Genomic DNA, 72,089 nt, shown 5'->3' with positions numbered 1-72,089 from the left:
AAAACCTAAGCATTTTTGTGTGTGCTACACAGGACAAGAGAAATATTACTGGCATGTATTATTGATCCCTCCATATCCACAAGGCCAAAGATAAATTTCTGTGTTCCATGACACTTGGTCTCAAGGACCTCAAAACTCCTTACAGCCTGAGAGCTGTGAGACTCAGGAGGTCTTCTGTAAATAGTGGGTATGATTTGCTCCTCACAATGATACTCAGAGACACTCTCTAGAGAAACATAGATGAACAGAAGTGTATAAATGCAAATTTTGCCAGTCATTTGGTAAGTATATGGTAGAAATAGAAGAAACAGATGCCTGCCTTTTGCTTTAGCTGAGAAAGTTCTCTTTATTAGAACTAGATCACTTACCTAAAGTTACGAGAATAGCTAATCCCGTCAGTGATCTCATAGTTCAAGTGCAAACTGGAGTCCCAGGTCGCAGAGCTCAGGATCTGTATCTTAGCCTACATTGGGGGAGGTCCCAGCAAGACCTAGGCAGCCAGTAGCACAGCCCTCTGCCAGGCAGCTTTCCAGTTGGGTGTTTCCAAGCCAAGCATCAGCTGAACACGGAGCAGTCTCTTGATTGGGTCTACTCCCACCCCTAGGATTAAACAAAAAATTTTAAAAGAGAACAAGGATATTTTCCCAATGTCCAGGCCTAATTTAAAGGGCTTACACTAAGATCCTTTTCAAGGCTTAAACTCAAATTGGCTATGTCTGAGTGCAGCTGAATGAGCAAAATCATCCCCAAAGAGATTATCCAACTCTCATTTGTGGCACAAGGCAAAACCCACCACTAATTGGTGACTTGATGTTCTGCTGAGCTGGTATGAATGTCTTTTAATCCAAGAAACCTATACTGAGCCCTGTTTTTTAATCCAAGAAACCTATATTGAGCCCTGGACTGTATAAGGAAGACGAGAACTCCTATCTGTATGCTCAGCCAGAGAAAGTACATCTCAGGAGCAGTAACAATTTAACTTCAAAAGTTAGAAACTTCTTTCTGGTTAAAAAAAAATGACCATAAACTGAGCTAAAAATCCAGTAACATTGGAAGAAAATATTTGCAAGTTTATGACAAAAATAACTTCACAGTTGTATGATACTACTGTGCGTACTCTAACAGGAAAAGAAAAAAATTGGAATCCAGTGTAAAAGCCAAAGTGAAAAAAAAAAAAAAAAGCCAAGGTGCCTGGTATTCAGGTCTTCCATGTTGGCTCCTGAAATGATTTTATTTTAAGCTTCTTCCAGACAGACGTTGTTGGATGCCTCTGGTCTTGATACAGAAACCAATGACTTGAATGGTACTTATTCCTATCCCACCTGAGCCCATCTTCAACACATATTTTCTCGTCTCCAAGCCTAGTGGTGGTGTGCATTGAGGCCGCTAAAAAGAAGGAAGGAATGAGAAGGGATTATTTGAAATGAAGCCATTTTACAAGAGGTGGAAATAAACATAAAAGAGTTTCCCTATTTATTCTAAAGAAATGGTTGTTATTAAAGAAATGGGATAGAATAAAATTAAAATTTTTCATCCTTCTCTGCTCTAATAACCAAGCTTATCACTTTACTATAGGAGCCAATATTTGGCCATTAAAGATTAAACTATTAATCACCTCTCTCTTTTCTTCCCATGAGAGGTCCGCTCTTTGCTCTGCATTGGGTAAGAGGTTTACCTATGTCCTTGAAGCTGTGTTCTCATTCCATGTGAGATTATGAAGTGCAAGGTGACAGGGGAGCAAAGTGAAATTTTTGCGCAACTCAGTGATAATCTCCCCCTCAGTCTGGAAGGAGCTTTGGTTTGCAGGTGTAACAGCCCCCTCTTGTGACCGTGTGTATGAACTTCTTTACTTAGAACTAGGAACCAAGTCTGTCCAGTCTTTCAAGGTTTGTGTTTTAGGTCTAAAGATAAATACCTTGTCTATGATACCTCCCTCTAGTGGAAGGCTCAGTGAAGACCTTCCTACCACAATACTCTGAGATGAAAGACTGAATTATTTTCAGTCACTCAGGGATTTTAGAACTATTTCTTGTTAGGTTTTTTTCTCCCAGAAGTAGTTGTAAAACTCACTCTCAACCAAATTCTTTTCACTTTCCTTAGTACTTGCTTCTTCCTGTGTTTGAAGGCAGTTCCCAAAGCCTGCACTGTTTGTTGTTTAGCATAGGATTTGGTGAAAAGGGGGCAGAAAAAGGAAACTATTAGCAAATAATGCATTGTTTTAGGCAAGTCGCTTTTCTAAGGGGAACAGAGGGGATCTATCTGGCAGGTTATCTCACTAATGCTGACTAGGTAATTCCATGTTAACTGGTTAAAGTTTACATTCCTGGAAGGTTGGAACTACAGTTAGGTTAGGGATTAAGTCTTGGTTTACTGATGTGGGGTTTAGCACAAGTGACTCCATTTTGAGGCTTCTGTTTCCTTTTTAACAAGCCTAACTGTTTAGGGACAATTAGAGAAGCACTGGGTGGTTTAGTTTAACCCAAGATACAAATGTAATACTTGGCAATCTCAGGGAACAATATTGTTTTATACACTGAGCTCAATTAGGAGAACATTTTTTTAATAGAAAGGAAGTTTACATTAGAAAGTCTCAACTGGGCTACCACAGTGCCTTCCTTCTTCCTGTCAGTGGTTCATGGGTTTTTCCTAAGCCTCTAAGCAGGTGGCTGCCTTTGTGGAGCTCCAAGGTTTTTGTTCATCTTCCACTATTATTTTTATTACCGTGGAACTACTGAGAGCACAGAAATACACCGCGGAGTCTGCCAGTTGTACGAGAGAGATGGTGAGAGCGATGGATTTTTCTGTCTTTTGAAAGTTCATGGAGAGGCGACCCTGCTTTGCATTTGGCTTGCTTTCATCCTGGTAAATGAGGAAATGCATCCTTCCACTGGGAGGCTGTTTGTACCAATACAAAGTATAGTAATTACTCCAACTGGTTTCATACTTGCACTCCATGGTGGCAGCTTTTCCTTCCTGAATTATTATTGTATTCTGCATTTGGATCACTTTCTCAGCCATGCCGGATCCTATGGAAAAAGAAAGGAAGTTTGGTTCTCTGAAATGTCTCAGATGGGTCATGAGGACTGGATTAATCTATGACACAAGGAGAAAGAAAAGAACCACATAGCATTTCATTTCCCCATCATCTCTCTTCCCTCTTAATATCCCTGTCCGTTACAGCTTGCAGAGTCCCATTCTCGAACTAGAAGAGGCAGCTGAGGCCTCATGTTTACGGCCACTCTTACTGAAGCCAAAGGAGGCCAGGAACGCCCACAGCAGGCGAGGGCAGAGCATGATAGAAATTCTTCTGGTTGAAATTTCTCTTTGTCTCACTCCAGTCCAGAGACCAGCTCTTATCTGAGTCTCTGAGTGTAGGGTTCCTGGGGCTATAAGATGTTTCTGTCCCCAAATAGGAAGTAAGGTTCACAAGTGGGATGTCCCACTGCTATATGCAGAGACTGAAAATCTATCCCACTGCAAACCTCTGCTTTGCCTTGATGTTCTTCTGTAGCAATACACTTGAAAAATGGCTATTCTATCCAGCAAGGTACAAAAATGAAGTTTAATTATCTTTTTGTTATTGAATTCTCACTTAATATTTATTGTGATCAGAGACTATATTCTGAATGATTTAAATCCTTTGCAACTGATTAAGTCTTGCTTTAAGATCCTGAATATAGTCAACTTTGATCAGTATTCTGTGGGCATTTGAAAAGAATATATATTCTGTTGTTTGAGGTTAAAGTGTTCTGAGATATGTAAAGTAGGTAAAGAATATTAATTGTGTTGGTCATATTTTCTCTACATTTCTACTGAGACATGTGTGTTAATGCCTGCCACTGTGGTTGTATATTTGTTTGTTGATTTTTACATCAACAAATTCTACTGGTTTAATTCTACTGATTTATGTTTGATATATTTTGAAGCCATGCTATTAGGTGCATATAAAAATAGAATTGTTCTATCTTCTTGGTAGATTGTGCACTTAATCATTTTGAAGAGTTGCTCTATATCTCTAATAATTCCTGGTTTAATGTCTACTTTATCTGATATTGGTATAGCTCCTCAGCTTTCTTTTGGCTAGGGACTCCCACAGTCTTGTTATCCATATGCAACAGAATGAAACTGTTATCTCTGCCTCCCACCGTACTAAAAAATTAACTTGAAATGGATCAATGACCTCAATGTGCAAACTAAAACCATAAAACTCTTAGAAAAAAAACAGAGATGTAGATCTTTGTGACCTTGAATCGGGCAATGATTTTAAAATACGACATCAAAACACAAGTAACTAAAGAAAATATAGATAGATTAGACTTCATCAAAATTAAAATCTCATCTACTTCAAAAGATACTATCAAGAAGGTAAAAAAGAGAACCCCCAGAATGGGAGAAACTATCTGGAAATCATATATCTGTTAAGGGTTGAGTATCTGGAATATATAAAGAACAACTTAAGGATAAAAAGACAAATAACCCAAGGAAAAATTTAATTTTAATAGGGTTTTCCTAGACTGCTAGGGTTGGTGGAGATAAAGGTGACAGGGAATGTTACTTTCCCAAATATACTATACATATTTTCACTATATTTCCTTTTATAAAATTTTTATTTTCTACCTTGTATTTTTATTTCCTATTCACAAATCCAAAAGTAATTTGTATTACAAATATTTTCACTACTCTTAGCTTTCCTTTATAAATATTATTTTCTTTTGCCTTATAAAGGAGTTGGTGATGTTTCTTCCCCTCTAATTTGAATCATTTGTTTAAAATAGTTATTACTTTCCTTTCATAAAAGAGCATTGGGAAAAATGGAAAAATTTCATACCATTGCTGATGTATATATAGACCTATGAGGAATGAAAGAAATCGGTGGTATGTTTGGGCAAAATCTCAAAACTCATGAGTAGTATCAATTGAACCCTGAGTATAGACATTCCTCAAAAACTTTCCCAGTTATTTCTGGTGAGCAGAGGAGAGAGGCAGAGTTACGTGTTGCTATCTCTTCCTGTTTATCCTACTCAAAAACAGTGTCTGACACACAGCAGACAGTAGATATTTGTTGAATGTAGAATAGTTGCAATGTGAAAAAGTTTTGCTGGAATTTTTCTGATTGCTCCTTGAATTGCATCTTTTATAACGAACACCCAATACTTTGAAGATGGATTGTACAAAGGAGAATGGCCATAAATGTTACATGAAAAGTATATTTTATATGTTAGACTGATACGGAGGCATATGCAGATGGATCATCTAGAGTAAAAATATTTATAGTAAATGGTTATCTTTGGGCAGCGGAATTTTAAATGACTTTAATTTTTCTGTCACATTTTCTATACTCTCAAAAGTGTCCATAATGAGCATGTGTTAGTTTTATCATAATTATTTAAGGCAATATTTTTTTCTGAAGGCCTTCCACATTGTCACCCAGAAGAGTTTTAGATCTCTTTGGCACAATATGAACCATGTAAGATTTCAGTGAAAGTAACTTAAATACCCTAATGAGGTTATCCTTACAATTTATTTATTGACTTGAAAACACCACTATTTCTCTAGAAATATAATATATTGGAGCTAGTACAAATTGTAGTAGCTCATCTTGAGTTATTGAAAACGGAATTTTTAATAATCACAATGATGAGATCTCTGCATTCATTTCAAATTGGAAATAAACACATTATGGCAAGCCATTCAATCCCAAACCTGCTCGAGGACAAAGAATGTGGCTGGGTCCCCAGCTACAGGCTGCAGGTGCCTGAAGAGTTCTATATAACTACTAAACAGAAATCCAAGGCTGAATTTCCTGACTGGGTGGCTGTGATATGCAAGAAGGCACATTCAACTTTTTTTTTTTCAACAGTACTGTGAATCTCCTGTCCTGTTTTCTATCCACATTTGAATGAGTCTGTTAGAAATGTAGAGTCTTTCTCTGCTTCCTTCCTGTACCAAGGAAATAATTCAAAGCCCTGTCAGTATAACTGTACTTGATAACAGCTGTTTTTCTCTCCCAGATATTCAGAATTGATGGACTCTGCCCCACATCCTTTTTTTTGGCCACTCACCCCTGTTGAAGCAATGAAGCTGAGTTACTGGATAATTTTCAGAATTTGCATTTTATTTTTAGAGTCTATAGGAAACTTGAGAACCAGAATGACCCTCTTTTCCTTCCCCAGACTTGTGATGGATCCTTCCAGAAACCCTTGGACTCACAGTGTCAGCATCTGTAATAAATCTTAGATAAATATATTAATAAGAAACGTCCTTTTTTTTGCCAACTTCCTCAGAATTATACCTAGCGAATAAAAGTGTATGAATTAACATCTCTGTCAGGAGCGTCCAATCACGTCATCTCTAGGAGCAGAAAATAGAAGCCATGAAAATATAGAGTTCTACAATAAGGCTGCCCTGACTTAAGTACCAAAGTTTTCCTGAAACAATCTTATTGTTTCATGAGCCATTGAAAATCCAGCTTCTTGAATTATTGTTAATGTATATAAACTTAAGAACACTATTGTGGGATCTCAAGAAACTTAACAGAAGACCATGGAAGAAGGGAAGGGGAAAAAATAGTTACAGAGAGGGAGGAAGGCAAACCATAAGAGACTCTTAAATACAGAGAACAAACTGAGGGTTGATGGGGGGGGGAGAGAGGGAAATGGGTGATGGGCATTGAGGAGGGTACCTGTTGGGATGAGCACTGGGTGTTGTATGAAAGCCAACTTGACAATAAATTATATTAAAAAAAAAAAAAGAAAAGAACACTCTTGTGGTTATGTTAAAAAAGAATCTCTTTCTTTTTGAGTACTCCACTTCAAATTTTTAACTCCACACTCAACTTGAAGTTGTCCCTGCTCAGTGAGATGTCTCCCTTTCTGTATTTGCTCTTGCTCCCCCCAACAACAGATGGCTGTTTGTTATTCAGTGCTCGCTAGGCTTACTGTGTGGGTAGGTAGCCTCTGTTATCTTGGTGCAGTGTCAATCTTAGACTGATCCATGTACCTAGTCCTTGGATCTTGGATTTTCTCAGCATTAGGGCCTCTGCTCCTGTGTCAGCCAAACACCACATGTTTCTTTATGCGTCTTGTGTAAGAAAATGTTCTGCCTCTTCCTCATTGTGTAAGCAGAGTTAGGGGGTCCTCAGAAAAAGAAAGATGAAGCATAGCTTTCAAGACACAAGCGAAATCATTTCAGGCCCGCATCTATTTTTGTGATTTATGCCCAACAGGACTACTTGCCCAAGCATCCTGCTTGCAGAATTTCCGAAAAGGTGTTGGAAATTACAAAGAAATGCAAAAACCTCAGTAGTTAAAGATTTTAAGGAAACAAAGGGAATGCAAAAACTAGCAGTCTCTACAAAGCCCAACATATCAGATATGGTAAATCAGTAGTAAAACTCCCAGTGCTTTTTCAAAAGTAAGGATTGACCTAACACACATTCTTGAATCATTTTTGCAGGATTTAAGCCCCTGTGAGCCTCAAACACCAGGCTAACTGGAGCAGAGAATTGAAGATACTGACCCTTGCTGGCCTTCATGACTTCAATCAACTAGGACCCGGACTCTGCCGTCTTAGGATGGCTTCTGTCACAATTCTATACTGAACTCTCCTTTGTCAAGCCCCTTCGTGAATATGCAGAGAGTCATGCTTTGGAAATTATTCCCTGTGACCTCCTTATTTGCTGCAAATAAAGATTACTTTGTATGATGATCCCCCCCCCCCCCCCCCCGCCGGTGTGGTCTCTATCTGTTAACTCACCGACGAGAGAACTCATGCTTGTTCAGTTACAATTGGTAGCAGAATGATTAATGGAACTGTTATAGGATTTTCAGCTCAGAATGTTTTCCTGCCCCTTCGACAAAGGTAGATGGCTTTTTCCTTGACTATTCTCTCTGTTGCAGTGGATCTTAACTGTGCCCTAGGGGTGTGTGTGAGTGTGTGTGTGCGCGCACGCGTGCATAGGCATGTATGCACACATGTGACAGAATTTGCTCTTTATCCCCATGCCCAACAGCCTCAGGCTTTTCCTTTCTGTGAGAGACTGATCTGGGCAAGGTTCTTAGGCAAGGGACTTTTGCCTTCTGCTGTCACAGCCAATCACATGGTGCAGACCAACATCTCTGATGGGGCTCCCTCTGTCACCCTCTCTGCTCCCAGTCATTTTTGTGAGCACAAGGTGGAGATCTGTGAAAATGGTTCCACCAGTGAATACAGACTCCTCTTGAGTCTGTGACTTGCTGCAGTTCTACATTGTCATGAGAGCCCTCACTCAGTCTTGTGGCTGATTTCTTCTTGCTTGTAAGGCAGCCAGCACCTGTTTTACCTATGGTCTGCTACTGTGGTGCCAGTCCAGATGCCTACTTGTCCTTGGAGTACCCTGTTCCTCTTTGGAATCTGGCCTACTTGGTTTCCTTGTGAATTCAGGTCTCTAATAGGTAAAAGCAAAGTTATGATTTTGCTGTTTATCTAGTTTTACATGGTAGGGTGGATATGACACTCTTTCATGCTTTATATATCTTATGACAAATTGGAACTCTGACCATCTTCCAGTGCACCTAAAATTGAAATATTGGCATCAGGAATGCAGCACTGCAAAATATATGATCACTGTAAGTCACAATTCATAATTGAAATATCTCCTTCCTATTCAGTCAGAATAGGACAGCGCTGTTTTACCTTCTGCTGGTTGTATTTTGACTTCTACTGATCGCTAAACCCCCTTTAAGAAAATGAGCCTATTTATATTTTCTTTTTAGGAATTTTGTAGAAACTAGAATCTTCATTGGATCTTTGCTGAAGAAGGAACAGGCAAGTTCCAGAAGGAATCTTTGCTGATTCTGTGATTTCAGCTAGATTCCCATGATTGGGAATCATGGGAGTAAATCTGGATCCAAGAAGAATAAATCCCAAAGAAACACTGCAAGGCCGAGGAATCAGGTAATGATAGTTTATTCTGGCCCAGATGGGCTCTTTCTGGGACCTTTAAAAATAGGTCCTGAAGATGAGCTTATGGATAGTATAGATATCCAAGGAACATCTTCTCTATTATTATTCACCTTGGTCTTGATTCCAAAGATCATGAGAAGGAATATTTTGTAATATATATAAGGGAACTTGGACACAGACACTTCCCTTAAAGCAATTAGAAACAACTGAATGGTTTTACCTAGAATCTAATTTTTATTCTCGGAATGAACAAGTAATTGACGACACCAATGGGAGTAAGTATTCAACAAGCATAGCAATCCTAATTTCAGTACACAAAGATACAGTTTCAGGGGAGGAATGTTCAAATTGTCCAGCAACAGGTAATAACCACAAAAAAGTTGACACTTGATGTATTTCATTTTTGATTCTCATAAGTTGTCAAAGCCTTAGGTCAGGGCACACCATGAAGAAGAAAGGAGGTGAATGATTTGGCACTGTGTCAGACCTGCAGACATGTGAGATAGGGTCTCTTCATTATCCTTAGCAGAGGATTCCTAGGAGGAATTTTGGGGAAAATGACTCATCAGAATCGAAAGACCAGTCCTGTGGACTTGACAAAAAAACAAAACAAAACAAAACAAAAAACAAAAACAAAAAAAACCATTGGGAAGTAGGTGACTGAATAAAAAAAAACCTTGTGTGATTTAGAATCTGCAATCTAACTTTTCGTTTTCCATGAACAAGTCAGGTAGATGCAAACTCAACTGCAGACCCTAGAGTATATAGTAGTGCCTCATCACATGCATCCTTTAACTCAGTGATGGTTAATTAAAGCTTGTGATGGCCACGTGACTGTAGGGGGACTCCATTCAACAGACCAGCTACTTGGAGTATGGGAGTCAAAGGGCATGGTAAGCCAAACTGAAGTTGGCAAGGGTTAGAATGAAATGCAGCCAAACAGGTAAGAAAACGTGTCTGGTCCAGAATAGGTTACTATCCTACTTAGTGTGATATGCTTCTGTCCTGTCCATAGTCTTAGCTGAGGTTCCGTTTCTCTGGTCGGTCTTCAAGGCATCCCAGCATATAAATTTCTATTTTGTGTGCTTATTTTTCCCCAGTGTCTTCCCTGATTTATAAGAAGAAATATGTATTTGGTCTTTAACCCCATTCATGGCACAGAGCTCTTAAAATCTTTGGAATTTCCTGTGATAAGAGCTTTGAAGGTGTCTTTTATGTTAATGAGGTGACTTTTGGAAAGTGCTTAGGCAACCTAAGGATGGGGACTGCTGCTGGGGACCAGCCTTGTGATTCAATTGCAGCTTTCAGTACCCACCCCCTACACTCCAGGGAGAGGAGGAGGGCTGAAGGCTGCCGATGGCCAATGATTTAATCAGTCATAGCTGAGTGATGAAGCCTTTGTAAAAACCCAAAAGGACAGGGTACAGAGATCTTCTGGGTTGGTGAACACGGGGAGGTGCTAGGAGAGTGGCTGAGAGAGCATGGACGTTCCGCACTCCTTCCCTATACCTTGCCCTCTGCACCTCTTCCATCTGGCTGTTCCTGAGTTCCTGACATCCTTTTCTAATAAACCAGTAATCTAGTAAGTATAACACTTCTCTGAGTTCTGTGAACCACTGTAGCAAATTAATGAGACCTGAGGAGGAGGTCATGGGAACCTCTGCTTTAGCCAGTCTGTCAGAAGTACAGATAGCAACCTGGACTTGGAACTGGCATCAGGAGTCTAAGGAAGGTGTTGTTGGAATCTCTCATCTCTAGTAAGTTGGTCAGAAGTACAGGTAACAACGTGGGCTTTCAACTGCATCTGAAGTGGTGGGGAGCAGTCTTGTGGGACTGAGCCCTCAACCAGTGGGATCTGTCTCCAGGCAGATAGTGTCAGAGTTGAGTTGAATTGTAGGACCCCCAGCTAGTGTCTGGCCAATTGCTTGGTGTCACGGGAAGTCCCTCCCACCCCCACAATGGAGTTGAGTCCAGGAACTCAAAAAGAACTATCTGCCCCAAAAGATTGAGTTGAGCAGGTATAAAATCTAGAATAATCAAATATAATTTAAAATACTGTCCTTCATGTGCTGCTTTAGTTTAAAAATGCCATACTCCCTGGGAAGAAATAGATATACGATGACATCTGAGGACTGTGACTTTTGCAAATGGTCCTGAGTGGTCCCCGAGCCAGCTGTGAAAGAGTACTTCTTGGAATGTATTTAGCAACTTCCTTTCTGGATCTTATCTTACGCACTGTAACTGCCAGCTGCTAACACATGTCTGGGTAAAGTTTGAGACTTCCCTGGGAGTACAAGAACAGGAAATTGCCACAGGTTGAGTTCTGGCTTTTTGTAAGGCCATCTCTGAGACAAGAGAAATATGTTGCAGTCTTCCAAGTATGATAATAATATGATGAGCCTGATAGTTTTAGCTGCTTTCTGGAAATTCACAGAATATTGACCCTGTGTTGCACTGGTTTCTGTATCTGTGTGCTGGGGAATGAGGAAAATTCTCTCCCTTCCAGGAGGCCTTTTGCACCAATACAATACATAACATATAACCCTGGCATCATATGAACAGTCTAGTTTCACAATCTTGCCCTCCTGCCTAGATGTTGTTGGTTGGGACTGAATGACATTTTTGGACATGCTAGACCCTGTAGATGGAAAAGGTAACAAGACTGATCCCCTGAACTGATCTGTAAGGGAGCTGGCTACCAGGGTATGAGTTAAATCTTCGGTCAAGGCAGAAGGAGTAAAAACTCTGGTTCCTTTCTCCTTTCTTCTATTTTCCCAGGAATGTCTGTCATAGTTAGCCATTGTTCATCCCCTCTGCTCCCTACCTCCAATCCCCCCTCAATCCTAAACTGTCCTCAGCTTCACTAGCAGCAACTATCCCTACCAAGGAAGACAGAGGCCACCAGTGCCCATGATATGCTGAGAAGAGTCATGTTGGCACCTCTATCTCTAGGAAAGAAATCTTCTGCTCAGAGCCTGGGATTCATTCTTATTCAGTTTTTTGTAAAGCTCCACCTAGAATTGGTGGAGAGGGACATTGCAGCTGTTTCAAAACAGGTTTGATAGGGAAGGGTTGTCAGATCATATCCTGCTCACACTTGCACGGACTAAGTTGAGCTGTTCGTTGTGTTTAAGATAGCTGCTTTCCTCCTGAAAAAGCGGTTCAGTTATTCTCCAGAAATTTGGGGGCCATGTGCATTTATTCTCAGATTTGGTTTGACATTAAAAATATATAATACCTGGCTCAGTCGGTTGAGCATCCGACTTCAGCTCAGGTCACGATCTCACTGTTCAGAGTTCGAGCCCCACATCAGGCTCAGTGCTGACAGCTCAGAGCCTGGAGCCTGTTTCAGATTCTGTGTCTTCCTCTCTCTCTCTGCCCCTCTCCTGCTCGTGGTCTCTCTCTCTCTCTCTCAAAAATAAACATTAAAAATTAAAAAAAATATATAATACCTGTGTTTTCTTTCCCAAATAAAAAAATGTATTTTATTTTTTAAAGTTTATTTATTTATTTTGAGAGAGAGAGCATGCACACATGCATGAAAGAGAGGGGGGAGGGCAGAGAGGGAGAGAGAGAGAGAGAATCCCAAACCGCCCCAGTGCAGAGCCTGACTTGGAGCTTGAACTCACAAACCATGAGATCATGACCTGAGCCAAAATCAAGAGTCAGATGCTTAACCAACTGAACCAACCGGGCACCCCAAAGAAAAAGTATTTTAAATTAAAATACCAAGGAGGATCTCCATCCTTGTATGGGGGTAGATAGATATTTTTACAACATAGAATTTCATGATAATACTGGTAGCCATGCATTCTTTTCTGTTTCCTTTCCTGCTCAGTTCATGTTTTCAAACACTTTTCTTTGAAGTCCACTCTCTTATCTGATTATCTGTATTTCGGATTAGGCTTCTGGTTGTGATCTAAGTAACTACATTTCATTAGACAAAAGAAAATTTCCATTTTATTCAATGTTATCTGCCCTGGGCCCAGCTATAACAACAGATCATGTCTATGATAAGATGTTATTTCCCTGATTCCAGGTCACTAACCAGTCTGTGAGATTTGGCAAAAATAACCTTTTTTGCTCTATTCTCACCTCCAGCCCCTCACACTGCCCAACTAAAAAAAGAAATCTTGGAACCACCATGCCATGTTGGTCATCTCCCACAATTTTATTTAAAGAAACTAGACTCACTTGCAATGACCACTTTTGGTTAACAATAAAAATAGTAAATAAATAGCCCAATAAAAACAGTAGATAAAATTTACGGAACACTTAACATGTTCTAGGAACTTCATGCATGTGATCTTACTTAATCCTTGCCTTGTGGCAAGACACAAGGAAACTTGTGAGAAATTATTACTCTTCCCACCCCAGAAACTTGCTTAATATGACAGAGCTAGTGAATGATGGACTTGGGACCCAATAGCTTTTTGAGACTGAACTTGATTACATACTACTTGTCACCTACCCCCCTTCTGCTTCTCTTTCTTTCATGTTTTATTCCAAGTTAAAATAGAAAAATTACTTAACTCTTGAGTTGAAAGAACTGTTACTGTTGTCGAGAGATGTAGAAACTAAACAGCTTTTATCCACCTTATTTTTTAACTCAATTTTATGGGATCTAAGTTATGTAAAGTCACGTTTCAAATGTAACACTTAAAGAGTTTAACAAATGTATACTCCTGTGTAACCACTACACCAATTAACGCATAGATTATTTTTTATCACCCTATCGGTTTCCTCATGATCCACTGTGCTCAGTGCCTTCCTTGGGGACCAAGATGGAAAAAAATCATACCACTTGTATGATTTTTGTATTAAATTTGCCATTTTCTGGAATTTCTTATATGTGAAGTAACCAAGGAGGTACTCTTTTGTGCCTAGCTTCTTTCAGAGTAATGGTTTTTTTTTTAATATTTATTCATTGTTGATAGAGAGAAAAAGAGAGAGTGAGTGGGGGAGAGGCAGAAAGAGGGGGACAGAGGATCGGAAGCAAGCTCTGTGCTGACAGCAGAGAGCCCAATGTGGGGCTTGAACTCACGAACTGTGAGATCATGACCTCACCTGAAGTCAGACACTCAACCAAATGAGCCACCCAGATGCCCCCTTTAGAATAATGTTTTAAACATTCATACACATTAATGAATGAATTGGTCATTTATTTTTGTTGCTGAGTAGTAGTCAATTTTGTGAATATATCAGTTTCTTTATTCTTGTCCATGTTCTTTCTTCTGCCATCTCCAATCTGCTGTTGAGACCATCTCACGAAACATTCAGTTTTTATATTCTTAAGTTCTAAGATTTTCATTTGTTTCCTTTTTTATGGTTTGCATTTCTTTGCTGAGATTTTATTTCTGTTCACTTACTAAGAACATTTTGATTCGATTTTTGGGATATATATTCTTTTAGTTCTTTGTACATAATTGCTTAGCACTTTATAATATTTGTCTGCTAAATTCAATAACTTGAACCATCTAGAGTTATTTTCTTCTTTAAAATTTTATTATTTATTTATCTATTCATTTACTTATTTATTTTTGAGAGAAAAAGAGAACACAAGTGAGCAAGGGTCAGAGAGAGAGAGGAGCAGGGCGCACCTGAAATAGGGCACAAGCTCACCAGAATTGGGGCTCGAGCTCACCCCATGTGGGACTCGAACTCATGAACTGTGAGATCATAACCTGAACAGAAGCCACATGCTTAATGACTGAGCCACCCAGGTGCCCTCCCAAAGTTAGTTTCTATTTGCTTTGTTCTTGACTGTGAGTCATATCATATGCATGACCAAGCTAGGACACCATGATGATGTATGGCGAACTTTGCTGCTTTTTTTTCTCATTAGTGGGACACCTATTTTGTCATGACTCTTTGATTCACCATCTCTCAGTAACATCATCAAGAAGATGGGACCTTCACCACTCTTCTGCCTGTACCAGTTTAAAGAATATAAAGTCATTTTTTTTTTACTTTAGTTACTTATTTTTGAGAGAGACAGAGAGTACAAGTGGGGGGCGAGAAAGAGGGAGAATCTCAAGCAGCCTCAGCCCTGTCAATGCAGAGCCCAAAGGTGGGGCTCATGAGATCCTGAGATCTCATGACCTGAGCTAAAATCAAAAGAGTTGACTAACTCAGCCTGAGCCACCCTGGCGCCCTAGGAATATAAAGTCTTTGAGGAATTGCAAATTTTTGAGTCTTGTGTTTCTTGGATGATCAAGGATTGAGGTCTCATAGCTTCTCATGCCTGATCAGAACATAGAACATGATATCTCAATCTCATAAAAGGAAGGGTGATTTTCTCCCCTCCTTTACTCAAAACATAAACATCACCACATAGTTACAGAACATTTCCCACATTTCCTCTTGCATCTGGTTTTCAAAATGATCCTTCCCAGGACAGAAGGATGACCCAGTTCCTGCCCTCAGGCTGCAGTCACTGTTATAAGCCTCTCCCAGAATGAATCCTGTACTCCCAGGCCCACTGCCACAACAGAGTGCCCAAAACCATTTTCAGGAGGGTCTCCATCCTTTGGCTCCCCAGGAAATCCAGTGGACCGAGTCAGCTTCTGAATGGGCTTCCTCAGCCAACGGTTAAGTTCCGAGTGAGGCCTGTTTGCAATTGTTTCCAAAACACTGTAACTTTGGAGGACCACCAACCAGAGAGACATCACAGCTCTTTCACTCTTCATACAGAACTACATACCTCTAGCTAGAATACTTTTAAAGCAATGCTTCCCTGTGGCCAAGCTGAGAAATGTTGATTAAAATGGATTTCGGCTTTTCTTTAATAAGTTTACATCTAAGATATGTCTTTTTCTTGCTGTAAGGAAGAGCCTATCGATCTACTGGGTTAGAGAGAGAATTACTCCAGGATGAAGAGAAAAAGGAAAATCAAGGGAAAAATATGTATGCAATTATATATAAACATATGTATGCATATATGAAAACAGAAGAATATTTCAAATAGTGTAACATTTCACTGTACCATTTGCTTGTTCAGATCCCTTTTAGTGCTCATTAATGCCTTCAGGATAATGTAAAGGCCTCTTAAAATGGCTTATAATTATTTTCACAAAGTGGATTCTGCTTATTGCTTTAGTTTTATATTTACTGTTGCCTATTTTGAGTTGTATGCTCCAGACATTCTGAATTCCTTTAATGTAATTCTCTAATTTTGTCTTTATACTTTTGCACTTTCTATTTCTCTTTTTCTGTAATAGTCTGCCTGACTCCCTCTTTGACGAATGCTTTTATAAGTCCTAATTTAGACGTCACCTCTCCCAGGTAGCCTTCCCTTTAGATGCCTCTGTTAGGTAGTTTAATTTTATTTGCCTCCTGTGATAGCTTTGATTACCCTATCTTGTAACACACTGCACAATATTACATGATTCCTGAAGGCATACACAATGTCTATTTCTTTTCTGATTGCATCTCCTATGTTGAAGTCTAAGGCACATGTTGGGTTTCAAATGAATGAACTATTATAAGAATCTCAAGTCAATAGAGAACACATTTGGCAAACCCACAAAGATTATGATTGCTCATTTGTAAAACTGAGATTATGGCTGCTTTGCAGTGTTAGTTTGAGAAATATAAATAAAACAATATATAATGTTATTCATGACATAATCTTGGCCTTTAGTCCTGACATTCACTATGATCTTTATTGCCTTGTATGTGTTGTTCCTACTTTTAAGATCACTTCCATCACTTCTGTCCTGCAACCTGATTAACTCCTGCTAAACTTCCTGTCTTAGCTTGGGCATCACATCACAGACTCTACACTGTCTTTGACTCACTACTAAGGCTGGGTGGGGATGGGATGCTATATGCCTTCAGATCACCCTTTGCTTTCTTAAGCTTAGTCCTTGATTCACTTTAGAGTACAAATCGAGTGACAAAAGATCCTATACTCTGCATTTTCTCACAGCTCTTTTTAAGTTCTATGTGTGTAGAACTTAGCAGGTACTCAATGAATAATTGTTGATTGATCAAATGAATAAAATCTGAGAGCAGCGTTAGCTGGAAATTTTTGTCCTTGCATTACTCATGAATACTTGAGTATGAATGAATTACTCCTGATATAAGATGCTAAAAAGCTGATCATTTGCTCACGATGACCTAGCACACTCATGACGAGGTCAATGGTAGAAAGCAACTCTTTATTAATGTCACTTCTCAAGTGTATCAAATAAGAAAAGGCTATAGACTGATGAGTGTGGGAATTAATAAAATGTGAACGTTGTAGTATAAAGAGCTTGAACAAGAATAATAGGGATGAGATTGTATAAAGCATTCTCTTTTCTAGTATGACTTTTTATATCGTCTTAGGAATGTAGAAAATACATCAATCTACTGCTTTATTATAGCCTCTCTCATACATAGACATGAACTAGGGTAAATATAAATGGCACTCAGAGTGAAAACTGTCCATTGTAATGGAACTTTATAACTAAATTTGAATAATTTATAAATCATGTTAAATATATCTGAAGATAAGAAAAGGTATTTGATTTATTGACTTAGGATGTTAGAAATAGTTTTGTTAAGAAGAGGAATGTATAATAACTAGACTTTTATCCATATTTCCATACATTTTGAAATTTAGATGGACTGCATTGTATCACTTATATGTGAAATCTTTTTTTAAAAAGTTGAACTCATAGAAAGGAGTGGAAAAGTGGTTGTGAGGGGCTGAGCAGTAAGAGAAGTAGGGAGAGGTTGGGGAAAAGCTATTAAAAATAAATGATAAAAAATTGAATTCATAATAATAGACAGCATATAATAATTATTAGAATACACATATAGATAAATAGTATGTGTTATGTAAAATAATACATAATATTATGTCATGTTATGTATTTTTCCCCAGCCATGCCCTGCCGTTGTGGAATATATATATGTGGAATATACATATATACATACAGGTATATATACGCACAATATATGTACAATATATAGTGATATAATATGATGGGCATCTGAGTCTTGCTTTGGCCAATTTGGCATTGCAAGTTGTGATGGAAGTAGAGGTTTAAACGATGCTTTCATGTCTCAAGTCTTGCTCCCCCATGATTGATGTATGCCTGACCTAGGCTGCCAGAGGATAAGGCACATGGAGAAGAGTTGAACAGTGATAGTTATCCTAGACAAGGCCATTCTAGACCAGCCAACAGCGAGCTGTCTTCCGACATTAACAGTGAGCTCAGCCAAACCCAGAAGAAATGCTCATCTGAGTCCAATCTAAATTCTCACTTCACAAATTTATGAGTGAAATAATTTATTGTTTTAAGCCCCTAGGTTTTATTTTATTGTTTAAAAAATATTTTTTATTTTTGAGACTGGGATCATGAGCAGGAGAGGGGCAGAGAGGGAGCAGAGGATCCGAAGCAGGGCTCAAACTCCCAAACTGTGTGATCATGACCTGAGCAGAAGTTGAACGCTCAACCGACTGAGTCACCCAGGCGCCCCTCAGCCCCTGAGTTTTAGAGTTATGCACCATTATTGTAACAATAGCTTACAGATATAGCAAAGGAGATGTGGGTGCTTAATTGAACAGCCTATGGTGTGGCTTCTAGAAGATAAGACTATATTGCATTACAGGAGAGTAGGTAGGCTCTCCAGTGAACTCTGTGTTGACTCCATGATTAGATATCTCATGGGTCCAGAGATCTGGGATCTCTGAACCTATCCCAAATGGAATGACTATTGCAACTGTCTCTTGTGTAATATAAATAAATAGCTTCTTAACTCAGGGACCACGTTGGATGGCCACAGATTTTATTCTTAGAAAGGTATTTCAGGAACGCCTTTAGCTTTATGGTGATGAAGAATCAGGAGAAAGCTCCTTTGCAAATATTACACGCACACACACACACACACACACACACACACACAGTCTCTACATATATATTATTTACACAAGTAGTATCTTGTTACCTCAAGAAAGCCATGGATGTCTCATCCTAATTCTCTTTTTCATTCTGATAGCTGGCATCTTTTTTTTTTCTCTTTCAGCATGAAATTCTATATTTAAGAGACTGAGAATTCATGACATGAAGAAGAAAACTTTTTCAGGGCGACTGGGTAGCTCAGTCAGTGAAGTGTCTGACTTCGGCTCAGGTCATGATCTCACAGGTTGTGAGTTCGAGCCCCACATCAAGCTCTGTGTTGACAGCTGAGAGCCTGGAGTCTGCTTCAAATTCTGTGTCTCCCTCTCTCTTTGCCCCTCTCCTGCTCATGCTCTGTCTGTCTCTCTCTCTCCCAAAAATATATGGACACTAAACATTTTTTTAAAAAGAAGAAAATTTTTCATAGAAATTCAGGTTAACTAATTTCCTTCTATTCATCACATAAGTGAAAAGCATAAAACCAGTGGTCAGTAAATGTTTGAGGTGAATGGAATCATACACTTATTGGGCTGTAGGGAAATGATTTCATCTAGTTCTAACCCATGTTTCACAGGAACCTGAGTGACTAATGAAATTGCCAAGCTCATACAAATTGACAGTGGAACTTAGAATATAAAACATCAGGATATTTTTTATTAGTCATCATGCTCATTTCATTACCACTTATTTGTTAGGAAAGGGGAATCCCAGGTAGGTAACTTGGGCCATTTAGATCACTTAAGTTTGGAGCTGAAAACTGCTTGTATCTTTGATTAACTGACAACCTACTGGAGACTTATAATTAATAAACGTTTGGGATATTTCTTACATCTTCTAACTTCTTATGGTCCTAGGGTGATCTTGGCCTGGTTCATCACCCTTTGAACTGCATCCTAAAGGCTCCAGTGTGATACATCCATCTCAACAGAGAATCAGGATGGCTACCCAAAACAAGATGCTTGCAGCTGGTAAGTTCATGACATGCCTGTATTTATTATGATGATCCACAGGGCAGCACCTTTTACTGATGGACAGTGTGTCAAATAGTTCCATGTCTGTCTGGGGAAAAGAATACACAGTAAGTGATTCACTGAAGCAATGCCTAGAAGTATCTTGTGAGCGATGAAACAAATAAATGCATGTAACTTAAAACATATACATCCTGAAATGCATTTAATGTGAAGGCACAGTGATTCAGAAGCAATAACTAGGGATTATTTTGTTCATTTAACACAAAAATGAAGCACATGATTGCTGGTACGTATAGGCACATAAACATTCACTGGGAGAACTTGCAGTAGAATGCTGGTTTCCCCATCTCCAGGGTATCTTTTCCCCTAAGCTACAGGGGAAATGGTATCCTCATTCCAAGGTCTAGCGGGATCAAAGCATCACCAGAGATTGATGCTTTAGTTAAACCAGCAACCTCTCTCTGAAAGTGAGAAAGGAGAATGATTAAACTCTTTGACACCCTAAAACCCAAGGAACATCCTTAACTCATTTGAGGGACTTACTATGTATCTGATCTTCCTTAAAGCTCATCCCACTCACCTACTTTAAAGCATACCCTCTCTTACTGCTCTGTTTAAGTGGAAGCAAGTACATGCCTCCAAGTATGAGCCCCCAAAGAGGCATGGACCCAGCTGCAGTTTTGTGTATAGGCTGCAGGTGCCTGGAGAGCACTGTGCATTCGCTGCGCAGAAGTACAAGGCTGAATCTCCAGGCTGTGAGGCTGCGATGTGCAGAGACAGGTGTTTGGCACTTTCGTTGAGGTAGACTGTGAATCTTTCATCTTCATTTTTATCCACAGTGGAACGTATTGATATCACAAACTCAAGACTTTTGGCAGGGTATTTTTTGTACCATATGAAGTAATCAAACATTTTATTATTGTAGTCACAGTTCAGAATAGAAATCTCTCGTTCTTGCACACTCAGGGATGGGGTTTGCTTAACTTGCTGCTGGTCAGCATTCTGTTGACTATTCACCCCTGTTTGGGAAGAGAGTAAATTTTAAATTATATTCTTAAAGTCCCCACAGAAAACCAGCATGAGCTAGAAAACAAAACACAATAAAGCAAAACTTCCCAATGATCTCGTCTCCCAGCCTTGTGGTGTTTCTTGAAGGTTTTCTACTGTATTCAGACCTCCCTCCCAGAACTCACAGTCTGGCTGAAGCCACAGAATCAACAGTGATACCTCCAGGAGCTTGCCCATTCTCCTGTGGACTCAGGTTGTCTTCTCTCCTGCCCAAACAACCATAAATCTGACTTCAACTTCCTGCACTTCTTTCATTTCCTTCCACAGAGGCTTCTATTTCACATATGAACAGTACTGTTTTTAGCTCTTTATCTTTATGAGAGGAAGCACTGCCCCCTTTAGCCCACATGTAGAAAAATTCTGAAAATGCATTTCTGTGTTTCCTTAAAATCAATTTGCACTCCCTCCCCCATAAAGAAGTTAAAATAAAATATTGGTGGTGTTTGGGGGAGAACACAAAGGTATGGTGCTATCTTTACCATGGTTACAAATTTAGAATACAAGGAGTTTGATAGCTTAGCCTTTAATGTAATTGCATTCCAAGATGGTTTTCAGAGGTGTCCATATTTGGTCTGAATGAATAAATGCCACAAGGCAATTAAATCTGATATAAATTCTGGACACTTACCTTAAAACCACAAATTAACACAACAAAATTTATCCCCTATATTAAATCACCCTCTGCACTGGATTTCCTCTCTGAGAACTTGGATGTGATCATTTGGTGTGTTCTGTGTTCACAAATGAGAAAGCATTACACAATCCTGTAAAGTTTATAGACAGAATGAAGCCATAAACTTGAAAGGCACCAGGAGATGTCAAAAGGCAACATGTTTGTTTGTCTTCACTCTTGGTCTATATCTAGTATATGTCTTCCCAGTTTAATCCAATGGAAGAGGCAAGAAGAATTTATTGTGCTTTCAATGCTAAATCAGTAGGGCAACTAGTCATTACTGCCGATGGTAAATCTCAAAATAATTTTTTGGAATTAGTTTGAGCAAAGACACAGAACACAAAATAAAATAATTTCCAATGCATATTTTATATGGGAAGAAGCATTTAAAATTTTTATTTGAATTATAATGAAACTAACATGCTGGGAAGTTACACTAATTATCCAATTCAGGACAATCTGGTAAGTTGTGCGTGTTTCATGTTACGTGGTTGAAACTTTCATAATTCAAACTTTCTAGTGAAGAAATGTTTTCAGATTCACTATTGTATTTATATATTTTATCAACATTTATTTCATTTCTCTGAAGTACCTGACACTGTGCTTGGTTAAGGTTTTAAACACGACTATGGGACTATCTTCAACTTTAAATATCTGGTGGTCTAAACTGAAAGACTACATCCTTACAACACGACTTGACACATAAGGGTGCTTAATGAGGAAAACATAATGGTTATCAGTTAGTTCTACTGAGAAAGCTAGAAATGTGGAGTCACGGAAGACCTCACAAAGGCAGAGCTCTTTAGCTTGATTTTAGGGAAGATTGACAAATTGACTTTGTAGGGGAAGGTCAGATTTCAAAAGAAAACAGGCAAATTATAGCTCAGAGTGCTGGGGGAAACTTGGTTCATTATAGTTGGAGTTAAGTGTTTGCAGTAGGAAGTTTCTAAACTGATGTCAGAAAGGACAATGACATACAGTTCATGAGGAACCACATCTGACACACTAAGAAGGCTGATTTTCTAGGCCCAGGGGAACTGCTGGACTGCAATGCACATACCTCCCCCTTTTACACACACACACACACACACACACACACACACACACACACACACACACTACTTTGGTAAACAAAAACATATGACACACAATGCACATATTTAAGCACAACCCACAAGCCCCATGCAGAATCACTGGAGTTGGATCATAGTCTGTCTCTTACACAGGAAATTGGTTTGATTGGGAGAAAGGGTGGAACATGTTTATCATTTTCTAAATTTTTTGGAGAAATTTTTTTTTTTTTTTTACCAAACTGTGGATGATTGTGGCTTGTTGACAGCTGACAGTCTTACATCTGTTGGAAATTACTTTGTAACTCATGTGAGTACACAATAGGAAGGCAAGGCCTCAGGAGAAACCAAACCAATTAATACCTTGATCTTGGATTTCTAGGCTCCAGAGCTATGAGAAAGTAAATCTTTCTTGTTTAAGCCACCTAGTCTGTGGTAGTTTGTTATGATGGCCCTAACGAACACACACACTAGGTTTCTGATTATTATTTCTTCCAGTCGGTACCTGGACACTCATTTCTTGAAAACAAAGAATGTTCTAATGCTATTCATTTATATCTTCCTAGAATATCAGGGTACAGTCAGTGCAGCAGAGTTATCATAAGTGCTATGGGATAAGGGCTTAAATTACAGGAACTTGATCTTACACGGTTGTGAAGAGAGCTGGGGAAATGAAGGTCTAAGGGTAGTTGGGTAGTCAGAGAGAAAGAATCCCTAACCAGTCATTCAATCTGAGGACCAAGCCCGTCTATCTATGAAAGTGTGATTTGAAGGGGAAACTGATGGAGAAATCTAGAGAAGCTAGAGCCATGTGTGGCTACCATCTCCATGGGTCCATTGCCAGATATACGGTGGTGGTTGGTCAACAGAGTCAGCAACAGGAAAAAGTGTTGGACAATTTAGTCATATTTATTTTGAAACCCTTTGGCGTTAACTCCAAATGTGAATCATCTTTGGGGCTGCTTCTATACCTTATGTAACCCTTGCTCCTGCTTCATTACATTTTTAGTGACTTTGTTTATTGTATGCTACACAATGTGGGTCATAATGAGCAGAAACTCTGGATTATTTTGCCTCCCTTGGAAAAATGTTAACTCTGTTAAATTACTAGCAGATCACTTAGATTTTGTTGAGGCTTACTTTAATCTTTGTAAGGCAGAGATTTTCTTTTCCAGTTTTTTTTTTCTAGGCCATAGCCCTTACTTCTGTCCTTCTTCTGGTGACTCAGTTGAAAGTCCAAGGTATTTACCAAGATGTCTTCACTCTGGAAAGGCCAGAGCTCCAATGTCTTCCCAGCACAGTGCAAGCTCTGGAAATCTCGGAGATTTTACACCCTCAGATGCTATTTTCTGCTAGGCTTGCCAATGTCTCTCTCTGCACATGTGCAGCTGAAGTGTAGGCTCAGATAACCCCCTATGCAGATTTCACAGTCCTATCGTAGGAGGCTCATGTCTCTCCAATACCCGTTTTCCTCAAAGGCCAGTTATTTAACAGCCCTGATTCTTATCTCTGTTTTTGCCATTGAGCAAGGCTGCTGCTCTCAGCTGGGGCTTCAAGTCCTTATGCTGAGGTTTAGAAAATACCCCCAGGAGAGAAATGTTGCCTGCATGTGGGAATCACTTGGCAGGCTTGCTTTCTCCCAAGGACTGAAAGCATTCCCTGTCTGCACTCCTCAGAAGCAATTCTTTCCTATGTTTCCCAATTTTATAGTAGTTTACAGTTGGAAGATAATTCCACTATCAGGTATACCGCAAGAGCCAGAAAATTCTTTTCTCTTAAGGTAACACACTCACATATTTCCTCTTTTAAAGGCAATTGTCAGTTTTATTCAACAGTCAAAATGTATCATGTTTATGTATCATGTTTATCATACCTTGTGCAGCTTATTTAGAAATGCTTTCTGCATTTAAAAAGGAATCAAGGTCTCTAGAAAAGTAATATTTCTTATCACTAATTAGTTTCACCATTCTTTTTATTGGTCCTCAATGCAGTTATCTATCCCTGCCCATGCTCTGTGAGTATGTAGGCATGCTAAGTGGTCCCCATATCCTTCATCTTACTGTATTGTAATATACAGACAATGAATTTCAAGGATCTTATTCATTTTAAGACTCTCATAGCATGAGAGTCACCCATGCACTGTGTTTTATCACTTGTTTTGATCACTAATTATATTTTAGGACTTAAATTTGCCATGATATGCCTTGCTTCACACACACACACACACACACACACACACACACACACACAAGCATGTGCCCTTGTGCTCACTTTTCCTTGACCCAGAACACTTTTCCTCCACCCTCTTCTGTCCTTCAGCCTGATGAACTCCTATTAAACTATAAGGTTTCAGGCTGGGACGTCAAATGCTCCAGAAAGCTGTCTCTAACTGACTGTTTTCATAATCTCTTTTTCTCTCCAAATTTAGTTCTTCTCTTTAGTTTGCAGGGACTTTATGATAACAAAAACGAGCTCCCCATTAAACTGTACATTCAACGAGGGAAGGAGCTCTTCATTTATTCAAAGCCCCCTATCCAGGATCTCACAGGTATTCAATATATATTTGTTGAATGATTGAATGTATGAAAATACGAGTAACAGCAATGGAAAATACTCTCCTCACCTACAGGAGGATTCCGAGGTAGAAAAAGTGTGACTCCCTTGCTCAAGATGATACAGCATACTCGTGATTAGAAGTCACGAGTGGATTGCTAATTTACTGATTCCCTGGTTTAGGAGTTAGCGTGTTAGGAATGGTTTATTTTAGGACAGAGATGGTTACTAGATTGAATATTCCTCAGCATTTCCAAGTTTTTTGAAAGTGGAATCAAATGTTTGATCCACTTCGACTGATCAAGTGTGCACTTCTCAACACCATGTTAGAAGTGAGGGAAAGCATACAAACATCTCTCCCGTGTTGCTGGGTTTGGTGGCTGCGGCCACATGTCTCGATTCAGGCCTTAGGTGCCTAGAAAGCTCTGTGCCTCCACAACATGGAAGCAGGTGCCTGAGTCTCTGGGCTGAGATGCAGAAAGCTCTGCCCATCCTTCTTACTACTAGTGGCCCTTCGGTTTTTTTCTCCTCTTTTTATTCCCCATTTGAGTATATTAGAAAAATGATCATGGAGCTTTTTTCAGGGTTCTGTATGTACCAATGTAAGTTAGAAAGATGCCCAGGAGATATAGGTGAGGTTGGTATTTTCTTGCTTGTAGAGATGAAGGAGGGAGGCTCTGCTCCACGTTGAGTTGACTGCTCATTCTACCTAGAAAGACAGAAGCAGATATGAGAGAGTTGATCAATCTACAGTATTTACCTAGTAACACTAGCCCCATGGAGATCTCAGGATGAGCCACGTACATGCCTGCACTGTAGTGTCAAGTTGTAGCTCATTTAGAAATGCTTTATGCATGAACCAGGAGAGACAAGGCAATGGACACACAATTCTGATCATATTGGGCCCCTGCCCCCCGCTCTGTGGGTTGGGTTAGTCTCCAGCTATGGCTTCATGTACAGGCCACAGGTGTCTGCAGAACACTGTGCCTCCACAGTGCAGAAATAAGTGCCTGAGTCCCCAGGCTGTGAGTCTGTGATATGCAGGTGGCTATTACGTTCCTGGAAGTTGAGCGTGAATATTAGTCTTCCTTTTCGCTGCATTCCAGAAGTGATGTACGACAAGGATACGAGGTGTCCTTCAGGATTTTGTTGGAACCACTGCACACTGGTTATGATGCTAGAATAATTGCACATCATAAAGGTATTTCTCCCCTCTTGGAGGTTCAGGACCCCAGGACTCTGCTCCACATTCATCTGGACTCTTACCCCTGTTGAGAAAGAGAAAAATAGACACAGTGGAGGGTCACTGCAAAATGACCGTAGCTGTTTCTGAGTACAGGAAATTTTTCTCTAGTTTCCATCCTCATAGTAGAGGACACAGCCCAAGAGACTTGTGTTCTCTCTCTTCCTCCACCTCTCCCTTCCTCCCTTGCATCTCCCCATTCAGTTGTGAAATTTCTTCAGGTTCCCTTTGGGATGTTCTCAACTCACAGCAAGTCTGTAGCCACAGGAGGCCCAGCAAGACTCTCATTTGTGTCTGCATGGTTCTTGACTCCTTAGCAGTATCGAGACACCTTAATGGCAAGTCCCTTTAAATGCTGATATGCATCATACTTTGAATTTGGGGCTAACTTTGTTGCTGTAACCCATCAGCTTCATGATATAGATCTGGCAGTGGCGGCCCCTAAGCACCTTCACTTGGCTTTGTAGTGGGAAGCTCCGCCTACTTGTAGCTTAGTCCACCTCTACACTGTAGGGTGCTTGCATGAGCCGGTGCATGTGTGTGTGCGCGTTTGTGTGTGTGTGTGTGTGTGTGTGTGTGTGTGTGTGTGCGCGCGCCCGCGCGCTCGTGTGTGTGTTGGGGATAATGGAGGAGTTGTCTTTTAGCATTTAAGAATATTTTTTTCTTTAAACTCTGAGTATTTAAACTCTGAGTAGAATAATTTATGTGAAAAATGGGGAGATGTTAGCTTAGAGGGGGAACAGAGAAATAGTTTATATGTTATAAGTAAGAGATACTGACGAAGCTGAAACCTGAGACAAGATCAGACTGAGAAACTTCTCAATTGCGAATTACTTGTTATATGTAAATTGTATACACATTACATATGCTATTAGTATATTTGTAAATAATACAAATATATAACCTATTTCCATTCTTTACATTCCTTGTATCTTATTTGTTGAATTTATCAAAGTCAAATGATATGATAACAGTTCAAGATATATGAATCATAATAGTAGACAGAAAAATATTTGCTTCCTCAGTTTTTTTTGTATATAAAAAATACTGGATGTATCTCTATCTATATATATCTATATATGTGTATCTATATCTATAGATATCTATATCTATATCTACTATCTATCTATCTACTATCTATACATGAAAAAGACTGAGGAAGTGAATATTAAATAGTCTATATGTTAAATTGACAGAGTAAAAACTTTTAGGCAAGTATAAATAATACCTGAAATATCTATCCTTCCTTCCTTCCTTTCTATCTATCTATCTATCTATCTATCTATCTATCTTCTGAAAGTTTCCACTTTATCAAGTTAACATATAGATCATTAGTTTTTAATCAGGACTTTTGCGCCCCAGGGGATATTTAGCAATGCCTGGAGACATTTTTGATTGTCACACTGGGGAAGGGAGGGGCTGCTACTGGCATCTATTGAGTAGAAGCCAAACATGCTATTAAATACCTACGATGCACAGGAAAGCCCCTCTCCCCAGATTCTGGCCCCAAAGCTGCTGTTGAGAAACTCATGTAATGATTTTCAGTTCAAACAACCCTCTGCCATTTCCTTTTACCCTTTTTTTTCTTCACCTGCTTCTGCCCATATGTACTCCCCCTCTTCTTTCTTCGCCTCTTTCTTTGCTCTTATTTTTCTTATCTTTGAGTTTCTGATCTTATAGGAGGTAAGAGCATGGTTTAGAGAAGGACAACAATTTCTAGACAAATAAGTGAAAGCTCATATTGGTCCCTGATACTAAAAAATATGGATTCTTGAAACTCTAAAGTTACAGAAATATGAAACAAATTGTTCTATTTTTAATTAAAAATTTTTTAATGTTTATTTATTTTTGAGAGAGAGAGAGAGAGAGAGAGAGAGAGAGCATAAGTGGGGGAGGGGCAGAGAGAGAGGAAGGCACAGAATCTGAAGCAGGCTCCAGGCTCCAGGCTCTGAGCTGTCAGCACAGAGCACAACATGGGGCTCAAACTCACAAACCATGAGATCATGACCTGAGCCGAAGTTGGACACCCAACCGATTGAGCCACCCAGCTACCCCACAAATTGTTTTATTTTAATCTCCAACTTTATTTTGGCTTTTGGAGATAGAAAGCAAAGCAAAGCAAAGAAAAGAAAAGAAAATGGGTGATGAGAAAGCAGGATTGTGCACATTATTAACAATTCTCTGGCTCACATATTCTCTTGCTCCTCCTCCTCTACCCTGACCTAAATTCGTAACCCTCTGTTTCAGAGATTTTCATTCTTCATTTAGCAATGAATCCTAAAAGTGAATCATAACACTTTTCTCAGGTTAGAGCATTCCCTTGTGGACTAACCTAGGGCTGACACCATATTATGTGCAGCAATGCGGCCCCCAACCCAGGGTCTCTGAGTGTGACTTTTGACATCGACGGTATGTTTTCAGAAGCTCCTGGAGCATGGAGTGTGTCCAAAGTGCTCTTAGAAATGATTGATCTGAATGGAGGTGGTAGGTCAGAGGATTCTTCAGCTCATAGGTCTTGCAGCCCGATGGCTGTGGGAAGTGGTGAATGGACCTCCAGTCACCATGAGAGGGAGTTCCTTGAAAGCAGGAAAAGTCCTTTCCATATTCCCTGTCAGAACATATACCGGGACACAAGTGAAGTTTCGAGTGTATCTGATCCAAGCTGTGGTGCCTACTTTCAAGTTTTTTCATTTTTAATCCACTCTGCTAGGCAATTCACAAAACATGGTTAATCCTCATGATGACACAGTAAAGTAAGTACCATACTTACTTCCAAGGTACTTAGGAGGAAATTGATGCTCACAAAGCTAGTATAAAATGCCCAGAGTTACCCAGCCACTAAGTGGCAGAGCCATGAGAGGCTATGGCTCTTTTCACAGTGTCGCATCACCTTTCAGGGAGAGAGACGTCTAAGAACAACGATTATGGAAAGACACTGGGCCCTCTTCTGGGGAAATTAAAACAAAATCTCCTGCCAGTCCAGAACACCTCTCCACAAAGGGAGAAAAGGAAAAGTTTTATTATTGAGGAATCATTAAGCCAGAATGTAATGAGCACCACAGGCAATTTGTTAAGAGATTGCAAAACACAGACAAGAGGCGCCTCCGTGGCTCAATGGGTTAAGTGTCTGACTTCTGCTCAGGTCCTGATCCCCACATCAGGCTCTGGGCTGACAGCTCAGAGCCTGGATGGAGCCCGCTTTGAATTTTGTGTCTCCCTCTCGCTCTCTCCCTCTCTCTGCCGCTCCCCTGCTCATGTTCGGTCTCTGTCTCAAAAATAAATAAACATTAAAAAAATTAAAAAATACTTAAAACACAGGAAAAAAATTTACCCCTTTATATAGCCAGCTGGGCAGATACAACCCATTACAAGTGTTTTCTCAACATGAACAGAAATTAGTCCTCAGGTAAGAGAACTTGACAGCGACCTTTGTCATAATTTGCCCTCAATTTACCTGGGAATTGGGGTAGCCACCTGTGTTTGCTAATTGCCTTTATCTGAAAGAGAAACTTCTCATATCTTTAGGACAGAAGGGGAGTTTGCAACTTAGAGCAAGGCGTCTGTGGAGTTTGGGCTCATCTCCTCCCACAGTAACTGGGAGGCAGGAGTGCCATCCTTCCTCATGATTACATCTCAATAAGCTGGCTTCCACCTGCTTGAGAGAAACATCCCTGGGTTGTAAAACTGGCAAGAGGCTTGGTCAGCTTTTTAAAAGATTTACACACCTCAAAGGGACAGAGAAAGGATTCATAATTACAAGTTTTCTAAAGTAAGTACTCTAAGAAAAGGGACTGGGAGAGTGCCCTTCCCTCTTTATACCACAGAGAATTAGAATTTTTAAAAAAATTTTTTTTAACGTTTATTTATTTTTGAGACAGAGAGCATGAACGGGAGGGGCAGAGAGAGAGGGAGACACAGAATCTGAAACAGGCTCCAGGCTCTGAGCTGTCAGCGCAAAGCCCAACGCGAGGCTCGAACTCATGGACTGTGAGATCATGACCTGAGCCGAAGTCAGACGCTTAACCGACCGAGCCACCCAGGCGCCCCTCAAATTTATTTTTTTGGCTTTAATTTCTACGTACAATCTTCAAAATGAAGGGGTTCCCTATGATAAAACTTTCAGGGAAAGCCTTTGGAATAGGTTACTGGAACAGCATGGAATTAAAAGCAACAGCAAAATAGCCTTTGGAATCTAAGAGTGAGAAAATATATAACTGCAGTTATTAGTTATTCGCATGGAAATGGATACTGTCTATAGTGAAAAGACTTTGGATGAGAAAGTGAATTCCAGTCTCCCACGAGTGTAAGAAATTGATGGAAATTTTTAAATGAGGCCTCTTGGCATGGAAGATGAAGGTTTCGTTCTTAATAAAAATTATGTGAACATTACTACTTTAAGAAGTACGTATAATCAGTATGAATGCAGGTGCCTTCCTTGTATAAACACAGCACTTGCTTCAAATCTTTTTTCCTCACTTACCCAAGAACTCTGAAAATCACAACGTCGTTTTATGTCAATCCTACTACGGTTAGGGTTGTGTTTAGCTGCAGGTAACAAAAAATTCAATCAAATCATGGTTTATGAAGAGTTTTCATGCACAGGGGTGCCTGAGTGGCTCAGTGGGTTGGGCATCTGACTTTGGCTCAGGCCATGATCTTGTGGTTCACGAGTTTGAGCCCCACGTCCAGCTCTGTGCTGACAGCTCAGAGCCTGGAGCCTGCTTCAGGATTCTGTCTCCCTCTCTCTGCCCTTCCCCTGCTCATGCTGTGTCTCTGTCTCGTTCAAAAGTAAATAAACATTAAAAAAATTTTTTAAAGAGTTTTAATGCACAAATAAATCTGAAGGAGGGATTTGACTTGGCCTCTAAAAGATGAATGTGGGATTGGGGAGGACACCCAGGCCTGGGCTTTCCTTGACGATAAGTTACAACTTCTGTGTTGCCTGAAGAAGAGTTGGGGAAGGGGACTGGAAAATGTAGTACTGTACCAGGAGAGCAAAAACATTATAGAAACTCCTAGCAGTTTTCTGATTATGTCTCATTGGTCAGAACTGTGCTGTACGCAACCCTTTGTTGTAAAAAAAGGATGTGAAATGTAGCACGAGGTGTTTTTTTTTGTTGTTTGTTTTTTGTTTTTTAAGGTGGGGAGATAGTTGCCCAAAAGGTTATCAACAGTTCTGTAAGTAAGGAGGCAGAAGAGAATGTGGATTAAGTTGGCAACTTACCATGTCTGCTTTCCTGACCACTAAGGTGGGGATCCAGAATATTAGGCAGAGATGACATCTTTCCTTCTTGAGGAGTCAGTACAAATTTCACAGTAGCGATAACATTTCCTTAGAGGCATTAATAATCATATCATTACAGGGTATTTGTTGAGTACATATGTTGCACATGGGACTTCATATAATTTTGTATATTTTATCTCATTTAATTCATAATAACTCAGCACAATAAGTGTTCTTTTTTTTTCTTTTTTTCAAGTGTATTTATTTATTCTGAGAGAGAGTGTGGGGTGGGGGGAGGGCAAGCTCTGCCTGACATGGGGCTCGATCCCACAGACCATGAGATCATGATCTGAGCCAGAATCAAGAGTCAGACTCTCAACTGACTGAGCCACCCAGGCCCCCCTGGGTGTTCTTATTAACATGTGTTAACAAGGAAGCTTAGATGAAGATAAATAATTGCCTAAGGATACAGAGCTAGAAAATTGCACACAAGATTTGCAATTTGATTTTTGTGACTCCAAAACCCATGTGCTTTGCATATCATCTTGCTTTTTTTTTAAGTTTGTTTATTTTTGGGAGAGAGAGAGAGGGAGAGAGAGAGAGAACAAGAGTGGGGGAGGGACAGAGAGAGAGAGAGAGAGAGAACAAGGGTGGGGGAGGGACAGAGAGAGAGAGAGAGAGAGAGAGACAGAGAATCCCAAGCAGGCTCCACTCTGTCAGCGCAGAACCTGATGTGGGGCTCAAACCCACGAACTGTGAGATCATGACCCGAGCTGAAATCAAGAGTCGGACACTTAACTGCCTGAGCCACCTAGGTGCCCCTCATCTTGCTTTAAAGACCAATAGGAATTTGTCAAGTATAAAAGTAGGCCAGTGGAAGACTTACCAGGTGGAGGCAACTGTCAACTAGCTTCTTCGGAATAAACTGGTGGTTTCCAGAGGGGAAGGGATGGGGGGAGGCAAACTGGGGGAAAAGAGGTGGGAGGTACAAGCCTCTACTTATGGGATGAGTATGGCACAGCATATTTTATGGGAATAAAAGGCATAGCATAGAGAATATGGTCAATGATATTTTAATGGCATTGCATAGTAACAGATGGTGGTTATACTTGCCATGAGCACAGCATAATGTCTAAACTTGTAGAAACACCATGTTGTGCACCTGAAAGTAATGTAACATTGTGTGAACTACACTCAAATAAAATTTACTTTGGAAACCAAAAAAATCCTATCTTCTTCAGCCTTGAAAACTTGAAGTTATTGATATCTACCACGCAAAGTCTAATAATCACCAAGCAAATCCTGTGTAAATACAGGCAATTGTAGCTAATGTGTAAGTAGTTCAGAACCACCAAATGGAGAGGTTGCTTTGGAATCACAGTTGGGATGTTACTGGAGTACACAGTAGGCATTTTTTTCTGCTAAAAAAGTACCAACTTTCTTCTAATTATTTTTTTTCACTATACTTCTGACTTTCACTCCAGTTTCATCAACTCTACTAGAATAAAGCTGCAAAATCATTCATTTCTGCCCCCTTGGACTAACCATTCCTGGCTGTGGTCTTTAGGAAAACAGAATGACTCATTGGAACTACGATGCACTCTGACCATTATCTTCATTTTTCTTCTCTATCGACTCCCTTCTTTTCTCCCCACTGCCCACCCCAGGGAGGTGTAGACCCATATTTTTACTGGTTCAGATAGTGAGATGCATTTCTAGAAGGTGATCCCACGACAGAGGAATCTTGTTCTTTAGTGTATGTGGGAAATATCTGGAAAGGTAGTGGAGATGGTTCCATGAGAGCCTGAGATTGTTACCACTGTTCATGTCAAGAAATGTGGGAGGAAGGGCCGGGTGGGGGGCGGGGCGGACTCAGCAGCAGCGTGACAGAGCCTGCAGTAGGGCTTGGGTACAGGCGTCCAGGTGCCATGGGAGCACTGTGCCCCTGCACAGGTGTAGATGGCAGCATCTTCAGCCTGGGCGGCAATGATGAACAGGGAGCCGTCTTTTCTTGCCTCACCAAACTGAGCTACTAGACTCTTCTGCTTCTTTATTTCTCCTCTCCTAGATAATGTCATCAAATGGACTGGACCTTCCCCAGGCTTCTGTCTGTACCACTGAAAGCTGGTAAACGTGCTTGTGGAGTTGCAATACGCAGTAAAGTTTTCTCCCTCCTGGATGCTTAGAAAGCGAGGACTCTGCTCCAGTTGCTGGGTGCTCTGCCCTGTTGAAAACCAAAGCAGTGGGCACTGGGGAAGGGAACTGGGGACTCTTTCTCAGCCTGACATGACTTTTCCTCCCTCTTCCCCACCTGCTCCTTCCCTCACCCTCTCCCTTTTTTCTTTTAATTTTCCCTTGGATTTCCAGTTAAGGTAATTGGAAACTTCTCAAACTCACATGCCAGTTGAATCCAAAGGATCAGCACTGAGAATTTCAGGGGCATCTTTTCTTCCTGTCACAGGATGGCCCTGGTCACTGACTTTAGCTGCCCTTGAAAGATACCCTCCTGAAAGAGGCTTTTTTGAACTAGAGTAACACTTCCCACCCACTTGGATCTGGGTAAAAAGGCAGAGGTCTCTGTGTGGCAGCCAATTGAATCATTCACTCTCTACCCTCCCCTTCTTCCAGCCTCACACTCTGCCTTGAAGGATTTTGCCTTTTGAGACAGTACCCTCCTGTGGAGAGATAGGAAAGTGATTTACTTTCAGTAATGCTTTTATTTCTCCTAGTTTCATTTGGTATGCACAAATACCAAGATATAAGTAGAGACTAATGACCTTTCTCAGAAATAGAAAATACATCCTTTTAAAAATTGATCATTTTGGGGTGCCTGGATGGCTCAGTCAGTTAAACATCCAACTTTAGCTCAGGTCATGATCTCACTGTTCATGAGTTCCAGATCTGTGTCAGGCTCTCTGCTGACAGCTCAGAGCCTGGAGCCTGTTTAGGATTCTGTGTCTCCCTCTCTCTCTGCCCCGCCCCTGTTTCTCTCTCAAAATAAATAAGCGTTAAAAATTTTTAAAAACATTTACCATTTTGAGGCGTACCTGGGTGTTTCAGTCGGTTAAGCGTCTGACTCTTAGTTTCACCTCAGGTCATGGTCTCTCAGTTCATGAGTTTGAGCCCCATGTCTGGCTCTGTGTGCAAGGAGGGGCAGGAAGCCTGCTCAGGATTCTCTCTCCCTCTCTCTCCCTCTCTCTCTGCCTCTCCCCTGCTTGTGCTTTCTCTCTCTCTCTCTCTCTCTCAAAATAAGTAAATAACATTTAAAAAATCATTAAAAAATAATAAAAAAATAAAAATTTATCATTTTGAGACAGAATAACAGAAGATAAAGGAAATACTATCTTATAACTTCTGGTATCCTCAGCAAGCATGTTGAGCAGAACTGTGTCTGTAAACTGCATTTGTAGGTGTGTTGTGTTTGTGTGTGAAACTGTGGTATATTTTCTGGGTCATATGACATGGGTAAGCACCCAGACATGAACCTATTTTGACCAAATTAAGATGAATAACCCTGTTGATATTCTTTAATTAAGAATACTTTCCTGATATCTATCGCATTACTCTGCCATTAGGTCTCTGATCCATGACTCTCAAAGTCTTCAACATGTTGTGTTGTGATTGCACTTGTTGGATTCACCTACAAGTTCCTTGACAGAAAGATTGCACCATTTTCACTCTTGTGGCCCTAGCAATTACTAGGCAGAAAAATGTCAATACATGGCTAACAAATTATTAAATCAATGTGTGAGAGAGTGTGTGTGTGTGTGTGTTTGTGTGTGTGTGTGCATTAATATAGTGCTTCAAGTATACAGATATTGTGATGTGGGTGTATTGTGTATTCAAATATCATAAAATCTTGGGTAAATGGCCTCATGATTGCTTTAGCTACTGTTCATAGACATTAGTAAAGATAATCAGTGCTGGCCATGTGACTACATCCAAGTGTAATGAGATTTGGTTCAGCATGATGGCTCTCCAGGTGAATGTTTTTGGGCCTTCTCTGCTATCTTATGCTCCATAACGTACTACTGAGTTTTAGGTACTATATCACCCTTTTGTCATGAGCTACACTATTCACAATATCTGACAGAATTAAGTTACTATTTAGCTCTTCAGATTCTGAAGTCAAATGGGATCACCATCAACTTTCGCCAGTTGTTGGAGAAATGTTTCTTTCCTCAGTGTGCCCATTCTATAAAGGGATCTGTTTGTAATCATACATTAAAAAGAAAATAAAAACCAGTTATGCTCAAACAACACAATGATTTCTCTCAGTGTATAATTGTTACTGAGCCTCAACATCAGCTGCGCATTGCTCAAAATGCCAATACTCAAGAGACGACGGGTTTTTTTTTTTTTAAGTTTATTTATTTATCTTGAGAGCCAAAATCAATTTCAAGCTGGGCATAAAGCCGACTTTAAAAATATGTATTTTGGTGGAGGAGGGATAATTTCTGACTAAATGATTTGGTGCTGGAGTCAGACATATTTAGATTAGTAAGGCATCACTGCCAATTACCAGTGAGGTCACATCAATTTACTTCACTCACTCATGTAATAGCTTCCTATTCAGTAGAGCAGGGCTTACACTACTTATTTTATGGGTATGTCTTGCGGATACACTGAGATTATGTACATAAATCAAACGGTGTTTCAATCAACCTATTTTTATGATTCCCTGAAGCTCATCTCTACTCCTCCAATTCCTCCTCAACAGGACTGAGCAAAAAGGTCTAGCGGGGTCCTTATCCAGAAACATCCAGGAGCACATCACCATCGTTAGCCACAATCATCCTAAGGGAAATCACCCAACCCGTGTGAATGTCCTGGCCTGTGACAAGGGTTGTGTGAAGAGGTAGGACAAGCACACAAGATCCAATTAGTCACCTTTTCCCTTTTTAATATACCGGTATACAAAGTATCTAGTTGGGCCAAAACGTAGGTATTTTTGATTTGGTAAACTTGATAAACTATGCATACAACTAGCAGTTATCGACTCCTTTAAACACTTTACATAAATCAACTCATTTCATCCTATCAACTCTGGGAGGTAGCTAACATTATTCTTATTTTTCCTGAGGAGCAAATGGAGGTACAGAAGTTAATCAAGCTCCCAGGATCATAGAGCAGAGTCCGGCTTCAAATCTAGGCAGGGCACCTGATGAATGCACAAACCTGACCAGCTTAGAATACTGCCTCTCGGGCGGTGTAAACCTTGCCAAGGCAGGGGGGTGGGGGTGGGGGGGGGGGGGGCTGGGGATCAGCAGACCAGCAGCAGCACGTGGGAGTTTGTTAGAAATGCAGATTTACAGGTCTTACCGAATCATAATCTGTAGTTTAACAAGGTCCCCACCTCATCAAAGTTTGAACAAGTCTGATGCAAAAGTGGTATGGTAACCATCCTAGATCATTGAGAATAAATATGCATCCAAGTGAGGTGGTGGATTCAAGAAGAAATACATATACTTATCTATTGAAACTACCTTGAGCGTTATGAATATTCAAATCATATTTCCTCTTACCGCAGCTGTGGATATTCATTTCCTTGCCTTCCTTCCTCAACTCAACCCCTGAGATATCTTTATTCCCTTAACTTAGGTCTGCAACATGGATGCCGGAGGTATCTTGTGTTTTTATCTCCTAAATCTCTGCCGAGGGAAACCTGTTCTATCCACAGCTGAGATTGCATCTTCTCTTTCCAAGAAAAATATCTCATATTGTACTCAATTTATTCAAGTCAACTAGTAGCTTTATACAATTCTTTGGAAGATGGCTACTGTGCAAAGAGCTAGAGCTTAATTTTGTAATCTAGGGTTTAGTGCCTTTGGATGCTCACAGGTGCTATAAATTAACTGGCCTGTGTTCCTAGTTAAGTCATCAAAACAGCTCCCTCTAGGGGCATCCGGGTGGCCTAGTCAGTTGAGCGTCTGACTTCGGCTTAGGTCATGATCTCACAGCTCATGAGTTCAAGCCCCACATCGGGTTCTGTGCTGACAGCTCAGAGCCTGGAGCCTGCTTCTGATTCTGTGTCTCCCTCTCTCTGCCCCTCCCCCATTCATGCTCTGTCTCTCTCTCAAAGATGCAATAATAAAACATTAAAAAAATTTTTAAAAACCCAACTCTCTCTAACTCTGTTTCATACAAGTAACTGTACCTTGTGAGCAATTCAAACCCCTGGCCAGTTTGCAACTTAGTATTCGATCCACTTACAAAACAGCCAGTGTCCATTTTACTTCAGCGGCACAATGAGGCTCAGCCCATCGATTATGTTAGTCTTTATTAGTTTCTTATTTGATAAATGGACATCTTTATTCTAGAAGGTGTTTTAGAACGGCCCTGTGAGAGGCCGAGTAGGTGAAATTGTCCTTTCAGAATAGAGGAAGCCTGTCTAAGATCACAGAATAGGGATGGATAGATAAGAGCCAAAATCAGTTTTCTCTTGCCAGCTCCTTTTAGGGCACCGAGAGAGGCAGAAAAGGGAACGGTGAGATAGGACAAAGAAGGAAATGTCCGTGGAAGATATGGAAGAAACTAGAACAAAAATAAAGTACTCACATTGCAGCCCCCAGTTATGCAAGGGTGGGAAATAAGTTAATATAACTAACACTGGGGAGATAGAACTCTATGAAAAGCCATTGTTATACTTCAGTGTGTAGGCCTAAGTGGCCTAGAGTGTCACATTATATAACGTCAAAAAATAAGAGGATGGACCAAGTTACTGACTTCCTCAGCTGATGCAGAGGAAGAGAAGTTGGCAAAGCCCATATTAAGGCATAGCTAAATTATCAAATGTATATATTTGCATTTTGAGATAATTTTTTCAGACTACTAAAAATATTTGATTCACTGGGGTTGCTTTTCCAAAATGCCTGTCAAGGACAACTTTGCTGCCTTGACGCTAGGTGTCACAACCCCAGCAGCAGGACTGGGGACCAGCTGCAGGTGCCGAAAGAATACAAAACACAGAGGTTAATTGGTGAAACTGAAATGTTCCTGAAGCCCCGAATCTCCTTAGTGGTAAGGGTAACTCTTGGTTTCTCTCTTCTTTATCACTCCAATTTAAATTTGTTACAAACAGGATCTTGGCAATCCTTCCTGGGGTTCTGTTTATCCCCGTTAAAGCGTGCACAGGAACAGGAATAGCAACTTTAGTGTTTCTCCCCACTTTGACATGCAGGGATCAAGAACTCTTCTTGTTGATTGGCAAGGCAGCATAAGACATATAAATTTAATCTTGCTATAGAATTTACACACTTTTTCTACCATTCTTGCAGAGAACCCTGGATAACCCCAAACAAGGGTGACTCTACTATATCCCTTAGCCTGTTGGGAAAGTCTTTGACAGCTTCGGTGCCCACATCCAATGGGAAGCCATAAGATCTAAGCTTCTCCACCCATCCTGGCCAAGCATCTGAACCTAAGGTGCTTGAAGTTCAGAACTGTTGAGATCTTAGACTTCAAGAAATAGAATTATGTGTGTGGTTATGAAGACAGAGACCAGCTCCACTCTTTGCCAAGAATTATTTACACAAACTGTAAACGACGTCCCTCCGATCTGTGAGTGGAAACATGACCCTTTCAGGGAGGATTCATAAATATTAAAAATATTATCCAGGGGTGCCTGGGTGGCTCAGTCAGATAAGCATCCAACTCTTGATCTGAGCTCAGGTCTTACTTGCAGGGTCGTGAGTTCAAGCCCCATGTTGGGCTCTGAGCTGATCGTGGGGCTTACTTAAAAAAAAATTTTTTTTTAAATACTATCCAATATACAATAGACTGTTTCTGTTAGGTGGGTATTCCAAGTAGAAGTCTTCTCCTTTCAGGTTTACAGGAACCTGAGAATCTGTCTCAAGGCTGAGAACTCTTCCTAAAGTCACCAAATAGCCTTCCCACTCTGGATCTCACAAATTCTAAGAGAATTGTCAAGAAACAATGACCTGACCACCCCACCCCCCACCCCCCTATTGCTCTGGGACCTGCAGACCCTGCTCTTCTCTCCTGACCACTTTTTCCTTCTTATTTCCCACCACAAACCTTCTCATCAACCTCTACCACTTTCCATAAACCCTATACATTCTTGAATAAATTTAGGATTTTCCAAACAAGCCAGAAGATTCTGTCAGCAAATATAGCTTGCTTGCCAGACATCATCACTTACATTTCGAAGCACAGATATACCACTTGCTCAAACACAAGTGAGCAGGAAGGAGAAACATGCAAGGGGAAATAAAATATAAATGAATACAGCAAAATAATGGCAAATTATATTTATGTATGTGTGTGTGTGTGTATATATATATGTGTGTGTGTGTGTGTGTTGTGTGTGTGTGTGTGTATATATATATATATATATATATACACAACCCCCCCCACATATGTGGGTTACCTTATAGTGTTCTAGTGTAGTCCATCGTGTGTATACAGCATTCGTTTTGTGGCAGATCGTCATAATTGGTAATTCTTTAAAAGATGAAAGAATAAAGTTCTTTATTCTAAGCATGCTTCATGTGTTTTCTGTTATCGCTTAGTGAAGTGTTCTGTAAATATGTATCAATAAGGTCAAATTGGTAGATAGTGTTGTGAAAGTCTACTATAATCTTGTTGATTTCTGACGATGGATTCTGTTACTTATTGAGCACAAAGGGTAAAGGTCTCCAAGTGTAATTGTAGATTTGTCTATTTTTTTCTTTCAGTTCTAATAGTTTTAGCTTCCAGCATTCTGAAGTTAGATGCATATATGTTAACACTGTTATGTCTTCTTAGTAAGCTGAACTTTTATACGTATGAAATATACCTCTTTATTTCTGTAATATTTCTTTTTCTGAAGTTTAAATTGTCTGACATTAATATAGCTTTTCCATATTAGTGTTTGCCTGGATGTCTTCTCCCACACTTTTATTTTTAATCTATGTCATTATATTTAACATGGGTTTCATGAGACAGTACATAGGTGAGTCAAAAAAAATCCACACTGACAATGTCTGTCTTTAAATTTCTTTAAATTTGTGTATTTAAACTATTTGTATTTAACATAATTATTGATGTGATTAGATTTAGGTCCATCATTTTATTGTTCATGTTCTGTTTGCATACTCTGATTTTGTTTCTCAGTATTCTATCATCTATTTGCTCTTTCTTTTTGTAGTATGTTATGTAGTATGCTTTCTAAGGACTGTAGCATGCCTACTGCCTCACCTTTCCCAGTCTATGTAGCGTTATTTCAGTGCGTTAAGCAAAATATAGAAATGTTACGATTGTATAGGTTATTTTACCCCCTCCCCTTCATTTTATAGCTGTTGGATGTCTTCCATTTCAGACTTTAAAAAAAATTTTTTTTAATGTTTATTTATTTCTGAGACAGAGACAAAGCATGAGTGGGGGAGGGGCAGAGAGAGAGGGAGACACAGAATCCGAAGCAGGCTTCAGGCTCTGAGCCTTCAACACAGAGCCCGACGCGTGGCTCGAACTCACAAACCGTGAGATCATGACATGAGCTGAAGTCGGATGCTCAACCGACTGGGCCACCCAGACACCCCAAGACTTTGAAAGCCCCACCATCAATGTTATAATGATTTGATTTCAGTAGCTATACATGTCTTAAATAAGAAAAGAAAATTCATTTCTTACATATGACCAGATTTTACTATTTCCATTGTTCTTAGTTCATTCTTAAAGTTCCAGATTTTCGGGGCGCCTGGGTGGCGCAGTCGGTTAAGCGTCCGACTTCAGCTAGGTCACGATCTCGCGGTCCGTGAGTTCGAGCCCCGCGTCGGGCTCTGGGCTGATGGCTCAGAGCCTGGAGCCTGTTTCCGATTCTGTGTCTCCCTCTCTCTCTGCCCCTCCCCCGTTCATGCTCTGTCTCTCTCTGTCCCAAAAATAAAATAAAAACGTTGAAAAAAAAATTAAAAAAAAAAAAGTTCCAGATTTTCCTCTGGTATCATTTCTTTTCAGTCTGAAGAACTTTCTTCAGGATTTCTTTTAAGGTAGGTCCACTTAACAGTGAATTCTGTTTTCCTTCACTGGAGAAAGTATTTTACCATAATCTCAGTAGGGAATTTTCATTGGCTGTGGTTTTCAGGATTGAAAACTAATTTTTCCCCCTTAGCATTTTAAAAAGGTAACAGGAGAAGATCATGTAGAGTCTATAGGCCATTGTAAGGACTTTGAGAAAAATGGGAAACTACTGAAAGCATTTATGTGACATGATCTGACCTGTGTTGCTCTTGTTTTTTTTTTTTTTTTTTTTTATTTTTTAGATGTTTTTTAATGTTCTTTATTTTTGAGAGAGAAAAACAGAGTGTGAGTCAGGGAGAGGCAGAGAGAGAGAGGGAGACACAAAATCCGAAGCAGACTCCAGGCTCTGAGCTGTCAGTGCAAAGCCAGACACGGGGCTCGAACTCACGGAGTGCAATATCATGACCTGAGCTGTAGTCTGATGCTTAACAGAGCCACCCGGGCACCCCTGACCTATGTTTTAAAGAATCACATGGGCTGCTTGTCATGGACTGAATGTGTGCCCTCCAAAATTCATTTGTTGAAACTCCACCCCCTAATGTGATGATTGTAGGAGGTGGAGCTCTGGAGAGGTAATTAGGATTAGGTGAGGTCATGAGAGTGGAGCCCTGAATGGGATTAGTGACCTTACAGGAGTCCTGACAGAGCTTGCTCTTCTCTGCTCTCTGCCACATGAAGATGCACCGAGAAGGTGGCAGTCTGCAGTCTGGGAAGGAATACTCACCAGAACCCAACCATGCCGGCACTCTGATCTCAGACTTCCAGCCTTGAAGACTGTGAGAAATAAATTTCTGTTGTTTGTAAGCCACCTGGTCAACGGTACTTGATACAGCAGCCCAAAGTGAGGAAGACACTGCTGTATTAACAAGGAACTGTAGGGGTGCCTGGGTGCTTCAGTTAAGCACCTGATTCTTGATTTTGGCTCAGTCACGATCTCGAGGTTCGTGAGTTTGAGCCCCGCAACACACTCTGCACTGAGAGTGCAGAACCTGCTTGGGATTCTGTCTTCCTCTCTCTCTGCCCCTCCCCTGCCCCCTCTCTACCGCTCTCTCTCCCAAAAATAAATAAATAAACATTTTTTTAAAAAGCTGATTGGCTGACCCAGCTCTTAAAAAAAAATAGAAGAAGAAGAAGAAGAAGAAGAAGGAGGAGGAGGAGGAGGAGGAGGAGGAAGAAGAAGGAGGAAGTGTAGAAGGACAAGCCAAGGGACCCTTAGAAGACTCTCAGAGTAATTCATCTGAGAGATGAGGGGGGCTTGACCAGGGAGGTATAGTGAAGATGGTAGGAGTGGTCAGATTATGGATCAGTTTTAAAGATAGGGCCACCTGGAGTTTTTGGTGGATTAGATGTCAACAGTGAGAGAAAAAATAAGAATCAAAAATAACTCTTGAGTTATGACCAGAGACTGAAAGAATGGAGCTGTTAGAAAGTAAAAAAAGCAAAAGATGGTGTGGGGAGCATGTTGGAGGTGAGTTCAGAAAGTGAAAGATTAGAAGGTCAGTATTGGTCACATTAAAGTGGAATCCGGACCCTCTAGAATGCAATATCCCCAAATGGCAGGAGAATATCCATACAAGTGTCTCTGTTCCAGGACTTGTCTACATGACCCAGTAGTAAAAGAAGATACACGGTGAAGTTCCTATTTATCCTCAGGAGCCAGCAGCCAAGCACCCCCCAGAGGTCTCTTCCTCCATTTGCTCACTTCCATCAAATGACAGACCTTGCTAAAAGCAAGTCAGACTGTGTCTTTGAGTCTCTGAAAACTGTGGTGTCTCAGGAAGTTTGTGTTCAGGTACCCCTGCAGTCCCAGGCACCGTGTCACTCACAGCACAGAAGTACTCAGCCGCGTCGCTGCCAAAGGCTGGGGATTTCCTCAGGTGGAAGGAGTTTTCATTCCTCCTAAATTCAGCCTCGAAACCGTTGAGGCCTTTAACCAGGATGTCCCCTGATATGTACTTGAGGAGAAGCTGGAGTCCTTGCTTGGGGTACTGCATGTACCAGAAGACATAAGTCGTTCCACTAGAGGAATAGTTGCACTTCAGCTCCAGACGGGCTCCTTCAGAGACCAACACCTGAGCATCAGGCTGAGTCACTGACTGGGCTCCCGTTCCTCCTGAAACATCAATGCTGAGTCAGTGAGACCAGGACAGACGTACTTAAAATGAGACAGTGTCTCCCTGCAGATTCCAGTCAGAACAGTGTTTCTGACATGGAGGCAGGAGCGTAAAATACAGTGTTACTTACTCACTGTGAAGAGCATTCCAAACAGCAGGATGGTCACTGAGCACATAGCTAGGCGGTGAGGAAGCTGACGGCTGTGTTCTGGAAGATTTCCCCTGAGGAGCAGGAAGAAGCCTGCCGGATTGCACTGAGTCTTTGTAACAAGGAAAATTTGAGTTTCCAGAAATCCCCGTTCAAAGGCTAAGTTCTAGAGATAGTAAGAGACGCTTCCTTGACAATGACTGCTCCTGGTGCCTAGCCTACTCAGAATGTGTGCCTCTGTGAGCTGTAAGGTAAAGAAGCTCACGGAAGTGAGGTAGAATTTTTTTTTTTTTTTTTTAGAAGAGTCTCTTCCAGTTTACACAATATCACCCTCTGGGGGTCAAATATGGTAACAAATTGTGTCAAGGTTTTTGTGCCTGTCTTTTTCCTGCTCCTATTTAGGCTTGAATGAATTTCTTAGCATTATAATCTGATGAGAGTGTGTTTAAGGGGCTGCTTACTAAGAGTCTGTTTTCATCTTAAGAAGTAAGTACTAGGGGGGCCTGGGTGGCTCAGTCGGTTTAGCGGCCGACTTCGGCTCAGGTCATGATCTTGCGGTCCGTGAGTTCGAGCCCCTCATCGGGCTCTGTGCTGACAGCTCACAGCCTGGAGCCTGTTTCGGATTCTGTGTCTCCCTCTCTCTGACCCTCCCCCGTTCATGCTCTGTCTCTCTCTGTCTCAAAAATAAATAAACGTTAAAAAAAAAAAAAGTAAGTACTATTATTTGGCAAAATGAAGTAAATAGTATTACCATCCTCATTTTATAAATGAGAAAACTGAAATGTGGAAGGAAGTTTGTAATTTCTCCAAGGTCACAGTAAGTGACAACTGGAATTTGTCCCATTAGAATGATTCAAGAATCCATGTTATTAACCACTGATAATTTACTACTAATGTCCCTTAGAGTAGACATTATCCTAACTTACTGATGGGAAATCAAATCTTTACGAAGTTAAATACTTTGTCCGAGGACAACATAAGAATTGGAGTCTAATTCTGTTATACACCAAGCCCAGCTCCTCACCCACTATATTATTTATGATATAGTACTCCCTTTAAATAGTAGATATAATTTCACCAAGACACTCAGAGCAATACTCTGAGAAAAGCAATACTCAGAAAAGAATAGAAACTAAGGGAAATTCCCAAGGAACCCAACACCAAAGAGAGGGCAGTGGAAATCGTACCAACGAAACCTCAAAGAGTAGCCTGGAGAAGTAAGTGACAAGTCAGAAATGACTGGTGTCCAGAAAGAGAAGGGAAAAGGACTTTTAAGAACAAAGGGACATTCAACAGAGCAATGCTGAAGACTTTGAAAGCCCCACCGTCAATAATGATTTGATTTCACTATTCCTATGTTTGTCACAACTTTTAGCAAGCGTGAATTGAATTTTGGCAAAATTATTTTCTGCATAGATTAACACGATCATGTGATTTTCTTCTTTAGCCTGTTAGGATGGTAGATTGCATCTTTAAGTTCCAAACATTGAAGCAGAGCAGTCTTGCATCCCTGGGAAAAATCCATTCGCGTTTGGTATTATTCTTTTTGTATACTGATGAATCTACTTGCCAATATTCTGTTAAATTTTGTGCCTATAGTCATTCATGAGGGAAATTTCTCTGCAGTTTTCTGTATGTCCTTTGTCTGATTTTGGTACTGGAGTAATACTAGGTTCATAAAAGGAGTTAGCAATTACTCTCTATTTTCTGGAAGAACTTGTTTAAAATTCATGCCAATTCTTCAAATTTTTAATAGACTTCTCACAATTAAGCCATCTGAGTCTGGAGATTCTTTTAAAATTATTTAACATTGAACTTTACACAGACATGGTGCCTTCAGCTTTCTCTGACTCCTGCCCTAAAGAGAGATAAGGAAGGGTTGCTCCTGGAGCTCCAAGCAAGGTTTGGGGACAGGTCGCAGGTGCTGTGAGAGCACTGTGCCCCTGTGCAGAAATAGACTCCTGAATCTGCAGTCTGGGTGGCCACCATGTGCAGCAAACTGTTCTTTCTAGTGTCTCCAAACCAAGCTGTCAGTCTTTCCTGCTTCACATCTCCACTCTTAACTAAGGTGATCAAGAGGATGGGACTGCCCCCAGGCCTCTGCTTATACCAATGTAAGCTGTTTAAAGTCCTTGAGGAATTGCAGTAAATGGTGAAGTTCTCTCCTTCTTGTAGAAGCAGGAATTGAGGAATTTGCTTTATCTCTTGTCCGTTCACTTCTGTTAAAAACAAACAAACAAACAAACAAAAAACCAATAGGAGGCATCAGAGAAAATCTGATTAGATCTCTATTCTCTGAGCTACACTCTTCTTGTCTAATTTTCTCCTTCTTTCCCTGTCTCCCTCCCCAAGTGCCTCTAACTTTCTTATTTTTTAGCTCCCCCTCTCCAATTTTTTTGCTCTCAGTCAGAAAAATCTCATTCCTGCAGATGGTATTCCACTATGCTGGGCTCTCTGGAAGCAATCAAGGAAATCTCAAACTCACGTGATATTTGCATCCACAAGATCAACACTGGTACTGTAAGTAATATCTCCCTCTTCTTCCTCTTGAGAAAGAATGACTGAATCTGGTTGCTCCTAAATGTGTTTCCCTTGTTACAAGAATCTCCCAGACCCAAAGAAATGTAGTGTACCACTACACTGCCTTTTGGAAAGAAAGGGGAAAGAAGTGACTGCAATTTCAGGTAGCCAATCAGACTATTTTTCTCAATCACCTTCAGAAGAGGGTCTATGATTGCAAATGCTGCCTCCTGGGGGCCAGACTCAAAACGTGCCAATTTTATAACCGATTCCTTATACACTTGTTTGTTTTTTGAGAGAGAGAGGGTACACATGAGCGAAGGGGAGGAGAGAGAAAGAGAGAGAGAGAGAGAGAGAGAGAGAGAGACGCAGGGCTTGGGTTTTTACCGGAAGCCAGGCTCTAGTTCACCCGATGCGGGACTTGAACTCAGGAACCCCTGAGATGAGTGGCAGTCAGATGCTTAACCCACTGAGCCACCCAGGCCCCCTACACTGTTTTCTAATTCAAATGGTGCCTATATTTGTCAAGACTTGGGGAAAAAAGTTTACTGTTGCTGATACTGTTCAGGGAGGAATACTTTGTCTTTAAAAAAAAAAAATGGGTTCTGTGATTTAAAACTAGGAAGTCAACAGGTAATAAAACTTCCATTTGGCATTCCCAGTTTCATCCAGAAACAAGTAGCGTTTGTCTGTGCATGAACAAATGGAACATACTAGGTCACAGATATTTAAATAAATGTGGGAAAAGACTCATAATTTATTGTTAGGTCACCCATGATCTCAAAGTAGAAGATAAAAAGTACCTATTTCTCTGTCATCATACAGATTACCCTGGTTATTAATTACCAGTTTAGAGGTCATCTCTACTGTCCCAATGTGTTACTTGTTCACATATCAGTGATTTTAAAAAAATGAACATAATTTGAAAGAAGAGGTCTTATCTATCACATATGAATTTCTCTAAGAAGGCTTCCTTAAAACACTTGGGTAGAATAGCTCCCACGGCTCCAAAGATTTTCAATCTCACTTACCACAGTACTTATTGCCCTGTGTGATAATGATCTGTTAATTGTCTGAGCTGCCTCATATTCATCTACCTTGAGGGTGTGTACTATGTATCATCCTTAACAATTGCGCTGACCTATATGGTAGCTACTTGCCACATGAGGCTTCTTAAAGTAATTAAAATTAAATAAAATTTAAAATTTAGTGTGTCAGGGTGGCTCAGTCAGATAAGTAAAAATAAAAAAAAAGAAGTAAAAATAAAATAAAATTTAGTTTGTCAGTTATATTAGCTACGCTTCAAGTTCTCGATAGCCACGTAGGGCTAGTGGCTAGTGGACAGTGTGAATATAGGTATTTCTGCTACTTCAGAAAGTTCTGTTGGACAGTGTCCCTTTTGAATGTGGGGTCTATGAAAACAAGGAATTTTGTCTGTTTTGGTCACTACCATATCACAAGTAAAGTCCCTGACGTGTGGTAGTCACTTAATCAATGTTTGTCTTTGTTCATCACCATGTTCCCACAAACTATTCTAATACCTGGCAAACAGCGGGTAATCAAATATTTGTTAAATGATAAATAAATGTGTGTGCTTGCATATACCCTTTGGGAATGTAGACAGTCAAGGGTTGGTTGTAGCTGCGTACACATGTTACTTTAGGGAGAAACCACATTTGTTTTCTAGGTCTACCATAACAAATTACCACAAACGTGGTGGCTCAGAATAACAAAAACTTATTTTCTAACAGTGCTGGAGGCCAGGAGTATGTAATCAAGGTGTCAGCAGGGCAATGCTCCCTTTGAGTGCTCAGGGGTTGGATCCTTCCCTGCCTCTTCCAGCTCCTGATGCCTCCAGGAATCCCTTGGCTTGTGGCTGCATCTCTCCAAACTCTACCTCTAGCCAGAGTGCCTCACAGGCCTTCTCCTCTGTGTGTCTCTCAAAAAGACATTTGTCATTGGATTTATGACCTGCCTGGATAATCCAGGATGATCTTATATTGCTATTCTTAATTTAATTACTTTTGCAAAGGCTCTTTGTCGGGTAAGGTCACATTCACAGTTTCCGAGGATTAAGAAGTGGACTTCTCTTTGGGAGGTTCATGGTTTAATCCACTATAGGAGCTCTAATGTCTTTGAAGTATTGCCATGTAAATGTTTTAATAGCAGAAATCTCAACACTTCAATTTAGAGTTAAAAGTGGATCTGAATTTGAATTAAAGCATAATATGGAAACAGAACATGTTCTGTTTTAGCAGTTTCAGGATGAGCTAGAAAATGAAAATCCCATGAGTTAAGATAAATGTTTTGGACATACACGCCATTGGGATCCTCTTTCCTTCCCAGGAATGTTGGTTTGGGGCCCCCAAATGAAGGCAAAACCAGTGCTGTGATAATGAAGTCTCCTTCCCATGCCAAAAGAGCAAGGAGTCTGGAAGGGGCACCTGTGGAAACTTGAATCATTGTGTCACTTCTGGGCAGAACAAGGGCAGGGCTGCAGTGCACACGGAAGCCTAACCTGGAGCGAGAACGTCTGGCACGGGAGAAATCTGCTCTTCTCCAACACACACCGAACTCTCTGTTGTAAACTGTCTCTGGGCCCCACGGCGTGACGTAGAAATTTGCTAAACGAAGAGAAGAAGGAATTGGTTTGAGGAGTAGAAGGAATCTCTCCCCTCCCAGTAGGAAATGCTTGCACTGAATATAAATATAAGACAGCTCAAAGTAGCAAATATTTTTGTTAAAATAATCACGAGGGAGTACAGATTCAAGAATATTTATACTAAAATGCTATGTGTTATCCTATGAGATTTCAGATAAGAGGTGAACAATGCTGTCTGAACTGGACGAGTTGGATGAGTAGACATTTTACAATGGGGAAGGTATATTCCGGGCAAAGGGGGTGCATCTGCAAGGGCACAGATTTAAGAAAGAGTTCAGTGTGTGCACAAGTGGTTAGAATTTTTAAATAGTAGATACGCATCTGTGGCATGTAATGAAAAGGGGTGGGAGGTGAACATAGAAGATAACTTAAGAGGGGCACCTGGGTGTCTCAGTCGGTTAAGCGTCCAACTCTTGATTTTGACTCAGGTGACAGCATGGAGCCTGCTTGGGATTCTCTCTCTCCTTCTCCCCGCCCTGCCCCCACTCATTTGTGTGCTCACAGGTGCGTGCTCTCTCTCTCTCTCTCTCAAAATAAATAAGCTTTAAAAAAAAGAAGATAACTTAGGGGGGAAACGTAAATGGACTCATATCTCTTAATATAGAATTAATCTTTACAACTTCTAATGGTTCCTCATTACCCAAAGATTAGCAAGAAGTGATCTGATCAAATATATATATATTATAATAATTCTAGTGGCTACGTAGAAGTTAGATCCAAAGGAGTAGAGACTAGAGGCAACAGACAATTAAGAGGCCATAAAAATCATCCAAGGAATGTGTTTATTCCATTCGCTTTTTGGTTAGATGCCCCCCCCCCCACTGTCTGTTCTTCCTGAATTCCATGCTCCCCTTACATAATGAATCTGAGCTGGCTTTGTGACTCACTTTAACAAACAGAATGCCACAGAAGGAACATCGTGGCAGTTCTAGGACTAAATGTTAAGTTCGCTTGGCAGTTTCCACCTTTGTGATTTTTTTAAAAAAGTTTATTTATTTTTGAGAGAGAGACAGAGCACAAGCAGGGAAGGGGCAGAGATAGAGGGAACCACAGAATCCGAAGCAGGCTCCAGGCTCTGAGTTGTCAGCACAGAGCCCAATGCCTGGGCTCGAACCCAAGAATCACAAGATCATGACCTGAGCCGAAGTCGGATGCTTAACTGACTAAGCCACCCAGGCACCCCGCCACTTTTGTGATTTTGAAAACCCTGATCCACCACATAAGATATAATATACAGCTTCCCTTCTGGAAAGACCACTCCAGAGGTCATGTGGGGAAGAACAGTCTCTGAGAACACAGCAAATGAGAGACGAGCCTTGCCATCCCGGTGTTCCAGCTGAGGCCAGCCTTCCAGGCATTCTCGCTAAGGCTCCAGACGTTTAAGCAAGCAGTTTGGGGGTGTGCCAGTTCAGTGGAGCCCCTGGACGCCACATGGAGCAGAAGTATCATGAGATAGTAAAATGGTAGCTGTTTAAAAGCTGCTTAAAAGTTTTGGGGTGGTTTATTCTGCAGCAAACTGCTATGGCACTGAAGTCCTTTGAAGAGTCTTGTTGAGGACTTGGGAGAAATTGGCAAGAATTAAAATGTGTTTTTCCTCTATCTGATTTCTGATGGTTTCTAACAGTTCCACCTGGAACATCTGCCTATTTCACCGAACTTCTTTTCAAATATGACCCCAGCGCTCCCGCTCTGGCACAGAAGGCATGGTGACAATGCTTGGGTGTGATGTGAGCCCTGGGCCTCCACAGCACAGGAGCAGGTGGCTGATTGCTCACGCTGGGGCCCTACAATAAACAGGAAGATGTAAGACTATCTTGTTCAATGTGATTTTTATACTTCACTTGTTCTTCTCATTCCATTTACTAAACTCTAAAACACAAACAAAAGACGCCCCCACACTGTGGAGCTATTTACAAGAGCATGCCTGTATCTCTGTGAATAATCAAAATTTGACAGACCATTTTCAATGTCAGATCAATTTTAGCACTCAGAGACTGAGAATTGTGGTTCATATTTCCTTGGTTGCACTTTTGTAAAGGTATAGATATTTTTTTGGTAAGGAGTCTGCATTCCAGATTTACATTCCCCCCATGCTTTTAACAGTAGATTTTCCAAATTATGTGCCGCTGTATCCAGGAATTGGCCACATGTGTGGAAAGAGCTTTATCCCCTCGCATCCAAAGGCAAGCAAGGGGCCCAGAGAAGCTGGAGTCATGGACCAGTGTCAAGTGGCATTCTGTCCGGAAGCACTGTGCAAATGCAACCGATTTCTCTCTGTCCTGTTACATGAAAAAGTCTGTGAAGCATTGTGTTGCGGTAATGCGCAAACGAACCAAACATTGTCCTTGACTGTCTTCTGTGCCTTTTGTTTCTACCAATTCAGAGTTAGCCAAAACCACAGGATTATTACTGAAAATATCAGAAATTTCTACCATTGATCTTTATGACAGTAATAATGGAGATCCAATTTGGGAAGCTGACCAGCGGCTAGAACAGTGAATGGCCTTCTCTTGTGTTGTTTTCCTCCAACAACGCTACTGGGCAACGGACTGTACGTTCTCCTCACTCAGTCTTGTGCTACACACCTCCCATTCTACACACATTCCAATAACATGACAGACTCAACTGTTCCCAGTCTGACCATCAGATAGATTTATTACTACCTTGTGAATGATTTTTGGAAAAACAATCTTTCCATATGTGTGCCTCTTAAATAAGGGTCCAATCTGAGGGATCGGTATGCAATCCAATACTGTTTTCAAAATATGCAGTTTTTTTTTTTTTACATGTGATGATGACAGGAGTGAGATTTCAAAACCCAAAAATCGACAAAAAGAAAGAGACAAAGAGAGCACTGGCAGCGTAATTTAAGAAGCCGGACAGAAGCTGGATGAGCACTCATTAATGTAGATGTCGGGAGAAAGCTGACAAGCTATGAGATGAAAAGGCCCAGAAAGGAGTTAATTCATGTTAACCAAACCCCAAAAGGCTCCAGAATTAGAGGCCGCTAGAGCACCAATGGGGTATTAAACTACTGGATTGTTTGGAAGTCTGCAAAATGAGCACAGCCCCAGATGCTCTACCCACCTCATATGCCTAGAAATGACAAAGAAAGAAACTTAGATCCTCATCGAGTTCAGTTACTTATTCAGTATCGCAATCCCAGTACAAACTAGGGGATAGATCAAGCATAATAGTGAGCTTCCCTTATCCGTGCTCCTTTCAGGCCTCCCAAGTGATTTTTAAAAATGCAAATATCCATTGGGGCGCCTGGGCCACGTGGCGCAGTCGGTTAAGCGTCCGACTTCAGCCAGGTCACGATTTCTCGGTCCGTGAGTTCGAGCCCCGCGTCAGGCTCTGGGCTGATGGCTCAGAGCCTGGAGCCTGTTTCCGATTCTGTGTCTCCCTCTCTCTCTGCCCCTCCCCTGTTCATGCTCTGTCTCTCTCTGTCCCAAAAATAAAAAATAAAAAACGTTGAAAAAAAATTTAAAAAAAATGCAAATATCCATATATGAGAAGAGATGAAATCCAGATGTTCACGTAGGGGGCAAGTTGAACTGAACCAAAACCAAACCATACCTGTTCCGGGTATGACACATGCAGATCTCTTTGCCAGGAGTGAGAAGAGGGCACATTCACATGTTCCACTCATGCATGTGAACAGACATGACCGAATGACTAGCGCTTAGGATGTAGCAACAGTGAGGAGTAAATATTATCCTAGTTTAACCAGATTACTTTACATAGGTTGGAGCAACCATCTAGTGCACCTGGAATCGGTCTTGCCAAAAGAGGAAGCAAGGAACCCGACTCAGTGACACAGCTAATATATCGGTGGGAGTCGAGGTCAGTGGGGCTTAGTAATAGTCCAGTTAATTGAGGGAGCTACAGTGACTGGAAGGTTTGTTTATCTGGGTCTGCACTTTCCACTGATTATTGAAAACACTGTAACTCAATGAATTTGCCTTTTCCACCCTGCACATGGCACTTGTCAACGCTGAGACCAGAGCAGCACCAGCCACGGGTTTGGGTATGGGCTGCAGGTGCCTGGAGAGCACTGTGTCTGTCAAGGCACAGAGGTATGTGGCAGCATCTTCCGGCTGGGATCCTTTGATGTACAAGGAGCTTGAACCCTTCTTAGTATCAAGAGTGACTTTTACTCGTCCTTCCTCCTTCTCATCCCCATTTAAAGCAATTGTAAACAGGAACTTGGGGCTTTTTGCAGGTTCCCATCTGTACCACTGTAAACCGTAAAAATGCTGGTAGGAAAATGGCAGGTGAAATTGGTGTTTTCTCCTTCGTGAACATGAAGCGACAGAGGATACTGGTTCACATCCAATATGCTGCACACTCCTGTTGAGAAAGACAGGGTCAGACAGAGAAATTGGTCTCTACGGTTTCCATTTTCTTTGCACGTTCCCAAGTAACACCTAGAGGTGTCTGACCACCCTCTCCCCCTTCTCCATCACCACCCACGACTGTCCAGAATCTCTCTGGCAACCCAAAGACTTACGGCCAAGATGAAGCCACAAGATTAGCAACGAGGCTGCCAAAGGACTCTTCTCCATTGATCCTACCCAAGGATTTCCGCAGAGGAACGCTGTGCAGCCTAGATCTGTTTCAGAAAACAGAATGTCGCAACTGGTTGCACAGCCAATCACAGACAAGCTCATCTAATGTCCTGGAAACACACCAACCAACTCTGCCCTAGATTCAGTTTCCTGTGGTTCAAAAGGAGAGATCAAACACTGTTTTTGTTTGTTTGGTTTTTTTTTTTTGATGCCAGATCCACAAGCATTGGGGAAATCCCACACAAAGAGAGTGGGCAACCTATGAGACGTTGGCTGCTTAATCATGGACTGACATTTTTCTGCTTCAGAGAGGGTTACAGGTGCCATAGCAATCTGGGATAGGGAAAGCACTTTGGCTAGAAATCTTTCCATGAATCTTCAAAAAATGCATTTATTTTATTTTGTTTTGTTTTGTTTTAGAGAGCACAAGTGGGGTAGGGGGCAGAGGGAGGGAGAAAGAGAGAGAGAGAGAGAGAGAGAGAATCCCAAGCAAGCTGCTTGCTCAGCGGAGCTCGATCCCACCTCCCCAGGATCATGACCTGAGCTGAAGTCAAGAGTCTGAGATATAATGTTAGTTTGACTTAACATACATGCATTTGCTTAAACAGTAATTTTTGTGCCTAGGATTTCCCTCTGAGCTCTGAAAATTACAAAAGCAACCTTCTCTGTTTTCTGTGAGCTCAAAATGTAGTTGGAGAAATAAGAGGTGCCCAGAAAAAAAGTAATAGTGCAAGATTGCAGGAATTAAGATTATTCAGAATATATATCTACTTCTGGGAAATTGGTGGTATAAATTGGTTTCAAACCCCTTCCTGTGAACAACTAAAATAAGTAAGGAAACAGCATGGTTTAGTGGCTAATATTAAAGAGTGTTTTCCACAGACTCAAATCATATTCTGAAAAGTGGAGTAGGTTGCAAACGCATCTCAATGGCTAATTTATAGTTCTCCTTTCTAAGAAAAGAGATGTGGCTGTGGTTCATGACGTAAACCCTAGAAATATCTCCTGGTTCAGAAGTGTAAGGGCTAGGGCTAGGGATGGGCTATGAGAAAAACAACAGCCACTCCGAGTCAAGCTCCTTTTTTCTTCAGATCACGGCATTCAGACGCCTCAGTGATAGTGAGAGTCTGTCCTCACCGCTCAGAAAGCCCACTTGATGTAAAATGTGTATCTGCTGAAAATACTGATCCACTGATGAGTTCATTCACACATTGGAGGGGCAGGGTCCTCAAGAAGAAAGGCATGCCTCTGACAGAGGGAGCATTCCTGTAACTAATAGGGCAGAATCTGCAATTTTTAGCCACCTACTTTGCCTGAAACAGAGGCCAAGCCAACTGACCGCTAGATACCTTACATAAGTTAAATCATACCTTGGGGCACCCGGGTGGCTCAGTCAGTTGGTTAAGAGTCTGACTTTGGCTCAGGTCATGATCTCGTGGTTTGGGGGTTCAAGCCCCACATGGAGCTCTCTGCTGTCAGCATGGAGCCCACTTCAGATCCTCTGCCCCACCTCTTCTGCCCACTTGAGTGCTTTCTCTCTCTCTCTCTCTCTCTCAAATAAATAAACATTAAAAAAAATCATACCTTAAGTGACTTGCAGGGTAGAAATCTTGACAATTCTGGATAAATAACACACAGATTAGTCCATCTTAATCCTTTAAATTAGTATTGGAATTGCGAGGACTCTAGACATAAAGTGGACCTTTGGACAACACAGGTTTGAGCCATGCAGATCCACTTTTATATGTTTATTTTTCAATAAATGTGCCGGAAATTGCAAGGGAGATTTGCGACAATTCGGAAAACTTGGAGATAAGCTAGATAGCCTAGTAATATGGGAAAAAATTAAGAAAAAGTTAGATATGTCACTAACGCACAAAATATATATAGATAGATACCATTTTATCATTTACGACTATAAAATATACACCAATGTATTCTAAAAGTTAAAATGTATCAAAACTTACACAAACACTCACCGTACACGACCCCATTCACAGCCTACTCTTATATAGGCATAAGGGGAGTGATATTTAATTTAAAACTAACGTGTCAGTTTTCCTTTTTGAAAACTATGTTCATTTTCTTACCGTTTTATCACTTTGCTTTCAAAGAATCACGTTACCGTAAAGTATGTCTCTCTTTCTCTTTAATGAAGAAACTGTATCAAGTAAACAGTTTTTTAAAAATGAAACTATGTTTCCAAAGCTGTATTATAAATATGACTGTAATACTCTATACCCTAAAATCTTTATAACAATTCACTCGCTGGTGTGGAGGCTAGGCTATATACTAATGGTTATGAATCATAATCATTACACTATGGTATACACGTAGGCTTATCCGCTGTGATCGTGAAGCGATCATGCCAGTTCCCTAAACTACCATAAAGCAATCATATCGCTGCTTCTTCATCACCAATGCATGAATTGTTATACCTGTAAATAAATAGGAATTTGTTTCGCACATTATCTTTTCATTTTTGATGTCTAATGTTAGTAATGCATTCAGCCCCTACAGTGTTTTGTATCATGTAAGACAATATTGATAAAGGTACTGGCAGACATCTTGTAAACAGGTAACATAAACTTAGGTAGGGTATTGGTAAATACAGTTCAGTACTGTAAATGTATTGTTTCTTCCTTATGATTTCCTTCATAACATTGTCTTTCCTCTACCATACTTTTGTAAGAATACAATATATAATACATATAACAAATGTATAATTATATGTTAATATAAGTATGTGTTCATCAACTGTTACCAGTAAGGTTTCTGGTCAACAGAAGGCTGTTAGCAGTTTTTTGGCGAGCCAGAATTTAAAAACACGGATTTTCAGTGGTGCAGGGGTTGGTGCCCTTAAACTTCACCTTGGCTCAAGGGGTAATTTTATCTGTTGTACATTCATTCAACAAGTATGTATTGATGATACCTCCTCTGTACTAGGCATTGTTCAGGCAAGGAAGATGCAGTAGTGAAGAAGATAGAGGAGAAGAAAAAAATTAAAGAGATTTTTTAAAAAATAAGATAATTTTAAACAGTGATAAACTCTATAAAGACAATACAGGGGCACCTGGGTGGCTCAGTTGGTTAAGCGTCCAACTTCGGCTCAGGTCACGATCTCGCAGTCTTGCGAGTTCGAGCCCGCGTTGAGCCCGGTGCTGAGAGCCCGGAGCCTGGAGCCTGCTTCGGATCCCGTGTCTCCCGCTCTCTGCCTCTCCCCCACTCGCACTCTGTTTCTTTTTCTCTCCAAAAAATAAAATAAACATTAAAAAAAAATTTTAAAGACAATACAATACTATAATGAAATAGAGTGTTATTTTTGGCATGAGGAAAAGCATCTGCTGTAAATAGGATATGGAGGGAAGGCTCCATTCTGTCACTTGCTCTGTGACAGTAGGCAAGGTATTTTACCTCTCTTATGCTCAATTTTTTTCTGTAAATGGTCAGTATCCTTCTATTGGGCAATGGACTAAGCATTGGCAGGCATCATCTCATTTACTTCTCATCAGTACTCACACTATAGGGATGAGGAAACTGACACATAAAAATTATTAACTCATTTACCTAAGATCTTAACTGATGAATGGTAGATCTGGAAATCCAAGCACGTTGGTCCCAAAGCAAAGTGGTCTCAAGCATTTTGCTACACTGTCTCCCGAAAGGATCCTGCAACCAACCTTGAAGTGTTCCAATAAGAATTAAATGAGAACACACATGCCAGTCACCTAGTGCAATAACTTCCTTACCTCAGGCACTCAACGAGATGCATGTAATGTATAAAACACCGAGGGCTTGGGAGACACAATCTGAAATTGCAGTGGAGTTTATTCACAAGAGAAAGCTCAATATTTTCCGAGGTAAATTTTGCAATTTACATAGCATATTTCACGTATTATCATAAGTATCCAGGGTCTATCATGTTTGATTCTGTCAATGGGAAGTCAGTGCATTATGTTGTCATATTGGGGGATTGGGTGGCATAGGATAACATGAAAAGAGTAAACCAAGCAGTGTTCTCTATGACACAATTATTATTTTTTTTTACATCATTGATCCTTGCTCCCACTTCTCAGGATATTTCTATACTACAATAAAGGACAGAGGAGTAAACACAGTGTCACTTAACAGAGAAAAACTTCCCATCTTGGGCAACAGTGCCAAGCTTTATTTCCCCAATATCTTATTATTCTTCAGCTCGAATCATCCCACATATTATAGGTATAATTTGGAAGTCAATCACTTTCACATCTGGCTGGCCAAAAGGTTAAAAACCAGCCAGCCCTCCCAAATCTTCTCTCGCATGATAACAACAATGGCAAGTTCACTGACTTTGGTTCAGCAACGGTAGCTCCTGCCGGGATGAGTCTTTGCCACAATTTAACCTTGCTGTCCTCACTGGAGGGCAGAGCAAGGCCAGTGTCACAAAATATTTTAGCAGAACACCAGGTGGCAGTGCTTCAATAAAGAACTGCTCTCGTTTTTGATAACTTGGAGTACGCTGGAGCCTGATGCTCAGGGTAGAAAAATAGAGAGAAAAGATTCACAAAGTGGTGACATTTGAATAAAGACGTAAAGGAAGTGCAGAGGTACACCGTGCAGATATTTTGGGGAGAGTGCAGTTTTATAGGCAGAGAGGACAAAGGCAAGCAGCAAGTATCTTGATATCGAAACATGTTGTGAGTGTTTAAGGAACAATGCCTCTTCTTTCCCTATAACCCCTTATTGCTCCCAGAACACTGCTGTGTAAGAGATTTGTTAAAGCATTTAGCGCTGTTAACTGGTTAGTGGACGATTTCTTCATGTATGGACCCTGGGACAATTTGTACTTGGGTTCACCATCTTCTTTTCTAGTTCTTTTTGAGTTCCAGTGGAAACCAGTAATGTTACCATTGCTGAGGTATCCAGCCACCCTCTTCTGGGGCCAATTGCTTCTCCGTATTCCAAACCTTACTCTGTTGGAGCCCTGTAAGGTGTTACACCCTGGCTGACGATATAAGTTAGAGATGCTTTTAAAGTTAGGAAAGTTATGTCTCATTTCCCAAATACAAAAAATGGGAATGTGTATGTCAACTCTACTTAAAAAATAAACATTTTTAAAACAAAAGTTATAAAATGGGAATAATGAAACCTGTCTCATAGGGTTTGCAGTGTTTAATTAGATAATGAATCCAAATGCATACTGCAGTGCCTAACATATAATAAGCTCAATAAACACCAAGTTTCTTTTTTCCTAGTAAAGCCCGCCTTTCCTTCAATGTCCAGGTCTGTGACCTGTTACTGCTTTTGTTTCTCTCCACATGGATTCAGTGATGGAAGTTTCTCTGAAATTCACTCAGTCCTGTACTTCCCCAGAGATAATCATTATTTTCTCCTATTCTATTAGGGTCATTTCCTCCTAGCTATGTTCATATACTCGGGGCAGATGAAATACTCAGGTGGGGTTATATTTTCATTTCCCTAATGAATAATAATATTAAGAGTTTTTTTTGTAGGTTTGTCAGCTATTTGATATATTTCTGTAGTGACTCTTCAAGTTTTTGTCATTTTTATTTGTTGTGTTCTTATTGAATTACATGTGCTTTTTATATAGTTTGCATCTGAATCCTTTTTCAGAAATATGCATCGCAAATACCGTTTACCAGTCCGTGCATTGATTTTCCACCTTCTTACCAGTGATTTTTAACAAAGACAGGATTCAAAGGTACAAACTTACAGTTATAAAATAAATAGGTCACAGGGAAGAAAAGTGCAGCATAAGGAATATAGTAAATAATATTATAATAACTTCATATGATGAAAGATAGTGACTACACTTAGTCATGGTGAGTGTCTCATAATGTATGTAATTGTCAAATAACTAGAGAGTACACCTGACACTAATATAATATTATATGACCACTATGCTTCAATTTAAAAATAAAGAAACCCCCAAATATGTTTTCATGTTCATAGGAATCTAGCTTAAAAGGTTTGTTTTCTTTAAGGACTTAAAAAATGTCTTCTCTTGATAACTTTCTATTGCTTCTAATGAAAAATCAGGTATCATTCTTTTTTTTTTTTTGGAAGTTTATTTTTATTTATTTTGAGACAGATAGACAAGCAGGGGAGGGGCAGAGAGAGAGAGGGAGAGAGAGAATCCCAAGCAGGCTTTGAACTGTCAGCCCAGAGCCCGATGCAGGGGCTGGAACTCACAGACCGTGAGATCATGACCCGAGCTGAGGTCAAGAGTCTGATGCTTAACCAACTGAGCCACCCAGGCACCAGCCACAGGTATCATTCTTAACCATGTTTCACAGAACGCAGAGTTATCAAGTGTCCCTGAGTACGGGCAAGATTTTTTTTCCACTTAAATAAACATTCCGAATATGGATTTGCGTTCAGTGCCTGCAATGTGCTTCTGCCAAAGCCACGGTGGTGGACTTGTAGAATTCTTTACGGAACTTTACGGAATTCTACATAACATTGCTGCTGAATAAGGAGCTTGTTTCATAGAAAGTTAAACAGAACAGTGAGAGGAGATGCTTGCTATGTGCAAAAAGGTTATGGAATGAGTGACAGAAAAAGTAGTGACAAATAACCAGCTGTAATCACGTGACAGTGTACAGAAACAAAGGCTACCGTAGTTACAAAAATTTGTTTTTTGTAACTTTGATATGCATATATTCGTATGTTAACCATGTTTTACTCCTCTTTCCCATTTGCCTACATGTAGTAGTATGCACTACTATAAATTTATCTTATACCTCATTGTATCAGTAGTGAAGCTACGGGATATCAATGGAAGAGTGACTCGGCTAGAAGAGGAAACATCACCCCAAAATGGACAAATATACTTTGTATCTTTTTTGTGGGAGAAGGTTATCTTGGTTCTGGTTGAGTGAGGAACAATGGCATCATGTTAGCAGGGAGCATCATTTTGCTACTGTCTTTACTTAAAAGTGAAGTGTTACTGACAGAGGTACATACGGATGCCAAGGTGACAAGGAGGGTCCTGTGGTAGCTTTGTATTGTCTCAGCTTAACTATCTGGAAATATGTTTCCCAGAGTTTGCTTCCTGGTATTGTTCTGGGTTAAGGTTTTCCACAAAAGACATTTGTGCAAGATTTGGAAGGTAGTTGTGACGCGGCAGCCATAGTTTTTGATGTTCTGAAGGTTTTGCTGTGGTAACTCACACAGGCTGCGGCCGATCTACTGGCTCATCTTACTGTTGGTTCTCGACTCCTTCACCTCCTACCACAGCTCCTCCCTCAGCTTCCCTTTGTCTTGGGCCAAGTCTCCATGTAGGGTGATAGCAAATAATGCCTACTCCTCCTGAAGGTCACCCAGCACTATGAGATTGAAGGAGGTGAGAGAGAGGGACGTTTTAGTTTGTCTTTGTGGGTTCCAGTTGTCCTCTTGAGTTCTGGTATGTTCTTACAAGTCACAGTTTGTCCATGCCTTTGTTTACATCCACATTTCCTTCACAAATATCACCACAACTGATTTACAGCAAACCCAGGCTCAGTACTAGGTGCAAAGACAACAGCTTTACATAGACTTCTCCACCAGCTAAGGCAATTGCATGAGGTCAGATGCTTATCATTAATCTCTGATTCTACACCACTCATGGTAGGTCTAAGTCTCTGATTGTACCCTTACTGACACAGAGCCTAAAAAGAAAGGACTAAGGAGATGATTTTCATGGTGATTCCAGATAACTAGACCCAGATTTGCGGTGTGAGCATCTTTAACTGACACTGACACTTTAAAATCATCATGGGGCACGTTTTTTCAACTTCAGGTGACTTTGTGCATGTTCTGTATGATGGATTTTAGGTCAAAAATTCAAACTGAGAATGTATTAGAAGAGAGTTACTCTTGACACCTGCTTCCAAATGACAAAGAAAAAGGCTTAACTTAGAATTAAACCTTCTGATCCACACTGAAGATTAAGCAACCACAGTCACTACCATTTCTTGTCTGGGACGTTGCAGGTGTGCATTTCTACTTGGCTCCTGCAGCAGGGGGGCTGTCTCTTATTGAGCTGTGGGATTTTTATTCAGCGTTATGATCACTTCAAACAGTGTTCCTGGAGAGCACAGAAATACTTTGCTGAATCCTCCAGCTATAAGGTTGAAATGGTGAAGTTGATGGATTTAGCTGATTTCTGGAAGTTTGTAGAATAGCAACCATTCTTTGTGTTCTTGCCAAAAGAACTCTGATGAACAAGGAGAGTGATCTCTCCACTGGGAGGCTGCATGTACCAAAAAATATATCATGTGCTCTGCATTGTTTCATACAGACAGATCAAGGGTAACTGGGCTGCTGAACCTGTTACATGGATGTGGCCAGCTGGACATGAGTAACTTCCTGGGCCACACTGGATCGTGAGGGAAACATCCAAAAACAGAGCTGATGTGGTGAGTAAAATATTGTGAAGAATTAGACTAATGTAGGACCCAAAGAGAAACCAAACTGAAATCATAATATGCTTGCTTGTCTCGAATCTTTCTTTTTTCCTCAAATGCCCATTAAGGACCACCTGCCTTCGTGCAGCCCTTTCATTCTTAACATTCTTACCCTTTTCTGGAAACTTCCCCGTCAGAGTAGATAGAGGCCATGAATACCCTCAGCAGGCTGGAGAGCAGCATGCGGCCTACATTCCCGGGACAGAGGTATTTAGCTCTGCCTTAAGCAGAGAGCAGTGTCTGAGTGCTTCGCAGCACAGACACATAGTTCCTGGGGTCTGAGGCTACTCCCCCAAACAGGAAACAGGGTTTCTGATGTTCATTGACCACATGGTCCATGCACAGATAAGAGTCTGGCTTACCCCAAGCCTTTACTTTGTCTACTGGTTTTTCCCTGATAGCTAAGTTAGGTAGTACCTGAAAGGGGGCATAGAAGAAGCTTATTAGCATGAAAGTTTTGAGCTGAAGGGAAATGAAGATTGAACCAGTAGACATACATTGATAATTTTCAGAGGAGGAATTTGGGAGGCCCATTGGAAATGGAATTTATTATGGGCTGTGAACCTTCCAACTACTTACTAGTTGTTCATTTAACCTATACTTTCTTTTCTCCTTCCAGAATCTAATGATTAAAAAAACAACAACAATAACAAAAACCCTCACAGATCTTTGACTTTCTCAGTGAAACGTTATCTTATTCAAAGCAATGAGTACATCTCTTTTTCTTCTTCCTTATTGAGTTCTAGGATTCTGCTTAACTTTTAGAATAAAGTTCCTTCAAAATCAAATGATGAAAAAATCAGTCTGATGAAAATTCTGACTTTCTGAATTCATTCAGTTATATTTTTATGAAATTATAACAGAAATAAAATATTATTCTTTTGAAATCTGACATTGAGCTTTATGTATTAGACTCTAAAAAGGATCAGGATATTCAATCCTATTGCCTCCATAAGTAGAATTGTACTTATTAGATCATGTGTCCTAGTATTGTCCTGAGGTCATATTTTCTCTCATTGGTCCAGAGGTTTTGGTCTCACTTATAAAATCTGTGGCTGGGTGGTTTGTGTGGGTCTGTGTGTGTTTTGTAAAATAAAGTTAAGATAAGCATGCTACATCGCTCTGTGATGCAGCGCTATAATCCACTCCTACAAGTTGTGATATCTATAGGTTTCATGCACTTAGGACATGTCAAGACCACATGGTGGCTAAGTTTGTATACTGTAGCTGATCATGTGGAATGTAGCTGTCAGTCTTCTCTTCAGTTTCATTGTTTTAGTGCATGAATTCATCTAAAAGGACCAAAAGGTAAATAACTAGAAAAGAAGGTACAGACAAGGTCTCTAAAGCATTGCCAGTTCCTTGATTCTAAGGTCAAAGTAACTTATCAGTGAGTGGGGCAACAAAGAGAGTTTATAGTTAGTTGAGACATCTACCTCTCTGTCCCATTTCACTTCTGAGTCCTGGCAGTTAACTGATGCCTTGGTTTGTGATTATTTGTAACTAAGCAAAGGAGACCATGTGCTGCGGGCACAGCAGCCTGGAGAGCAGCATGAAGGCCAGCCGACCCTCTTGTTGAAATGGCCCTGCGGGTTTCTGACAGTAGGGGTGTAAGGTCCCTCAGCTGCATAGAGCAGCAGCCTCTGAAATGTGGTTTCTGGCTGGATCAAGATTTTTGTTTATTTGTCTTTTAGTTTTTTTAAGTTCATTTATTTTGAGAGAGAGGGTGAGTGAGCAGGGAGGGGCAGAAAGAGGGAGACAGAGAATCCCAAGTAGGATCTGCACTGTCTGCGCAGAGCCCGATGCAGAGCTCAAATCCGTGAACCCACAAGATCATGACCTGAGCTGAAATCAAGAGTCAGATGCTTAACCCACTGAGCCACCCAGGTGCCCCATGGCTAAATCAAGTTTGAATGTGCTATGACACCCAGTTCGGAGTTTTGTCCTGTCCTAAACATTGTTTTGTCTTTCCTTACGACTTAATGATTATATCTGGTTAAGGACAAGCCTAAAACTTAATACCAAAGCAATAATTAGAAGGAGATTTATTACTGAGGCACCTGGGTGACTCAGTCTGTTAAGCGTCAGACTTCAACTCAGGTCATGATCTCAAGGTCCATGAGTTCAAGCTCCATGTCAAGCTCTGTGCTGACAGCTCAGAGCCTAGATCCTGCTTCAGATTCTGTGTCTCCTCCTTTCTTTGCCCCTCCCCCCACTCACATTCTGTCTCTCTCTCTCTCTCTCTCTCTCAAAAATAAAATTAAAATATTTAAAGAACAAAAATAAAAAAAGGAGATTTATTGCTCAAAATTTCTAAGTTTAGTAAATTAATCTGTGATAAGATCTGACAGGCTTATCTGAAACAAATTTATTATGAATCATGGCTGTGACTGCAAATATTTATTCATATTTTGATTCTTTTCTTGCCTCCAACCTGAATCTGAGGTGAAACATGCTCACTGATCTTTGGCTTCCCTACATGAGACAAAGGGGAACTCATTATCTCCTTTCCTTTCCTACTTACCACCAAACCATGAGAACTGGTAACTTTACAACAGCAAATATTGTTCAGACAGATGATATCAAAATATGTTTCTGGCTTCTGTAACCTCTCCAGTCGTGTATTGGAATACCAAATGTAACAGCAGTAAAATCATATTCATTTATGACATACCTCTATGCTTAATTTATTAGAAGTTATATATGGAATCATAATAATCTAGTAAGTGAAATCATACGTTATGTAGCCTTTCGAGATGGACTTTTTCACTTGGCATAATGCCCTTGAGATCCTTCGAGGTCGTTGCATGTATAAATAGTCTGTTCCAGGGTGCCTGGGTGGCTCGGTTGGTTTAAGCGTCCGACTTTGACTCAGGTCATGATCTCACAGTTTGTGGGTTCAAGCCCCGCGTTGGGCTCTGTGCTGACAGCTCAGAGCCTGGAGCCTGCTTCGGATTCTGTGTCTCCCTCTCTTTCTGCACTTCCCCTGCTCATGCTGTGTCTCTCTCTCAAAAATAAATAAACATTAAAAATTTTTTTTTAAATAGTCTTTTCCTTTTTATTACTACATGGCATTCCATTGTATGAATGTACCACAGTATATTTATCCATTCACCCAATGAAAAAGATTTGGGTGGTTTCCAGTTTTTGGCCATCACAAATATAGTTGCCGTAAACATTCATGTACAGATTTTTGTGTGAACATAAGCTTATCATTTCTCTAAAATATGTACCCAGGGGTGTGATTGCTGCATTGTAAGGTAAGTGAATGTTAAAATTTATGTGAAACTACCAAACTGTTTTCCAGAGGGACTGTACCACTTCCCCACCAGCCATGCATGAGTGATCCAATTTCTCTGCATCCTTGCCAGAACTTGGTATTGTCAGTACTTTTTATTTTAGCAATTCTGATAGATGTGGTGTGGTATCTCTGTGTGGCTTTAATCTGCATGTCCCTAGTCACTAATGATGCTGAAAATCTGTTCATATGCTTATTTATATGCTTATTTCCCTACCACAAATTCTCTTTGGTGAAGTGTCTGCATGAATCTTTTGCCCATTTTTAATTGGATTAAAATGTTTGTTTCCTTCCTATTGAGTTCAGAAGGTTCTTTATATTCTGAATACCAGTCCTTTGATGAAACTGTATTTTGCAAATATTTCCTGCCATTCTGTGGTTTGTCTTTTTTATTCTCTTAACTTTTATAGAACAAATGTTTTTAATTTTGGTGAAATCTAGGTTGTTGATTTTTTCTAATGGATTGTACTTTCAGTGTCTTGTCAAAAATCCCTTCACCTAGCCCTAGGTCATGAAGATTTTCTCTTATATTTTCTCTTAAAAGAATTATAGTGTTACATTTTACACTTGGGTGTATGATCCATTTTGAGACTCTTCTCAAGTTTTTGTATAAAGGTGTGAGATTTAGGTCAGGTTCAATTATTTGCTTAGGAACATCCACTTGTCCCAACACCATGTGTTGCTAAGGCTAACTTTCCTCCATTGAGTTGCTTTGAAACTTTGTCAAAAAATCAGTTGTCCCCACTTGTGTGGGTCTACTTCTATAGTTTTACTCAGCAGCACAAAGCTGTTAATGATATTCTTACATTATCTTTGTAGGGTAGAATCTGGAGGGTGGTTTTCTTTTCCATTCCTTACATGTATAATTTGTATCTTCTCTCTTTTTTTTTTTTTCCTTGATAATTCTAGCTAGGGACATATCAACTTTATTAATCATCTTAAGAAAATAAACTTTAAATTTTTTTATCTCTATTGTTTGTTTTGTAGTTCATCAGTTTGACTTTCTAATTCTTTTCTTTTCTTTTTTAGTTTATGGTGGGTTTACTTTGTTCTTTATTTCTATCTTCTTTTGTTGAAAGCTTACAGCAGTGTTTTTCAACGTTTCTTCCTTACGAATGTAAGTATTTAAAATATTAAATGTCCTAGGTGAAGGGGATTAAACGTACACTTACCATGATGAACACTGAGTAATGTATGGAATTGTTGAATCACTCTATTGTACACCTGAAACTAATAAAACACTGCATGTTAACTACACTGGTATTAAAATAAAATAAAATAAAATATTAAATCTCCTTCTATGTACTATTTTAGCTACACCTCATGTATATTTTTATTTTTATATGCTGTAATAAAATCTATATGAATGTGGTCTCTCAAAATATCTTCTTGTACTCTACTCCCCTTTTCTTATGACGCTGTGAGATGATAAAATGTCTACATGATGAGAGGAAGCAAGGGGAACGGAGTAGGCATGGTGACCTACTGTTAGTTGACAATATGCCTGAAGGAGGCCCATCTGCCTCCAGACTATGGTTGACCACAGGCAACTGAAACCACAGAAAAGGAAACTGTGGTTAAGAGGAGGCTATTGTATTTTAAAGTTCAAGGCTTAAATTCCAAATACTTGAGAGTTTCCAGAGACAATTTTTTTTTTGCAGTTGACCTTCAGAATCCATTTTGCTTTGATCAGAAAATAAAGTCTGTATCATTCCAGTCCTCTTGAATGTATCGAGAATTTTTTGTGGCCAATCAGACTGCGCATGCGTGTGAATGCTTCCTCCGCACAGTAGGGCTTGGCTGGAGCCACAGCTTCAGGTTTGGGTACAGGCAGCAGGTGCCTGGGGAGCACTGTGCACTTGCTGCTGCACAGAAGTAGGTGGCTGAGTCTCCCGGCTGGCAAGCCATGATGTGCAGTGAAAATTGTTTGGCACTTTCACTGACGAAAACTGTGAATCTCCCATCTTCCTTTGTGCGCTTAACCGAGAACACGGCTAGTAGTAATGCAGGGCCTTGACCAGGGTATTGCCGGTACCATACGAAGTAGTCAAACGCTGTGTTCTCATAAGTGCAGTTCAGAGTAGAAAAAGCTCCTTCCTGGACTATCAGAGATGGAGGGCCCTGCTTCACCTGCTCCTGGCCACTCTTCTCTTGGCCGCTCACCCCTGCTTAAAAAAATAACAAAGTCATTAGGTCCCGGAATTTATATTTTCCTCTTAAAGTTTCGATGTGCATGAGGTTGCCTGTGTCCCAATTTCCTCATCCCCCCAGATTAAAGACATATCCTGGCCTTTCTCCTCTGCAACTCACAGCCTAGTTGAAGCCATAGAATTAAAATTGATGTTCTCAGGATCTTGTCCATTCCTCCCGACACCAAAGATCCGAGACAACTCATTTGGTCCTCTGTTCTTCCTAGCTTGCTAGAACTCTAACTTGAAGGTCACACCTGCTTTTAATTCCTTCAACAGGCCCCACCCCTTCACAAGTGCTTTCACTGAAATCTACTTTTGTCAAAGGAAGTACTTCCTCATTTTGCCCTAACTTAGAATCACTGCAAATATCTTCTCTGGGAATCAAAAATTTCCCCAACACATGGATGAGTTTAGAATTTCTCTCCTCCCGAAAACCCCTCTTCATTTTCCTCATACCTCCTAGTTAAAAATCATATACTAGGTCACTAGGTTTATATGTCAATAAAGATTACATTTAAGAAAAGGAAGGGATGGACCCCTATGAAGCCACAAGATTAGCATGTGTGGGGCATTTCTTTTTTTTATTACAAATACTAATTAAAGTCTATTAAAAACACACAAAAAGTGTAATATCACATAACAAGCTAGGGTGATGGAGCAGAACATAGAGAATATATGGTCTCTTTCCCCTTAGGGAACTTAAATTTTATTACACTCTTTTAAATGTGTCCATATTATATATGATCTTAAAAGAATTATAGAAAATAATTGAACCAATTTTGATTTCTTTTATATTTCTTCTAAAATATAAATCAGGTAAATTAAATATTTCTAAGAATATACCTGGGGAAAAGAAATTGGAAAGTACTGGAATAATCTGTTCTGCAGGACCTTTGATCTCCAAATGGGCATAAAAGAATAGAAAGATTCTGCAGATTTCAGAAGATATGGAGTCTTGACCATCCAGTAACGTAGCATTTTTAGTAGTGCTCATTCTGAGTTTGAGCAAACATTTAACTTTTTCTTCACATTTTGTCTTAATGGGTAAAATATGAAAATATGAAGAATCAGTTTGGCTTTAGACGTTAACACGGCAGGGCATAGAGACAGAAATTCAGGATAAGTTCCAAAAGCAGCCCTAAAAATAAGAGTGATAGGTACTACAAATAATAGAAATTAGAAGAAATAAGGAGGACATAATTTTTCTGAAGCACAGAGAAAATTTTGTTGTATCTGTATTTGATATCATCTCAAATCTAATAAAAAGAAAACACATCAGAGTTCAATTGGAGCCAATGATTAGAGTCCCCATTCCTCATTCCCCAATCTCATTCTACTCCAGTACTCTAAAGAGATTTCTTATCATTTGTTGCATTTCTGATGTGTTTCTTCCGTTTTCATTTATTCATTCATTAATGCGTATCTTCAATATATAAGTGAGTGCTTACTAAATGAGCAACACTTGGGTCTCATTCTGAAAGAAACATAGTCCCAATCTTCAGTCAACCTAGTCAATACTCAAGTTCAGCTAAATAAAGTCTACAAAAGAGAACTGTGTATCTAATCGATGTGATGGAAAAAGTAATGAACTCTGCTTCTAGACCCAGATGGAGAAGGGTTCTTATGGAGGATATGCTTGAACTAGGACTTAGATCATCAGTAGATTTCCCAGCAAAAATAATGGGATAAGAGAATTCTATGCACACATTAACTCAGTGATTGGAGGTTGGCTGTGTATGGGTGAAAACAACATAAATTCATGTTAAAGAAGCTAATGTACCCCTGACCTTGAAGAACAAGGTATATTATTTTAAAAAGTGTTGTTGGGGGGGGGGCAGGTGACTCAGTCAGTGAAGCATCTGATTCTTGATTTTGGCTCAGGTCATGATCTCACAGTTAATGAGATCAAGCCCTACATCGGGATCTGCTCTGACAGCACAGAGCCTGCTTGGGATTCTCTCTCTCCTCTCTCTCTCCCCCTCCCTCTGCACTCTCTTTCTCAAAATAAATAAATAAACTTTAGAAAAAGAGTTGCTTTTCAAAGTCATGTTTTTCAAACTATTAGACTAAACACCGATACTATTTAGGTAGATGGATGGATAGGTAGATAGTTAAATGCATAGATACATGCAGATGATTAATAGATACAAATTGAAGCAAAGTAGGAGATAATAGTTGATTAAATTTTTAAGGATTAATTCTGGCTAGTTGATGAATTTGTGTGGGTGAGACAAATGTTAATCTTTGAAGCAGCACTGCCTCTTGGTGGTCATATAGAAAAGTCACACTGAACGATTTTCCACAGTTTCTTAACAGTTTGTGTTCAGAAATCCCTGGGTCAATTAGAGCACAGAAGTAAGTGACTGAATCTTCTTGAGCCAGTGATGTCTTCGGATGAATGAAATTTTGCCCCTGTTGAGTTCTATGAAACTTGTGCTCTTTTTTACTGAGATGTATCTCAGGTGGATTTAGAGGTCTTGGTTGCAAAGAGGGACCTACCAAGAGACAACAGGGCTCCTGAAACATTCTTGGTGGAATATCACATGCCCTATGGTCTTTTCAGATGCAGAAATTGGCCCGCTGGCTGAGTCACTGCTTGGGCTGTCTTTCCTCCCATAACCTCAACATCAGATCAGGGAGAGTCCTTTATATTGAAGAGAACGTGTCTTTAAATAAATTCTAATATAGACAATTGTTCTACATCTTTGCCAAAGTATTATATAGTCATCTTTTTTTTTTTTTTCAGCTGACATAATGGTTATGTAGTGATCTCATTGTGGTATTACCCTGTCTTTCTCTGATGACTAAGGATGTAGAAAGTTTGGCAGACTTTTTCAATACAGAGTTGAATAAATATTTTTGGCTTTGCAGGCCATTTGGTCTCTGTTGCAACTACTCAACTCTGCCATTGTAGCATGAAAAAAGCCACTGATAATACATAAATAAATGAGCGTTGCTCTGTTCCAATAAAACTTTATTTGCAAAAATATGTAGCTGGCTGGATTTGGTTTGTGGGCATATTTTGTTGATCCCCAATGTGGAGCATCTTTTTAATGTGCTTATTGGTCATTCCTACCTCTTTTATAAAAAGCCTGCTCAAATATTTTGCCCATTTTTAAACTGGGTAATTTATCTTTTATTGAGTTTTTTTTTTCAATGGCATGTTCGTGATTCAGTGAAGAATCTTATTGCTATGTGGACACAATTACCCATAACTATGCAGTCCACAACTTCTTTGAAAAATCTGACTTTGGAACCAGTGACTTAGCAGATGTCCAAAGCAGTAAAACATCAGGATTCGGACTAGAATGAGCTGCAAAGAGAAATTCGTTTTCCCATAACCATAAATGTTGATGATTTTGTAAGTTCTGATATTATGTCAAATGATGAGGGAGGATAAGGCAAGTTGAGGTCAAAGCACAGCTGGCATGCATTCCACCTCCCACCCCCGCCCAAGGGTATTCCTGGCACTCCAGGCTGCCCAAGAACAAAGGAAAGAAAACAAAACAAATCGTTCACTGAGACCACTGGACCTGAGTTCCCATCAGTTTACAAACGTTTTAGTAAATTATAAGAAAAAGGCAATCTTATCAATAGTCTAATCCAGAAACCTGTAGACCCAGTTTCCTGGAGCCCCAACATTACCCTCCCCTCCATAGTGATGGAACACATAGGGAACAAAGGCAAGAAGGAAATGGAAGGTAAAGTTAAATTTCTTTACAACTTGTGGTCCACTGAAAAATACTTGAGGCAAAAGAAGAGTAGAACATTACTCCAGGAACCCCCTACTATCCTAAAGTTAATACCTTCCTAGAGGTAAAACAACCTGAGATTAACAATAGTAGGGCTTCAGGTATCTTAGGAGTCCTCTTTAGCATATGAAAGTCCTTCTGGAGACCTCACTTTTGCCTTTACCTCCCCAACCTCCATAGTATGTATATAGCCAGTCACTCTTCACAACCCCAATGCTGCTCTTTTTGCCCACAGGTCCTGTCCCTGTGCTTTGATAAAATCACCTTTTGGCACCAAACATGTCTTCAAGAATTCTTTCTTGGCTGTCAGCCTTGAACCTCACCCCCATCACCCCCAAACAACCAAGAACACAGGACTCCTTCTTCCCCTGTACTTCCCTCAGAGAGGCTGACTGCTAACACCTCTCCTCTCCCCCGGCTTTTTGTTATAGAAGCTGCGTTGCCTGCAAGAGAAGCCGCAAAGTCCACGGCAACGGTTCACCCCACTCACGGGGCAGCAAAGCTCTACCCCAGGCATGACAGACTGAGAATACTGGGCCCCTGTTGCACTCACCCCAGCTCCCTCATTGAGTGGTGCTTCCATGCTGGGAAAGGTAAGTCGGGACCAGAGGCCACTGCTCCCACCCAGCACACTGTTCCTAAAGCAGGAACATCACTCTGAGAAACACAGGTCATGGTCCTTTCTCACAGCTCCAGAGTGGTGACAGAGAGGTTATGTGCAGGGAGAGAA

At 40.4% G+C, this 72,089-nt stretch overlaps 7 gene segments (V, D, J or C); all 7 read right to left on the bottom strand.

Annotated features, from left to right (window-relative positions):
- Nucleotides 1-646, bottom strand: part of LOC113601232 (T cell receptor alpha variable 26-2-like) — a 1,399-nt gene extending 753 nt beyond the window's left edge. The window contains 1 exon segment of the V gene segment in view: nucleotides 369-646. Within this exon segment, the coding sequence occupies nucleotides 369-408 (40 nt within the window).
- A 2,000-nt stretch (nucleotides 647-2,646) lies between these two features.
- LOC113601234 (T cell receptor delta variable 1-like) lies at nucleotides 2,647-3,400 on the bottom strand. The segment is given in 2 exon segments: nucleotides 2,647-3,026; nucleotides 3,246-3,400. Coding segments are annotated over 2 exon segments (429 nt in total).
- Nucleotides 3,401-20,112: 16,712 nt separating this feature from the next.
- On the bottom strand, nucleotides 20,113-21,141 carry LOC113601503 (T cell receptor alpha variable 29/delta variable 5-like). The segment is given in 3 exon segments: nucleotides 20,113-20,175; nucleotides 20,411-20,823; nucleotides 20,998-21,141. Coding segments are annotated over 3 exon segments (528 nt in total).
- A 4,206-nt stretch (nucleotides 21,142-25,347) lies between these two features.
- Nucleotides 25,348-26,954, bottom strand: LOC128315995 (T cell receptor alpha variable 22-like). The segment is given in 2 exon segments: nucleotides 25,348-26,436; nucleotides 26,660-26,954. Coding segments are annotated over 2 exon segments (378 nt in total).
- A 6,310-nt stretch (nucleotides 26,955-33,264) lies between these two features.
- LOC113601245 (T cell receptor alpha variable 27-like) lies at nucleotides 33,265-34,328 on the bottom strand. The segment is given in 2 exon segments: nucleotides 33,265-33,859; nucleotides 34,033-34,328. Coding segments are annotated over 2 exon segments (447 nt in total).
- A 7,229-nt stretch (nucleotides 34,329-41,557) lies between these two features.
- Nucleotides 41,558-44,263, bottom strand: LOC113601233 (T cell receptor alpha variable 8-6-like). The segment is given in 2 exon segments: nucleotides 41,558-43,765; nucleotides 43,897-44,263. Coding segments are annotated over 2 exon segments (435 nt in total).
- A 22,615-nt stretch (nucleotides 44,264-66,878) lies between these two features.
- LOC106971375 (T cell receptor alpha variable 23/delta variable 6-like) lies at nucleotides 66,879-67,940 on the bottom strand. The segment is given in 2 exon segments: nucleotides 66,879-67,580; nucleotides 67,726-67,940. Coding segments are annotated over 2 exon segments (498 nt in total).
- Between the last annotated feature and the right edge of the window lie 4,149 nt (nucleotides 67,941-72,089).

This window comes from Acinonyx jubatus, chromosome B3 (genome assembly GCF_027475565.1).
Source record: "Acinonyx jubatus isolate Ajub_Pintada_27869175 chromosome B3, VMU_Ajub_asm_v1.0, whole genome shotgun sequence".
NCBI classification, from domain to species: Eukaryota; Metazoa; Chordata; class Mammalia; order Carnivora; family Felidae; genus Acinonyx; species Acinonyx jubatus.
The sequence above is the reverse complement of the archived record's forward strand: the minus strand, read 5'-3'. Positions and strand labels throughout refer to the sequence as shown.